Source organism: Procambarus clarkii, chromosome 65, assembly GCF_040958095.1.
Source record: "Procambarus clarkii isolate CNS0578487 chromosome 65, FALCON_Pclarkii_2.0, whole genome shotgun sequence".
In the NCBI taxonomy this organism is placed as follows: domain Eukaryota; kingdom Metazoa; phylum Arthropoda; class Malacostraca; order Decapoda; family Cambaridae; genus Procambarus; species Procambarus clarkii.
In genome coordinates, this window is record NC_091214.1 from 1,202,771 (window position 1) to 1,274,859 (window position 72,089).

The following is a 72,089-nucleotide window of genomic DNA, read 5'->3' on the forward strand; positions in this document are numbered from 1 at the left end:
GCTCAAGAGAGGGATGCAGAGGATGAAGAGAGTGATGCAGAGGCTCATGAGAATGATGCAGAGGCTCAAGAGAGTGGTGCAGAGGATGAAGAGAGTGATGCAGAGGCTTAAGAGAGTGATGCAGAGACTCAAGAGAGGGATGCAGAGACTCAAGAGAGGGATGCAGAGGTTCAAGAGAGTGATGCAGAGGCTCAAGAGAGTGATGCAGAGGCTCAAGAGAGTGATGCAGAGGCTCAAGAGAGTGATGCAGAGGCTCAAAAGAGGGATTCAGAGGATTTTGATAAAACAAAATGCAAGAAACTTGCTTAAAAATGCAAAATTTTCGAAATTCTGAGATATGACGGCCAAATCACATATCGTGACAAAACATAAAGTAGTATCGAAATATTGGTAAAAATGAATATATTAACGTAAAATCACACTACATGAAAAACGTGATAAAAGTCACTATTTTACCATATTTGAGGATTTTAACTTCAAATCATAGAGCGAGGTTTCGTATTAAGAAGATCCTAGAAAAGACATATGACAATGGTGTTTCCAATACAAATGATAAAAATCAATGCGTTTTCATTAGAATTAACTAAAATGTTCCTGATTTTCCGTTTATATTACCAATGGAAGATGTACACGTAAAACTGCTCCAATCGTGCTGAAACGTCGATATATGCAATAAAAACAGAACTTCTCCCCCTTTTCCATTTCTTACTCTGTCTTTTAACGAGAAACAAATCGTTGATTGAAAATGAAGTATTTAAGGTTAATTTCCAATCAATTATGTGTTTGCATCATTTTTATCGTATATATAATGAATAAATACCAATAAACTGAAAATTCACAAAAACGTGGAAAAACGGCAAAATATTGCCTAATTCGATGATATTTTGTTTAAATCACATAGAGGAAAAGGGGATGATAAACGTCAAAATATTGCTAAATTCAATGATTTTTAGTACGAAACAAAATGCAAGAAAATTGCTTAAAATGCAATATTATGCGAAATTCTGAGAATTGAAGGCCAAATCACATTCGTGATACTACATGAAATATTATCGAAATATTGTTAAAAATGAATATATATACGTAATATCAAACTACATGAAAAACGTGAAAAAAGTCACTAATATACCAAATTTGAGGATTTTAACTTCGAATCATAAAGCCAGGTTTCGTATTGTTTAGATCCAAGAAAAGACATATGACAATGTTGTTTCCAATACAAATGATAAAAATCAATGCGTTTTCATTAGAATTAACTAAAATGTTCCTGATTTTCCGTTTATATTATCAATGGAAGATGTAAACGTAAAACTGCTCTAATCCTGCTGAAACGTCGATATATGCAATAAAAACAGAACTTCTCCCCTTTTCAATATCTTACTCTGTATTTTAACGAGAAACAAATAGTTGATTGAAAATGAAGTATTTAAGGTTAATTTCTAATGAATTATGTGTTTGCATCATTTTTATCGTATATATAATGAATAAATAACAATAAACCGGAAATTCACAAAAACGTGGAAAAACGGCAAAATATTGCCTAATTCGATGATATTTTGTTTAAATCACATAAAGGAAAAAGGGATGATAAACGTCAAAATATTGCTAAATTCGATGATTTTTAGTACGAAACAAAATGCCTGAAAACTTGCTTAAAATGCATTATTATGCGAAATTCTGAGAATAAAAGGCCAAATCACATATCGTGATACTAGATGAAATATTATCGAAATATTGTTAAAAATGAATATATATACGTAATATCAAACTACATGAAAAACGTGAAAAAAGTCACTAATATACCAAATTTGAGGATTTTAACTTCGAATCATAAAGCGAGGTTTCGTATTGTTTAGATCCAAGAAAAGACATATGACAATGTTGTTTCCAATACAAATGATAAAAACCAATGTGTTTTCATTAGAATTAACTAAAATGTTCCTGATTTTCCCTTGAGATTATCGATTGAAGATGTACACGTAAAACCGCTCTATTCCGGCTGAAACGTCGATATATGCAATAAAAAACAAACTTCTCCCCTTTTCAATATCTTACTCAGTATTTTAACGAGAAACAAATAGATGATTGAAAATGAAGTATTTAAGGATATAATCTAATCAATTATGTGTTTGCATCATTTTTATCATATATTTAATGAATTAATACCAATAAACTGAAAATTCACAAAACGTGGAAAAACGGCAAAATATTGCCTAATTCGATGATATTTTGTTTAAGTCACATAAAGGAAAAGGGGATGATAAACGTCAAAATATTGCTAAATTCGATGATTTTTAGTACAAAACAAAATGATAGAAAACTTCCTTAAAATGCAATATTATGCGAAATTCTGAGATTTGAAGGTCAAATCACATATCGTGATACTGCATGAAATAGTATCGAAGTATTGGTAAAAATGAACCTATTTACTTATTATGAACTACATGAAAAACGTGAAAAAAGTCACTATTATACCAAATTTGAGGAGTTTAACTACGAATCATAAAGCGAGGTATGGTATTGCTTAGATCCAAGAAAAGACATATGACAATGTTGTTTCCAATACAAATGATAAAAATGAATGTGTTTTCATTAGAATTACCTAAAATGTTCCTGATTTTTCGTTTATATTACCAATGGAAGATGTACACGTAAAACCGCTCTATTCCGGCTGAAAAGTCGATATATGCAATAAAAACCAAACTTCTCCCCTTTTCAATATCTTACTCAGTATTTTAACGAGAAACAAATAGATGATTGAAAATGAAGTATTTAAGGTTATTATCTAATCAATTATGTGTTTGCATAATTTTTATCATATATTTAATGAATTAATAACAATAAACTGAAAATTCACAAAACGTGGAAAAACGGCAAAATATTGCGTAATTCGATGATATTTTGTTTAAATCACATAAAGGAAAAGGGGATGATAAACGTCCAAATATTACTAAATTCGATGATTTGTAGTATAAAGCAAAATGCAAGAAACTTGCTTAAAAATGGAAAATTTGCCAAATTCTGAGATATGACGGCCCAATCACATATCGTGAGAAAACATAAAGTAGTATCGAAATATTGGTAAAAACGAATATATTTACGTAAAATCACACTACATGAAAAACGTGAAAAAAGTCACTATTTTACCACATTTGAGGATTTTAACTTCAAATCATGGAGCGAGGTTTCGTATTTTGAAGATCCAAGAAAAGACATATGACAATGTTGTTTCCAATACAAATGATAAAAATCAATGCGTTTTGATTAGAATTAACTAAAATGTTTCTGATATTCCGTTTATATTACAAAAGGAAGATGTACACGTAAAACCGCTCTAATCCGGCTGAAACGTCGATATATGCAATAAAAACAGAACTTCTCCCCTTTTAAATATCTTACTCTGTATTTTAACGAGAAACAAATAGTTGATTGAAAATGAAGCATTTAAGGTTAATTTCTAATCAATTATGTGTTTGCATCATTTTTGTCGTATATTTAATGAATTAATAACAATAAACTGAAAATTCACAAAAACGTGGAAAAACGGCAAAATATTGCCTAATTCGATGATATTTTGTTTAAATCACATAAAGGAAAAGGGGATGATAAACGTCAAAATATTGCTAAATTCGATGATTTGTAGTATAAAACAAAATGCAAGAATCTTGCTTAAAAATGCAAAATTTGCCAAATTCTGAGATATGACGGCCCAAACACATATCGTGAGAAAATATGAAGTAGTATCGAAATATTGGTAAAAACGAATATATTTACGTAAAATCACACTACATAAAAAACGTGAAAAAAGTCACTATTATACCATATTTGAGGATTTTAACTTCAAATCATACAGCGAGGTTCTGAATTAAGAAGATCCTAGGAAAGACATATGACAATGTTGTTTCCAATACAAATGATAAAAATCAACGCGTTTTCATTAGAATTAACTAAAATGTGCCTGATATTCCGTTTATATTACCAATGGAAGATGAACACGTAAAACCGCTCTAATCCGGCTGAAACGTCGATATATGCAATAAAAACAGAACTTCTCCCCTTTTTAATATCTTACTCTGTATTTCACCGAGAAACAAATAATTGATTGAAAATGAAGTATTTAAGGGTAATTTCTAATCAATTATGTATTTGCATCATTTTTATCGTATATATAATGAATAAATAACAAAAGACTGAAAATTCACAAAAACGTGGAAAAACGGCAAAATATTGCCTAATTCGATGATATTTTGTTTAAATCACATAAAGGAAATGGGGATGATAAACGTCAAAATATTGCTAAATTCGATGATTTTTAGAACGAAACAAAATGCAAGAAAAATTGCTTAAAATGCAATATTATGCGAAATTCTGAGAATTTAAGGCCAAATCAAATATCGTGATACTACTTGAAATAGTATCGAAATATTGGTAAAAATGAATATATATACGTAATATCAAACTACATGAAAAACGTGAAGAAAGTCACTATTATACCAAATTTGAGGATTTTAACTTCGAATCATAAAGCGAGGTTTCGTATTGTTTAGATCCAAGAAAAGACATATGACAATGTTGTTTCCAATACAAATGATAAAAACCAATGTGTTTTCATTAGAATTAACTAAAATGTTCCTGATTTTCCGTTTATATTACCGATGGAAGTTGTACACGTAAAACCGCTCTATTCTGGCTGAAACGTCGATATATGCAATAAAAACCAAACTTCTCCCCCTTTTCAATATCTTACTCAGTATTTTAACGAGAAACAAATAGATGATTGAAAATGAAGTATTTAAGGTTATAATCTAATCAATTATGTGTTTGCATAATTTTTATCATATATTTAATGAATTAATACCAATAAACTGAAAATTCACAAAACGTGGAAAAACGGCAAAATATTGCCTAATTCAATGATATTTTGTTTAAACCACATAAAGGAAAAGGGGGATGATAAACGTCAAAATATTGCTAAATTCGATGATTTTTAGAACAAAACAAAATGCAAGAAAGTTCCTTAAAAATGCAAAATTTGCGAAATTCTGAGACATGACAGCCAAATTACATATCGTGAGAAAACATGAAGTAGTATCGAAATATTGGTAAAACGAATATATTTACGTAAAATCACACTACATTAAAAACATGAAAAAAGTCACTATTTTACCACATTTGAGGATTTTAACTTCAAATCATAGAGCGAGGTTTCGTATTAAGAAGATCCAAGAAAAGACATATGACAATGTTGTTTCCAATACAAATGATAAAAATCAATGCGTTTTCATTAGAATTAACTAAAATGTTCCTGAATTTCCGTTTATATTACCGATGGAAGATGTACACGTAAAACCGCTCTAATCCGGCTGAAACGTCGATATATGCAAAAAAAACAGAATTTCTCCCCTTTTTAATATCTTACTCTGTATTTTAACGATAAAACAAATAGTTGATTGAAAATGAAGCATTTAAGGTTAATTTCTAAAGAATTACGTGTTTGCATCAATTTTATCGTATATTTAATGAATTAATAACAATAAACTGAAAATTCACAAATACGTGGAAAAACGGCAAAATATTGCCTAATTCGATGATATTTTCTTTAAATCACATAAAGGAAAAGGGTCAAAATATTGCTAAATTCGATGATTTTTAGATGGAAAAAAATGCTAGAAAACTTGCTTTAAATGCAATATTATGCGAAATTCTGAGAATTGAAGGCCAAATCAGATATCGTGATACTACATGAAATAGTATCGAAATATTGGTAAAAATGAATATATATACGTAATATCAAACTACATGAAAAACGTGAAAGAAGTCACTATTATACGAAATTTGAGGATTTTAACTTCGAATCATAAAGCGAGGTTTCGTATTATTTAGATCCAAGAAAAGACATATGACAATGTTGTTTCCAATACAAATGATAAAAACCAGTGTTTTCATTAGAATTAACTAAAATGTTCCTGATTTTCCGTTTATATTACCGATGGAAGATATATATACACGTAAAACCGCTCTATTCCGGCTAAAACGTCGATATATGCAACAAAAACAGAACTCCTCCGCCTTTTCAATATCTTACTCTGTATTGTAACGAGAAACAAATAGTTTTTGAAATTGAAGTATTTAAAGTTAATTTCTAATCAATTATGTTTTTGCATCATTTTTATCGTATGTTCAATGAACTAATAACAATAAACTGAAAATTCACAAAAACGTGGAAAAACGGCAAAATATTGCCTAATTCAATGATAATATGTTTAAATCACATAAACGAAAAGGGGATGATTAACGCCAAAATTTTGCCAAATTCGAGGATTTTTAGTAAGAAACAAAATGCAAGAAAACTTGCTTAAAATGCAATATTATGCGAAATTCTGAGAATTGAAGGCCAAATCACATATCGTGATAGTACATGAAATAGTATCGAAATATTGGTAAAAATGAATATATATACGTAATATCAAACAACATGAAAAACGTGAAAAAAGTCACTGTCATACCAAATTTGAGGATTTTAACTTCGAATCATAGAGCGAGGTTTCGTATTATTTAGATCCAAGAAAAGACATATGACAATGTTGTTCCCGATACATATGATGAAAATCAATGTGTTTTCATTAGAATTAACTAAAATGTTCCTGATTTTACGTTTATAATACCGATGGAAGATGTACACGTAAAACCGCTCTATACCGGCTGAAACGCCGATATATGCAATAAAAACAGAACTTCACTTTTCAATGTATTACTCTGTATTTTAACGAGAAACAAATAGATGATTGAAAATGAAGAATTTAAGGTTAATATCTAATCAATTATGTGTTTGCATCATTTTTATCGTATATTTAATGAATTAATACCAATAAACTGAAAATTCACAAAAACGTGGAAAAACGGCAAAATATTGCCTAATTCAATGATAATATGTTTAAATCACATAAACGAAAAGGGGATGATTAACGCCAAAATATTGCCAAATTCGATGATTTTTAGTACGAAACAAAATGCAAGAAAACTTGCTTTAAATGCAATATTATGCGAAATTCTGAGAATTGAAGGCCAAATCAGATATCGTGATACTACATGAAATAGTATCGAAATATTGGTAAAAATGAATATATATATATGTAATAACAAACTACATGAAAAACGTGAAAGAAGTCACTATTATACGAAATTTGAGGATTTTAACTTCGAATCATAAAGCGAGGTTTCGTATTATTTAGATCCAAGAAAAGACATATGACAATGTTGTTTCCAATACAAATGATAAAAACCAATGTTTTCATTAGAATTAACTAAAATGTTCCTGGTTTTCCGTTTATATTACCGATGGAAGATGTACACGTAAAACCGCTCTATTCCGGCTGAAACGTCGATATATGCAATAAAAACAGAACTTCTTCCCTTTTCAATGTATTACTCTGTATTTTAAAGAGAAACAAATAGTTGATTGAAAATGAAGCATTTAAGGTTAATTTCTAATGAATTACGTGTCTGCATCATTTTTATCGTATATATAATGAATTAATACCAATAAACTGAAAATTCACAAAAACGTGGAAAAACGGCAAAATATTACCTAATTCGATGATATTTTGTTTAAATCACATAAAGGAAAAGTGGATGATAAACGTCAAAATATTGCTAAATTCGATGATTTTTAGTACGAAACAAAATGCAAGAAAACTTGCTTAAAATGCAATATTATGCGAAATTCTGAGATTTAAGGCAAAATCTCTTATCGTGATACGGCATGAAATAGTATCGAATTATTGGTAAAAATGAACATATTTACGTATTATCAAACTACGTGAAAAACGTGAAAAAATTCACTATTATACTAAATTTGAGGATTTTAACTACGAATCATAAAGCGAGGTTTCGTATTGTTTAGATCCAAGAAAAGACATGACAATGTTGTTCCCGATACAAATGATGAAAATCAATGTGTTTTCATTAGAATTAACTAAAATGTTCCTGAATTTCCGTTTATATTACCAATGGAAGATGTACACGTAAAACCGCTCTATTCCAGCTGAAACGCGCAAATATGCAATAAAATCCGAACTTCTCCCCTTTACAATATCTTACTCAGTATTTTAACGAGAAACAAATAGATGATTGAAAATGAAGTATTTAAGGTTATTATCTAATAAATTATGTGTTTGCATCATTTTTTCGTATATATAATGAATTAATAACAAAAAACTGAAAATTCACAAAAACGTGGAAAAACGGCAAAATATTGCCTAATTCGATGATAATTTGTTTGAATCACATAAGGAAAAGGGGATGATAAACGTCAAAATATTCCTAAATTCGATGATATTTAGTACAAAACAAAATGCAAGAAACTTGCTTAAAAATGCAATATTATGCGAAGCTCCGAGAATTCAAGGCGAAATAACATATCGTGATACTACATGAAATAGTATCGAAATATTGGTAAAAATGAATATATATATATATACGTAATACTACATGAAAAACGTGAGAGAAGTCACTCTTTTACCAAATTTGAGGATTTTAACTTCGAATCATAAAGCGAGGTTTCGTATTATTTAGATCCAAGAAAAGACATATGACAATGTTGTTTCCAATACAAATGATAAAAACCAATGTGTTTTCATTAGAATTAACTAAAATGTTCCTGATTTTCCGTTTATATTACCGATGGAAGATATACACGTAAAACCGCTCTATTCCGGCTGAAACGTCGATATATGCAATAAAAACAGAACTCCTCCCCTTTTCAATATCTTACTCTGTATTTTACCGAGAAACAAATAATTTATTGAAAATGAAGTATTTAAGGTTAATTTCTAATCAATTATGTGTTTGCATAATTTTTATCGTATGTTTAATGAATTAATAACGTTAGACTGAAAATTCACAAAAACGTGGAAAAACGGCAAAATATTGCCTAATTCAATGATATTTTGTTTGAATCACATAAAGGAAAAGGGGATGATTAACGCCAAAATATTGCCAAATTCGATGATTTTTAGTAAGAAACAAAATGCAAGAAAACTTGCTTAAAATGCAATATTATGCGAAATTCTGAGAATTCAAGGTCAAATCACATATCGTGATAGTACATGAAATAGTATCGAAATATTGGTAAAAATGAATATATATACGTAATATCAAACAACATGAAAAACGTGAAAAAGTCACTGTCATACCAAATTTGAGGATTTTAACTTCGAATCATAGAGCGAGGTTTCGTATTATTTAGATCCAAGAAAAGACATATGACAATGTTGTTCCCGATACATATGATGAAAATCAATGTGTTTTCATTAGAATTAACTAAAATGTTCCTGATTTTACGTTTATAATACCGATGGAAGATGTACACGTAAAACCGCTCTATACCGGCTGAAACGTTGATATATGCAATAAAAACAGAACTTCACTTCTCAATGTATTACTCTGTATTTTAACGAGAAACAAATAGATGATTGAAAATGAAGTATTTAAGGTTAATATCTAATCAATTATGTGTTTGCATCATTTTTATCGTATATTTAATGAATTAATACCAATAAACTGAAATTTCAGAAAAACGTGGAAAAACGGCAAAATATTGCCTAATTCGATGATATTTTGTTTAAATCACATAAAGGAAAAGGGTCAAAATATTGCTAAATTCGATAAATTTTTAGTACGAAACAAAATGCAAGAAAACTTGCTTTAAATGCAATATTATGCGAAATTCTGAGAATTGAAGGCCAAATCAGATATCGTGATACTACATGAATTAGTATCGAAATATTGGTAAAAATGAATATATATATGTAATAACAAACTACATGAAAAACGTGAAAGAAGTCACTATTATACGAAATTTGAGGATTTGAACTTCGAATCATAAAGCGAGGTTTCGTATTATTTAGATCCAAGAAAAGACATATGACAATGTTGTTTCCAATACAAATGATAAAAACCAATGTTTTCATTAGAATTAACTAAAATGTTCCTGATTTTCCGTTTATATTACCGATGGAAGATGTACACGTAAAACCGCTCTATTCCGGCTGAAACGTCGATATATGCAATAAAAACAGAACTTCTTCCCTTTTCAATGTATTACTCTGTATTTTAAAGAGAAACAAATAGTTGATTGGAAATGAAGAATTTAAGGTTAATTTCTAATGAATTACGTGTCTGCATCATTTTTATCGTATATATAATGAATTAATACCAATAAACTGAAAATTCACAAAAACGTGGAAAAACGGCAAAATATTACCTAATTCGATGATATTTTGTTTAAATCACATAAAGGAAAAGTGGATGATAAACGTCAAAATATTGCTAAATTCGATGATTTTTAGTACGAAACAAAATGCAAGAAAACTTGCTTAAAATGCAATATTATGCGAAATTCTGAGATTTGAAGGCAAAATCACTTATCGTGATACGGCATGAAATAGTATCGAATTATTGGTAAAAATGAACATATTTACGTATTATCAAACTACATGAAAAACGTGAAAAAATTCACTATTATACTAAATTTGAGGATTTTAACTACGAATCATAAAGCGAGGTTTCGTATTGTTTAGATCCAAGAAAAGACATGACAATGTTGTTCCCGATACAAATGATGAAAATCAATGTGTTTTCATTAGAATTAACTAAAATGTTCCTGAATTTCCGTTTATATTACCAATGGAAGATGTACACGTAAAACCGCTCTATTCCAGCTGAAACGCGCAAATATGCAATAAAATCCGAACTTCTCCCCTTTACAATATCTTACTCAGTATTCTAACGAGAAACAAATAGATGATTGAAAATGAAGTATTTAAGGTTATTATCTAATAAATTATGTGTTTGCATCATTTTTTCGTATATATAATGAATTAATAACAAAAAACTGAAAATTCACAAAAACGTGGAAAAACGGCAAAATATTGCCTAATTCGATGATAATTTGTTTGAATCACATAAGGAAAAGGGGATGATCAACGTCAAAATATTCCTAAATTCGATGATATTTAGTACAAAACAAAATGCAAGAAACTTGCTTAAAAATGCAATATTATGCGAAGTTCTGAGAATTGAAGGCCAAATAACATATCGTGATACTACATGAAATAGTATCGAAATATTGGTAAAAATGAATATATATATACGTAATACTACATGAAAAACGTGAGAGAAGTCACTCTTTTACCAAATTTGAGGATTTTAACTTCAAATCATAAAGCGAGGTTTCGTATTATTTAGATCCAAGAAAAGACATATGACAATGTTGTTTCCAATACAAATGATAAAAACCAATGTGTTTTCATTAGAATTAACTAAAATGTTCCTGATTTTCCGTTTATATTACCGATGGAAGATATACACGTAAAACCGCTCTATTCCGGCTGAAACGTCGATATATGCAATAAAAACAGAACTCCTCCCCTTTTCAATATCTTACTCTGTATTTTACCGAGAAACAAATAATTTATTGAAAATGAAGTATTTAAGGTTAATTTCTAATCAATTATATGTTTGCATAATTTTTATCGTATGTTTAATGAATTAATAACGTTAGACTGAAAATTCACAAAAACGTGGAAAAACGGCAAAATATTGCCTAATTCAATGATATTTTGTTTGAATCACATAAAGGAAAAGGGGATGACTAACGTCAAAATATTGCTAAATTCGATGATTTTTAGTTCGAAACAAAATTGAAGAAAACTAGCTTAAAATGCAATATTATGGGAAATTCTGAGAATTGAAGGCCAAATCACATATCGTGATACTACATGAAATAGTATCGAAATATTGGTAAAAATTAATATATATACGTAAGATCAAACAACATGAGAAACGTGAAAAAGTCACTATTAACCCAAATTTGAGGATTTTAACTCCGATTCATAAAGCGAGGTTTTGTATTATTTAGATCCAAGAAAAGACATATGACAATATTGTTCCCGATACATATGATGAAAATCAATGTGTTTTCATTAGAATTAACTAAAATGTTCCTGATTTTCCGTTTATATTACCGATGGAAGATGTACACTTAAAACTGCTCTATTCCGGCTGAAACGTCGATATATGCAATAAAAACCGAACTTTTCCCCATTACAATATCTTACTCAGTATTTTAACGAGAAACAAATAGTTTTATCACTCTCTTATGCCTCTGCATCACTCTCGTAAGCCTCTGAATCACTCTCATGAGCCTCTGCATCACTCTCGTAAGCCTCTGAATCACTCTCATGAGCCTCTGCATCCCTCTCTTGAACTCCTCCATCCCTCTCATGAGCCTCTGCATCCCTCTCTTGAGCCTCTGCATCCCTCTCTTAAGCCTCTGCATCACTCTCTTAAGCCTCTGCATCACTCTCTTAAGCCTCTGAATCACTCACTTGAGCCTTTGCATCACTCTCTTGAGCCCCTGCATCCCTCTCTCAAGCCTCTGCATCACTCTCTTGAGCCTCTGCATCACCCTCTTAAGACTCTGCATTACTCTCTTGAGCCTCTGCATCACTCTCTTGAGCCTTTGCATCACTCTCTTAAGCCTCTGCATCCATCTTTTGAGCCTCTGCATCACTCTCATGAGCCTCTGCATCCCTCTCCTTAGCCTCTGCATCCCTCACTTGAGCCTCTGCATCCCACTCTTGAGCCTCTGCATCTCATTCTTGGGCATCTGCATCCCTCCCTTGAGCCTCTGCATCCCTCTTTTAAGCCTTTGCATCGCTCTCTTAAGCCTCTGCATCACTCTCGTAAGCCTCTGCATCACTCTCTTAAGCCTCTGAATCTCTCTCTTGAGCCTCTGCATCACCCTCTTGATCCCCTGCATCCCTCTCTCAAGCCTCTGCATCACTCTCTTGAGCCTCTGCATCTATTAAAAAAAAAAAAAAAAAAAAAAAAAAAAAAAAAAATATGCAATATTTTGCCGTTTTTCCACATTTTGTGAATTTTCAGTTTATTGGTATTAATTCATTAAATATACGATAAAAATGATGCAAACACATAATTGACTAGATAATAACCTTAAATACTTCATTTTCAATCATCTATTTGTTTCTCGTTAAAATACAGAGTAAGATATTTAAAAGGGGAGAAGTCCTGTTTTTATTGCATATATCGACGTTTCAGCCGTATTTGACCGGTTTTACGTTTTATTCCACTCCTAAGCCTCTGCCTCACTCTATTAAACCATCTATTAAATCCATCTATTAAATACAGAGTAAGATATTTAAAAGGGGAGAAGTCCTGTTTTTATTGCATATATCGACGTTTCAGCCGTATTTGAGCGGTTTTACGTTTTATTCCACTCCTAAGCCTCTGCCTTTAATAGATCTATTAAATCCATCTATTAAACCATCTATTTTTTTTAATAGAGTGAGGCAGAGGCTTAGGAGTGGAATAAAACGTAAAACCGCTCTAATACGGCTGAAACGTCGATATATGCAATAAAAACAGGACTTCTCCCCTTTTAAATATCTTACTCTGTATTTTAACGAGAAACAAATAGATGATTGAAAATGAAGTATTTAAGGTTAATATCTAGTCAATTATGTGTTTGCATCATTTTTATCGTATATTTAATGAATTAATACCAATAAACTGAAAATTCACAAAATGTGGAAAAACGGCAAAATATTGCCTATTTTTTTTTTTTTTTTTTTTTTTTTTTTTGAGATATATACAAGAGTTGTTACATTCTTGTACAGCCACTAGTACGCGTAGCGTTTCGGGCAGGTCCCTGGAATACGATCCCCTGCCGCGAAGAATCGTTTTTTCATCCAAGTACTCATTTTACTGTTGCGTTAAACAGAGGCTACAGTTAAGGGATTGCGCCCAGTAAATCCTCCCCGGCCAATTCGATGATATTTTGTTTAAATCACATAAAGAAAAGGGGGGTGATAAACGTCAAAATATTGCTAAATTCGATGACTTTTAGTACAAAACAAAATGCAAGAAACTTGCTTGAAAATGCAAAATTTGCGAAATTCTGAGATATGACAGCCAAATCACATATCGTGAGAAAACATGAAGTAGTACCGAAATATTGGTAAAAATGAATATTTTTACGTAAAATCACACTACATGAAAAACGTGAAAAAAGTCACTATTTTACCATATTTGAGGATTTAAACTTCAAATCATAGAGCAAAGTTTCGTATTGAGAAGATCCAAGAAAAGACATATGACAATGTTGTTTCCAATACAAATGATAAAAATCAATGCGTTTTCATTAGAATTAACTAAAATGTTCCTGATTTTCTGTATATATTACCGATGGAAGATGTACACGTAAAACCGTTCTAATCCGGCTGAAACGTCGATATATGCAATAAAAACAGAACTTCTCCCCTTTTCAATATCTTACTCTGTATTTGAACGAGAAGCAAATAGTTGATTGAAAATGAAGTATTTAAGGTTAATTTCTAATCAATTATGTGCTTGCATCATTTTTATCGTATATATAATGAATTAATAACAATAAACTGAAATTTCACAAAAACGTGGAAAAACGGCAAAATATTGCCTAATTCGATGATATTTTGTTTAAATCACATAAAGGAAAAGGGGATGATGAACGACAAAATATTGCTATATTCGATGATTTTTAGTACGAAACAAAATGCAAGAAAACTTGCTTAAAATGAAATATTATGCGAAATTCTGAGAATTGAAGGCCAAATCACATGTCGTGATACTACATGAAATAGTATCGAAATATTGTTAAAATGAATATATATACGTAATATCAAACAACAAGAAAAACGTGAAAAAAGTCACTATTATACCAAATTTGAGGATTTTAACTTCGATTAATAAAGCGAGGTTTCGTATTGTTTAGATCCAAGAAAAACATATGACAATGTTGTTTCCAATACAAATGATAAAAACCAATGTGTTTTCATTAGAATTAACTAAAATGTTCCTGATTTTCCGTTTATATTACCAATAGAAGATGTGCACGTAAAACCGCTCTATTCTGGCTGAAACGTCGATATATGCAATAAAAACAGAACTTCTTCCCTTTTCAATATCTTACTCAGTATTTTAACGAGAAACAAATAGATGATTGAAAATTAAGTATTTAAGGTTATTATCTAATCAATTATGTGTTTGCATCATTTTTATCATATATTTAATGAATTAATACCAATGAACTGAAAATTCACAAAACGTGGAAAAACGGCAAAATATTGCCTAATTAGATGATATTTTGTTTAAATCACATAAAGGAAAAGGGGATGATAAACGTCAAAATATTGCTAAATTCGAAATATTGGTAATAGTATCGAAGTATTGGTAAAAATGAACATATTTACTTAAAATGAACTACATGAAAAACGTGAAAAAATTCACAATTATACCAAATTTGAGGATTTTAACTACGAATCATAAAGCGAGGTATCGTATTGTTTAGATCCAAGAAAAGACATATGACAATGTTGTTTCCAATACAAATGATAAAAATCAATGTTTTTTCATTAGAATTACCTAAAATGTTCCTGATTTTTCGTTTATATTACCTATGGAAGATGTACACATATCGTGAGAAAACATGAAGTAGTATCGAAATACTACTTGTATAAAACGTATATATATAAAACGAATATATTTACGTAAAATCACTCTACATGAAAAACGAGAAAAAAGTCACTATTTTAACACATTTGAGGATTTTAACTTCAAATCATAGAGCGAGGTTTATTATTAAGAAGATCCAAGAAAAGAAATATGACAATGTTTTTTCCAATACAAATGATAAAAATCAATGCGTTTTCATTAGAATTAACTAAAATGTTCCTGATTTTCTGTTTATATTACCGATGGAAGATGTACACGTAAAACCGCTCTTATCCGACTGAAACGTCGATATATGCAATAGAAACAGAACTTCTCCCCTTTTCAATATCTTACTCTGTATTTTAACGAGAAACAAATAGTTGATTGAAAATGAAGCATTTAAGGTTAATTTCTAATGAATTAGGTGTTTGCATAATTTTTATCGTATATTTAATGAATTAATAACAATAAACTGAAAATTCACAAAAACATGGAAAAACGGCAAAATATTGCCTATTTCGATGATATTTTGTTTAAATCACATAAAGGAAAAGGGGATGATAAACGTAAAAATATTGCTAAATTCGATGATTTTTAGTACAAAACAAAATGCAAGAAAACTTGCTTAAAATGCAATATTATGCGAAATTCTGAGACATGACGGCCAAATCACATTTCGTGAGAAAACATGAAGTAGTATCGAAATATTGGTAAAAAACTAATATATTTACGTAAAATCACACTACATGAAAAACGTGAAAAAGTCACTATTTTACCATATTTGAGGATTTTAACTTCAAATCATAGAGCGAGTTTCCGAATTAAGAAGATCCTAGGAAAGACATATGACAATGTTGTTTCCAATACAAATGATAAAAATCAATGCGTTTTCATTAGAATTACTAAAATGTTCCTGATATTCCGTTTATATTACCAATGGAAGATGTACACGTAAAACCGCTCTAATCCGGCTGAAACGTCGATATATGCAATAAAAACAGAACTTCTCCCCTTTTCAGTATCTTACTCTGTATATTAACGAGAAACAAATAGTTGATTGAAAATGAAGTATTTAAGGGTAATTTCTAATCAATTATGTGTTTGCATCATTTTTATCGTATATATAATGAATAAATAACAATAAAATGAAAATTCAGAAAAACGTTGAAAAACGGCAAAATATTGCCTAATTCGATTATATTTTGTTTAAATCACATAAAGGAAATGGGGATGATAAACGTCAAAATATTGCTAAATTCGATGATTTTTAGAACGAAACAAAATGCAAGAAAAATTGCTTTAAATTCAATATTATGCGAAATTCTGAGAATTGAAGGCCAAATCACATATCGTGATACTACATGAAATAGTATCGAAATATTGGTAAAAATGAGTATATATACGTAATATCAAACTACATGAAAAACGTGAAAAAAGTCACTTATTATACCAAATTTGAGGATTTTAACTTCGAATCATAAAGGGAGGTTTCGTATTGTTTAGATCCAAGAAAAGACATATGACAATGTTGTTTCCAATACAAATGATAAAAACCAATGTGTTTTCATTAGAATTAACTAAAATGTTCCTGATTTTCCGTTTATATTACCGATGGAAGATGTACACGTAAAACCGCTCTATTCCGGCTGAAACGTCGATATATGCAATAAAAACCAAACTTCTCCCCTTTTCAATATCTTACTCAGTATTTTAACGAGAAACAAATAGATGATTGAAAATGAAGTATTTAAGGTTATAATCTAATCAATTATGTGTTTGCATAATTTTTATCATATATTTAATGAATTAATACCAATAAACTGAAAATTCACAAAACGTGGAAAAACGGCAAAATATTGCCTAATTCGATGATATTTTGTTTAAATCACCGAAAGGAAAATGGGATGATAAACGTCAAAATATTGCTAAATTCGATGATTTTTAGTACAAAACAAAATGATAGAAAACTTCCTTAAAATGCAATATTATGCGAAATTCTGAGATTTGAAGTCCAAATCACAGATCGTGATACTGCATGAAATAGTATCGAAGTATTGGTAAAAATGAATATATTTACGTAATATAAATATAAACTACATACAAACTGTAGTCAAACTGAGCAGTCTCCGTGGTGTAGTGGTAAGACACTCGCCTGGCGTTCCGCGAGCGCTATGTCATGGGTTCGTATCCTGGCCGGGGAGGATTTACTGGGCGCAATTCCTTAACTGTAGCCTCTGTTTAACGCAACAGTAAAATGTGTACTTGGATGAAAAAACGATTCTTCGCGGCAGGGGATCGTATTCCAGGGACCATAGGATTAAGGACTTGCCCGAAACGCTACGCGTACTAGTGGCTGTACAAGAATGTAACAACTCTTGTATATATCTCAAAAAAAAAAAAAAAAAATAAATAAAAAAAATAAAAAACGTGAAAAAAGTCACGATTATACCAAATTTGAGGATTTTAACTTCGAATCATAAAGCGAGGTTTCGTATTGTTTAGATCAAGAAAAGACATATGACAATGTTGTTTCCCATACAAATGATAAAAACCAATGTGTTTTCATTAGAATTAACTAAAATCTTCCTTATTTTCCGTTTATATTACCGATAGAAGATGTACACGTAAAACCGCTCTATTCCGGCTGAAACGTCGATATATGCAATAAAAACTAATCTTCTCCCCTTTTCAATAGCTTACTCAGTATTTTAACGAGAAACAAATAGATGATTGAAAATGAAGTATTTAAGGTTATTATCAAATTAATTATGTGTTTCATCATTTTTATCATATATTTAATGAATTAATACCAATGAACTGAAAATTCACAAAATGTGGAAAACGGCAAAATATTGCCTAATTCAATGATATTTTGTTTAAACCACATAAAGGAAAAGGGGGATGATAAACGTCAAAATATTGCTAAATTCGATGATTTTTAGTACAAAACAAAATGATAGAAAACTTCCTTAAAATGCAATATTATGCGAAATTCTGAGATTTGAAGTCCAAATCACATATCGTGATACTGCATGAAATAGTATCGAAGTATTGGTAAAAATGAATATATTTACGTAATAACAAACTACATGAAAAACGTGAAAAAAGTCACGATTATACCAAATTTGAGGATTTTAACTTCGTATTATAAAGCGAGGTTTCGTATTGTTTAGATACAACAAAAGACATATGACAATGTTGTTTCCAATACAAATGATAAAAACCAATGTGTTTTCATTAGAATTAACTAAAATGTGCCTGATTTTCCGTTTATATTACCGATGGAAGATGTACACGTAAAACCGCTCTATTTCGGCAGAAACGTCGATATATGCAATAAAAACCAAACTTCTCCCCTTTTCAATATCTTACTCAGTATTTTAACGAGAAACAAATAGATGATTAAAAATGAAGTATTTATGGCTATTATCTAATCAATTATGTGTTTGCATCATTTTTATCATATATTTAATGAATTAATACCAATGAACTGAAAATTCACAAAACGTGGAAAAATGGCAAAATATTGCCTAATTCAATGATATTTTGTTTAAATCACATAAAGGAAAAGGGGATGATAAACGTCAAAATATTGCTAAATTCGATGATTTTTAGTACAAAACAAAATGCAAGAAACTTGCTTAAAAATGCAAAATTTGCGAAATTCTGAGACATGACGGCCAAATCACATATCGTGAGAAAACATGAAGTAGTATCGAAATATTGGTAAAAACGAATATATTTACGTAAAATCACACTACATGAAAAACGTGAAAAAAGTCACTATTTTACCATATTTGAGGATTTTAACTTCAAATCATAGAGCGAGGTTTCGTATTTAGAAGATCCAAGAAAAGACATATGACAATGTTGTTTCCAATACAAATGATAAAAATCAATGCGTTTTCATTAGAATTAACTAAAATGTTCCTGAATTTCCGTTTATATTACCGATGGAAGTAAAACCTCTCTAATCCGGCAGAAACGTCGATATATGCAATAAAAACAGAAAAGACATATGACAATGTTGTTCCCGATACATATGATGAAAATCAATGTGTTTTCATTAGAATTAACTAAAATGTTACTGATTTTACGTTTATATTACCGATGGAAGATGTACACGTAAAACCGCTCTATACCGGCTGAAACGTCGATATATGCAATAAAAACAGAACTTCACTTTTCAATGTATTACTCTGTATTTTAACGAGAAACAAATAGATGATTGAAAATGAAGTATTTAAGGTTAATATCTAATCAATTATGTGTTTGCATCATTTTTATCGTATATATAATAAATTAATACCAATAAACTGAAATTTCAAAAAAAAACGTGGAAAAACGGCAAAATATTGCCTAATTCGATGATATTTTCTTTAAATCACATAAAGGAAAAGGGTCAAAATATTGCTAAATTCGATGATTTTTAGAAGGAAAAAAATGCTAGAAAACTTGCTTTAAATGCAATATTATGCGAAATTCTGAGAATTGAAGGCCAAATCAGATATCGTGATACTACATGAAATAGTATCGAAATATTGGTAAAAATGAATATATATACGTAATATCAAACTACATGAAAAACGTGAAAGAAGTCACTATTATACGAAATTTGAGGATTTTAACTTCGAATCATAAAGCGAGGTTTCGTATTATTTAGATCCAAGAAAAGACATATGACAATGTTGTTTCCAATACAAATGATAAAAACCAGTGTTTTCATTAGAATTACCTAAAATGTTCCTGATTTTCCGTTTATATTACCGGTGGAAGATATACACGTAAAACCGCTCTATTCCGGCTAAAACGTCGATATATGCAACAAAAACAGAACTCCTCCGCCTTTTCAATATCTTACTCTGTATTTTAACGAGAAACAAATAGTTTTTGAAATTGAAGTATTTAAAGTTAATTTCTAATCAATTATGTTTTTGCATCATTGTTATCGTATGTTCAATGAATTAATAACAATAAACTGAAAATTCACAAAAACGTGGAAAAACGGCAAAATATTGCCTAATTCAATGATAATATGTTTAAATCACATAAACGAAAAGGGGATGATTAACGCCAAAATATTGCCAAATTCGAGGATTTTTAGTAAGAAACAAAATGCAAGAAAACTTGCTTAAAATGCAATATTATGCGAAATTCTGAGAATTGAAGGCCAAATCACATATCGTGATAGTACATGAAATAGTATCGAAATATTGGTAAAAATGAATATATATACGTAATATCAAACAACATGAAAAACGTGAAAAAAGTCACTGTCATACCAAATTTGAGGATTTTAACTTCGAATCATAGAGCGAGGTTTCGTATTATTTAGATCCAAGAAAAGACATATGACAATGTTGTTCCCGATACATATGATGAAAATCAATGTGTTTTCATTAGAATTAACTAAAATGTTCCTGATTTTACGTTTATAATACCGATGGAAGATGTACACGTAAAACCGCTCTATACCGGCTGAAACGCCGATATATGCAATAAAAACAGAACTTCACTTTTCAATGTATTACTCTGTATTTTAACGAGAAACAAATAGATGATTGAAAATGAAGTATTTAAGGTTAATATCTAATCAATTATGTGTTTGCATCATTTTTATCGTATATTTAATGAATTAATACCAATAAACTGAAATTTCAGAAAAAAGTGGAAAAACGGCAAAATATTGCCTAATTCGATGATATTTTGTTTAAATCACATAAAGGAAAAGGGTCAAAATATTGCTAAATTCGATGATTTTTAGTACGAAACAAAATGCAAGAAAACTTGCTTTAAATGCAATATTATGCGAAATTCTGAGAATTGAAGGCCAAATCAGATATCGTGATACTACATGAAATAGTATCGAAATATTGGTAAAAATGAATATATATATGTAATAACAAACTACATGAAAAACGTGAAAGAAGTCACTATTATACGAAATTTGAGGATTTTAACTTCGAATCATAAAGCGAGGTTTCGTATTATTTAGATCCAAGAAAAGACATATGACAATGTTGTTTCCAATACAAATGATAAAAACCAATGTTTTCATTAGAATTAACTAAAATGTTCCTGATTTTCCGTTTATATTACCGATGGAAGATGTACACGTAAAACCGCTCTATTCCAGCTGAAACGTCGATATATGCAATAAAAACAGAACTTCTTCCCTTTTCAATGTATTACTCTGTATTTTAAAGAGAAACAAATAGTTTATTGAAAATGAAGCATTTAAGGTTAATTTCTAATGAATTACGTGTCTGCATCATTTTTATCGTATATATAATGAATTAATACCAATAAACTGAAAATTCACAAAAACGTGGAAAAACGGAAAAATATTACCTAATTCGATGATATTTTGTTTAAATCACATAAAGGAAAAGTGGATGATAAACGTCAAAATATTGCTAAATTCGATGATTTTTAGTACGAAACAAAATGCAAGAAAACTTGCTTAAAATGCAATATTATGCGAAATTCTGAGATTTGAAGGCAAAATCACTTATCGTGATACGGCATGAAATAGTATCGAATTATTGGTAAAAAATGAACATATTTACGTATTATCAAACTACATGAAAAACGTGAAAAAATTCACTATTATACTAAATTTGAGGATTTTAACTACGAATCATAAAGCGAGGTTTCGTATTGTTTAGATCCAAGAAAAGACATGACAATGTTGTTCCCGATACAAATGATGAAAATCAATGTGTTTTCATTAGAATTAACTAAAATGTTCCTGAATTTCCGTTTATATTACCAATGGAAGATGTACACGTAAAACCGCTCTATTCCAGCTGAAACGCGCAAATATGCAATAAAATCCGAACTTCTTTCCTTTACAATATCTTACTCAGTATTTTAACGAGAAACAAATAGATGATTGAAAATGAAGTATTTAAGGTTATTATCTAATAAATTATGTGTTTGCATCATTTTTTCGTATATATAATGAATTAATAACAAAAAACTGAAAATTCACAAAAAACGTGGAAAAACGGCAAAATATTGCCTAATTCGATGATAATTTGTTTGAATCACATAAGGAAAAGGGGATGATAAACGTCAAAATATTCCTAAATTCGATGATATTTAGTACAAAACAAAATGCAAGAAACTTGCTTAAAAATGCAATATTATGCGAAGTTCTGAGAATTCAAGGCCAAATAACATATCGTGATACTACATGAAATAGTATCGAAATATTGGTAAAAATGAATATATATATACGTAATACTACATGAAAAACGTGAGAGAAGTCACTCTTTTACCAAATTTGAGGATTTTAACTTCGAATCATAAAGCGAGGTTTCGTATTATTTAGATCCAAGAAAAGACATATGACAATGTTGTTTCCAATACAAATGATAAAAACCAATGTGTTTTCATTAGAATTAACTAAAATGTTCCTGATTTTCCGTTTATATTACCGATGGAAGATATACACGTAAAACCGCTCTATTCCGGCTGAAACGTCGATATATGCAATAAAAACAGAACTCCTCCCCTTTTCAATATCTTACTCTGTATTTTACCGAGAAACAAATAATTTATTGAAAATGAAGTATTTAAGGTTAATTTCTAATCAATTATGTGTTTGCATAATTTTTATCGTATGTTTAATGAATTAATAACGTTAGACTGAAAATTCACAAAAACGTGGAAGTTTAATGAATTAATAACGTTAGACTGAAAATTCACAAAAACGTGGAAAAACGGCAAAATATTGCCTAATTCAATGATATTTTGTTTGAATCACATAAAGGAAAAGGGGATGATTAACGCCAAAATATTGCCAAATTCGATGATTTTTAGTAAGAAACAAAATGCAAGAAAACTTGCTTAAAATGCAATATTATGCGAAATTCTGAGAATTGAAGGCCAAATCACATATCGTGATAGTACATGAAATAGTATCGAAATATTGGTAAAAATGAATATATATACGTAATATCAAACAACATGAAAAACGTGAAAAAAGTCACTGTCATACCAAATTTGAGGATTTTAACTTCGAATCATAGAGCGAGGTTTCGTATTATTTAGATCCAAGAAAAGACATATGACAATGTTGTTCCCGATACATATGATGAAAATCAATGTGTTTTCATTAGAATTAACTAAAATGTTCCTGATTTTACGTTTATAATACCGATGGAAGATGTACACGTAAAACCGCTCTATACCGGCTGAAACGCCGATATATGCAATAAAAACAGAACTTCACTTTTCAATGTATTACTCTGTATTTTAACGAGAAACAAATAGATGATCGAAAATGAAGTATTTAAGGTTAATATCTAATCAATTATGTGTTTGCATCATTTTTATCGTATATTTAATGAATTAATACCAATAAACTGAAATTTCAGAAAAACGTGGAAAAACGGCAAAATATTGCCTAATTCGATGATATTTTGTTTAAATCACATAAAGGAAAAGGGTCAAAATATTGCTAAATTCGATGATTCTTAGTACGAAACAAAATGCAAGAAAACTTGCTTTAAATGCAATATTATGCGAAATTCTGAGAATTGAAGGCCAAATCAGATATCGTGATACTACATGAAATAGTATCGAAATATTGGTAAAAATGAATATATATATGTAATAACAAACTACATGAAAAACGTGAAAGAAGTCACTATTATACGAAATTTGAGGATTTTAACTTCGAATCATAAAGCGAGGTTTCGTATTATTTAGATCCAAGAAAAGACATATGACAATGTTGTTTCCAATACAAATGATAAAAACCAATGTTTTCATTAGAATTAACTAAAATGTTCCTGATTTTCCGTTTATATTACCGATGGAAGATGTACACGTAAAACCGCTCTATTCCGGCTGAAACGTCGATATATGCAATAAAAACAGAACTTCTTCCCTTTTCAATGTATTACTCTGTATTTTAAAGAGAAACAAATAGTTGATTGGAAATGAAGAATTTAAGGTTAATTTCTAATGAATTACGTGTCTGCATCATTTTTATCGTATATATAATGAATTAATACCAATAAACTGAAAATTCACAAAAACGTGGAAAAACGGCAAAATATTACCTAATTCGATGATATTTTGTTTAAATCACATAAAGGAAAAGTGGATGATAAACGTCAAAATATTGCTAAATTCGATGATTTTTAGTACGAAACAAAATGCAAGAAAACTTGCTTAAAATGCAATATTATGCGAAATTCTGAGATTTGAAGGCAAAATCACTTATCGTGATACGGAATAAAATAGTATCGAATTATTGGTAAAAATGAACATATTTACGTATTATCAAACTACATGAAAAACGTGAAAAAATTCACTATTATACTAAATTTGAGGATTTTAGCTACGAATCATAAAGCGAGGTTTCGTATTGTTTAGATCCAAGAAAAGACATTACAATGTTGTTCCCGATACAAATGATGAAAAGCAATGTGTTTTCATTAGAATTAACTAAAATGTTCCTGAATTTCCGTTTATATTACCAATGGAAGATGTACACGTAAAACCGCTTATTCCAGCTGAAACGCGCATATATGCAATAAAATCCGAATTTCTCCCCTTTACAATATCTTACTCAGTATTCTAACGAGAAACAAATAGATGATTGAAAATGAAGTATTTAAGGTTATTATCTAATAAATTATGTGTTTGCATAATTTTTATCGTATGTTTAATGAATTAATAACGTTAGACTGAAAATTCACAAAAACGTGGAAAAACGGCAAAATATTGCCTAATTCAATGATATTTTGTTTGAATCACATAAAGGAAAAGGGGATGACTAACGTCAAAATATTGCTAAATTCGATGATTTTTAGTTCGAAACAAAATTGAAGAAAACTAGCTTAAAATGCAATATTATGGGAAATTCTGAGAATTGAAGGCCAAATCACATATCGCGATACTACATGAAATAGTATCGAAATATTGGTAAAAATTTATATATATATACGTAATATCAAACAACATGAAAAACGTGAAAAAAGTCACTATTATACCAAATTTGAGGATTTTAACTTCGAATCATGAAGCGAAGTTTCGTATTATTTAGATCCAAGAAAAGACATATGACAATGTTGTTCCCGATACATATGATGAAAATCAATGTGTTTTCATTAGAATTAACTAAAATGTTCCTGAATTTCCGTTTATATTACCAATGGAAGATGTACACGTAAAACCGCTTATTCCAGCTGAAACGCGCATATATGCAATAAAATCCGAATTTCTCCCCTTTACAATATCTTACTCAGTATTCTAACGAGAAACAAATAGATGATTGAAAATGAAGTATTTAAGGTTATTATCTAATAAATTATGTGTTTGCATAATTTTTATCGTATGTTTAATGAATTAATAACGTTAGACTGAAAATTCACAAAAACGTGGAAAAACGGCAAAATATTGCCTAATTCAATGATATTTTGTTTGAATCACATAAAGGAAAAGGGGATGACTAACGTCAAAATATTGCTAAATTCGATGATTTTTAGTTCGAAACAAAATTGAAGAAAACTAGCTTAAAATGCAATATTATGGGAAATTCTGAGAATTGAAGGCCAAATCACATATCGTGATACTACATGAAATAGTATCGAAATATTGGTAAAAATTAATATATATACGTAATATCAAACAACATGAAAAACGTGAAAAAAGTCACTATTATACCAAATTTGAGAATTTTATCTTCGAATCATAAAGCAAGGTTTCGTATTATTTAGATCCAAGAAAAGACATATGACAATTTTGTTCCCGATACATATGATGAAAATCAATGTGTTTTTATTAGAATTAACTAAAATGTTCCTGATTTTCCGTTTATATTACCGATGGAAGATGTACACGTAAAACCGCTCTATTCCGGCTGAAACGTCGATATATGCAATAAAAACCGAACTTTTCCCCTTTACAATATCTTACTCAGTATTTTAATGAAAAACAAATAGTTTATTGAAAATGAAGTATTTAAGGTTAATTTCTAATCAATTATGTGTTTGCATCATTTTTATCGTATATTTAATGAATTAATACCAATAAACTGAAAATTCACAAAAACGTGGAAAAACGGCAAAATAATGCCTAATTCGATGATATTTTGTTTAAACCACATAAAGGAAAAGTGGATGATTAACGTCAAAATATTGCTAAATTCGATGATTTTTAGTACGAAACAAAATGCAAGAAAACTTGCTTAAAATGCAATATTATGCGAAATTCTGAGATTTGAAGGCAAAATCACTTATCGTGATACTGCATGAAATAGTATCGAATTATTGGTAAAAATGAACATATTTACGTAATATCAAACTACATGAAAAACTTGAAAAAATTCTCTATTTTACCAAATTTGGGGATTTTAACTTCGAATCATAAAGCGAGGTTTCGTATTATTTAGATCCAAGAAAAGACATATGACAATGTTGTTTCCAATACAAATGATAAAAAAACAATTGGTTTTCATTAGAATTAACTAAAATGTTCCTGATTTTCCGTTTATATTACCGATGGAAGATAGACACGTAAAACCGCTCTATTCCGGCTGAAACGTCGATATATGCAATAAAAACAGAACTCCTCCCCTTTTCAATATCTTACTCTGTATTTTACCGAGAATCAAATAATTTATTGAAAATGAAGTATTTAAGGTTAATTTCTAATCAATTATGTGTTTGCATAATTTTTATCGCATGTTTAATGAATTAATAACGTTAAACTGAAAATTCACAAACACGTGGAAAAACGGCAAAATATTGACTAATTCAATGATATTTTGTTTGAATCACATAAAGGAAAAGGGGATGATTAACGTCAAAATATTGCTAAATACGATGATTTTTAGTTCGAAACAAAACTGAAGAAAACTAGCTTAAAATGCAATATTATGGGAAATTCTGAGAATTGAAGGCCAAATCACATATCGTGATACTACATGAAATAGTATCGAAATATTGGTAAAAATAAATATATATACGTAAGATCAAACAACATGAGAAACGTGAAAAAGTCACTATTATCCCAAATTTGAGGATTTTAACTCCGATTCATAAAGCGAGGTTTTGTATTATTTAGATCCAAGAAAAGACATATGACAATATTGTTCCCGATACCTATGATGAAAATCAATGTGTTTTCATTAGAATTAACTAAAATGTTCCTGATTTTCCGTTTATATTACCGATGGAAGATGTACACTTAAAACCGCTCTATTCCGGCTGAAACGTCGATATATGCAATAAAAACCGAACTTTTCCCCATTACAATATCTTACTCAGTATTTTAACGAGAAACAAATAGTTTTATCACTCTCTTATGCCTCTGCATCACTCTCGTAAGCCTCTGAATCACTCTCATGAGCCTCTGCATCCCTCTCTTAAGCCTCTGCATCACTCTCTTAAGCCTCTGCATCACTCTCTTAAGCCTCTGAATCACTCACTTGAGCCTTTGCATCACTCTCTCGAGCCCCTGCATCCCTCTCTCAAGCCTCTGCATCACTCTCTTGAGCCTCTGCATCACCCTCTTAAGACTCTGCATTACTCTCTTGAGCCTCTGCATCACTCTCTTGAGCCTTTGCATCACTCTCTTAAGCCTCTGCATCCCTCTTTTGAGCCTCTGCATCACTCTCATGAGCCTCTGCATCCCTCTCCTTAGCCTCTGCATCCCTCACTTGAGCCTCTGCATCCCTCTCTTGAGCCTCTGCATCTCATTCTTGGGCATCTGCATCCCTCCCTTGAGCCTCTGCATCCCTCTTTTAAGCCTTTGCATCGCTCTCTTAAGCCTCTGCATCACTCTCGTAAGCCTCTGCATCACTCTCTTGATCCCCTGCATCCCTCTCTCAAGCCTCTGCATCACTCTCTTGAGCCTCTGCATCTATTAAAAAAAAAAAAAAAAAAAAAAAAAAATAGGCAATATTTTTGCCGTTTTTCCACATTTTGTGAATTTTCAGTTTATTGGTATTAATTCATTAAATATACGATAAAAATGATGCAAACACATAATTGACTAGATAATAACCTTAAATACTTCATTTTCAATCATCTATTTGTTTCTCGTTAAAATACAGAGTAAGATATTTAAAAGTGGAGAAGTCCTGTTTTTATTGCATATATCGACGTTTCAGCCGTATTAGAGCGGTTTTACGTTTTATTCCACTCCTAAGCCTCTGCCTCACTCTATTAAACCATCTATTAAATCCATCTATTAAATACAGAGTAAGATATTTAAAAGAGGAGAAGTCCTGTTTTTATTGCATATATCGACGTTTCAGCCGTATTAGAGCGGTTTTACGTTTTATTCCACTCCTAAGCCTCTGCCTTTAATTGATCTATTAAATCCATCTATTAAACCATCTATTTTTTTTTAATAGAGTGAGGCAGAGGCTTAGGAGTGGAATAAAACGTAAAACCGCTCTAATACGGCTGAAACGTCGATATATGCAATAAAAACAGGACTTCTCCCCTTTTAAATATCTTACTCTGTATTTTAACGAGAAACAAATAGATGATTGAAAATGAAGTATTTAAGGTTATTATCTAGTCAATTATGTGTTTGCATCATTTTTATCGTATATTTAATGAATTAATACCAATAAACTGAAAATTCACAAAATGTGGAAAAACGGCAAAATATTGCCTATTTTTTTTTTTTTTTTTTTTTTTTTTTTTTTTGAGATATATACAAGAGTTGTTACATTCTTGTACAGCCACTAGTACGCGTAGCGTTTCGGGCAGGTCCCTGGAATACGATCCCCTGCCGCGAAGAATCGTTTTTTCATCCAAGTACTCATTTTACTGTTGCGTTAAACAGAGGCTACAGTTAAGGGATTGCGCCCAGTAAATCCTCCCCGGCCATCTATTAAATACAGAGTAAGATATTTAAAAGGGGAGAAGTCCTGTTTTTATTGCATATATCGACGTTTCAGCCGTATTAGAGCGGTTTTACGTTTTATTCCACTCCTAAGCCTCTGCCTTTAATAGATCTATTAAATCCATCTATTAAACCATCTATTTTTTTTAATAGAGTGAGGCAGAGGCTTAGGAGTGGAATAAAACGTAAAACCGCTCTAATACGGCTGAAACGTCGATATATGCAATAAAAACAGGACTTCTCCCCTTTTAAATATCTTACTCTGTATTTTAACGAGAAACAAATAGATGATTGAAAATGAAGTATTTAAGGTTATTATCTAGTCAATTATGTGTTTGCATCATTTTTATCGTATATTTAATGAATTAATACCAATAAACTGAAAATTCACAAAATGTGGAAAAACGGCAAAATATTGCATATTTTTTTTTTTTTTTTTTTTTTTTTTTTTTTTTTTGAGATATATACAAGAGTTGTTACATTCTTGTACAGCCACTAGTACGCGTAGCGTTTCGGGCAGGTCCCTGGAATACGATCCCCTGCCGCGAAGAATCGTTTTTTCATCCAAGTACTCATTTTACTGTTGCGTTAAACAGAGGCTACAGTTAAGGGATTGCGCCCAGTAAATCCTCCCCGGCCAATTCGATGATATTTTGTTTAAATCACATAAAGAAAAGGGGGGTGATAAACGTCAAAATATTGCTAAATTCGATGACTTTTAGTACAAAACAAAATGCAAGAAACTTGCTTGAAAATGGAAAATTTGCGAAATTCTGAGATATGACAGCCAAATCACATATCGTGAGAAAACATGAAGTAGTATCGAAATATTGGTAAAAATGAATATTTTTACGTAAAATCACACTACATGAAAAACGTGAAAAAAGTCACTATTTTACCATATTTGAGGATTTAAACTTCAAATCATAGAGCAAAGTTTCGTATTGAGAAGATCCAAGAAAAGACATATGACAATGTTGTTTCCAATACAAATGATAAAAATCAATGCGTTTTCATTAGAATTAACTAAAATGTTCCTGATTTTCTGTATATATTACCGATGGAAGATGTACACGTAAAACCGCTCTAATCCGGCTGAAACGTCGATATATGCAATAAAAACAGAACTTCTCCCCTTTTCAATATCTTACTCTGTATTTTAACGAGAAGCAAATAGTTGATTGAAAATGAAGTATTTAAGGTTAATTTCTAATCAATTATGTGCTTGCATCATTTTTATCGTATATATAATGAATTAATAACAATAAACTGAAATTTCACAAAAACGTGGAAAAACGGCAAAATATTGCCTAATTCGATAATATTTTGTTTAAATCACATAAAGGAAAAGGGGATGATGAACGACAAAATATTGCTATATTCGATGATTTTTAGTACGAAACAAAATGCAAGAAAACTTGCTTAAAATGAAATATTATGCGAAATTCTGAGAATTGAAGGCCAAATCACATGTCGTGATACTACATGAAATAGTATCGAAATATTGTTAAAATGAATATATATACGTAATATCAAACAACAAGAAAAACGTGAAAAAAGTCACTATTATACCAAATTTGAGGATTTTAACTTCGATTAATAAAGCGAGGTTTCGTATTGTTTAGATCCAAGAAAAACATATGAAAATGTTGTTTCCAATACAAATGATAAAAACCAATGTGTTTTCATTAGAATTAACTAAAATGTTCCTGATTTTCCGTTTATATTACCAATAGAAGATGTGCACGTAAAACCGCTCTATTCTGGCTGAAACGTCGATATATGCAATAAAAACAGAACTTCTTCCCTTTTCAATATCTTACTCAGTATTTTAACGAGAAACAAATAGATGATTGAAAATTAAGTATTTAAGGTTATTATCTAATCAATTATGTGTTTGCATCATTTTTATCATATATTTAATGAATTAATACCAATGAACTGAAAATTCACAAAACGTGGAAAAACGGCAAAATATTGCCTAATTAGATGATATTTTGTTTAAATCACATAAAGGAAAAGGGGATGATAAACGTCAAAATATTGCTAAATTCGAAATATTGGTAATAGTATCGAAGTATTGGTAAAAATGAACATATTTACTTAAAATGAACTACATGAAAAACGTGAAAAAATTCACTATTATACCAAATTTGAGGATTTTAACTACGAATCATAAAGCGAGGTATCGTATTGTTTAGATCCAAGAAAAGACATATGACAATGTTGTTTCCAATACAAATGATAAAAATCAATGTTTTTTCATTAGAATTACCTAAAATGTTCCTGATTTTTCGTTTATATTACCTATGGAAGATGTACACATATCGTGAGAAAACATGAAGTAGTATCGAAATACTACTTGTATAAAACGTATATATATAAAACGAATATATATTTACGTAAAATCACTCTACATGAAAAACGAGAAAAAAGTCACTATTTTAACACATTTGAGGATTTTAACTTCAAATCATAGAGCGAGGTTTATTATTAAGAAGATCCAAGAAAAGAAATATGACAATGTTTTTTCCAATACAAATGATAAAAATCAATGCGTTTTCATTAGAATTAACTAAAATGTTCCTGATTTTCTGTTTATATTACCGATGGAAGATGTACACGTAAAACCGCTCTTATCCGACTGAAACGTCGATATATGCAATAAAAACTGAACTTCTCCCCTTTTCAATATCTTACTCTGTATTTTAACGAGAAACAAATAGTTGATTGAAAATGAAGCACTTAAGGTTAATTTCTAATGAATTACGTGTTTGCATAATTTTTATCGTATATTTAATGAATTAATAACAATAAACTGAAAATTCACAAAAACGTGGAAAAACGGTAAAATATTGCCTATTTCGATGATATTTTGTTTAAATCACATAAAGGAAAAGGGGATGATAAACGTCAAAATATTGCTAAATTCGATGATTTTTAGTACAAAACAAAATGCAAGAAAACTTGCTTAAAATGCAATATTATGCGAAATTCTGAGACATGACGGCCAAATCACATTTCGTGAGAAAACATGAAGTAGTATCGAAATATTGGTAAAAAACTAATATATTTACGTAAAATCACACTACATGAAAAACGTGAAAAAGTCACTATTTTACCATATTTGAGGATTTTAACTTCAAATCATAGAGCGAGTTTCCGAATTAAGAAGATCCTAGGAAAGACATATGACAATGTTGTTTCCAATACAAATGATAAAAATCAATGCGTTTTCATTAGAATTACTAAAATGTTCCTGATATTCCGTTTATATTACCAATGGAAGATGTACACGTAAAACCGCTCTAATCCGGCTGAAACGTCGATATATGCAATAAAAACAGAACTTCTCCCCTTTTCAATATCTTACTCTGTATATTAACGAGAAACAAATAGTTGATTGAAAATGAAGTATTTAAGGGTAATTTCTAATCAATTATGTGTTTGCATCATTTTTATCGTATATATAATGAATAAATAACAATAAAATGAAAATTCAGAAAAACGTGGAAAAACGGCAAAATATTGCCTAATTCGATGATATTTTGTTTAAATCACATAAAGGAAATGGGGATGATAAACGTCAAAATATTGCTAAATTCGATGATTTTTAGAACGAAACAAAATGCAAGAAAAATTGCTTTAAATTCAATATTATGCGAAATTCTGAGAATTGAAGGCCAAATCACATATCGTGATACTACATGAAATAGTATCGAAATATTGGTAAAAATGAGTATATATACGTAATATCAAACTACATGAAAAACGTGAAAAAAGTCACTTATTATACCAAATTTGAGGATTTTAACTTCGAATCATAAAGCGAGGTTTCGTATTGTTTAGATCCAAGAAAAGACATATGACAATGTTGTTTCGAATACAAATGATAAAAACCAATGTGTTTTCATTAGAATTAACTAAAATGTTCCTGATTTTCCGTTTATATTACCGATGGAAGATGTACACGTAACACCGCTCTATTCCGGCTGAAACGTCGATATATGCAATAAAAACCAAACTTCTCCCCTTTTCAATATCTTACTCAGTATTTTAACGAGAAACAAATAGATGATTGAAAATGAAGTATTTAAGGTTATAATCTAATCAATTATGTGTTTGCATAATTTTTATCATATATTTAATGAATTAATACCAATAAACTGAAAATTCACAAAACGTGGAAAAACGGCAAAATATTGCCTAATTCGATGATATTTTGTTTAAATCACCTAAAGGAAAATGGGATGATAAACGTCAAAATATTGCTAAATTCGATGATTTTTAGTACAAAACAAAATGCAAGAAAACTTGCTTAAATTGCAATATTATGCGAAATTCTGAGATTTGAAGTCCAAATCACAGATCGTGATACTGCATGAAATAGTATCGAAGCATTGGTAAAAATGAATATATTTACGTAATATAAATATAAACTACATACAAACTGTAGTCAAACTGAGCAGTCTCCGTGGTGTAGTGGTAAGACACTCGCCTGGCGTTCCGCGAGCGCTATGTCATGGGTTCGTATCCTGGCCGGGGAGGATTTACTGGGCGCAATTCCTTAACTGTAGCCTCTGTTTAACGCAACAGTAAAATGTGTACTTGGATGAAAAAACGATTCTTCGCGGCAAGGGATCGTATTCCAGGGACCATAGGATTAAGGACTTGCCCGAAACGCTACGCGTACTAGTGGCTGTACAAGAATGTAACAACTCTTGTATATATCTCAAAAAAAAAAAAAAAAATAAAAAAATAAAAAAAATAAAAAACGTGAAAAAAGTCACGATTATACCAAATTTGAGGATTTTAACTTCGAATCATAAAGCGAGGTTTCGTATTGTTTAGATCCAAGAAAAGACATATGACAATGTTGTTTCCCATACAAATGATAAAAACCAATGTGTTTTCATTAGAATTAACTAAAATCTTCCTGATTTTCCGTTTATATTACCGATAGAAGATGTACACGTAAAACCGCTCTATTCCGGCTGAAACGTCGATATATGCAATAAAAACTAATCTTCTCCCCTTTTCAATATCTTACTCAGTATTTTAACGAGAAACAAATAGATGATTGAAAATGAAGTATTTAAGGTTATTATCAAATTAATTATGTGTTTGCATCATTTTTATCATATATTTAATGAATTAATACCAATGAACTGAAAATTCACAAAATGTGGAAAAACGGCAAAATATTGCCTAATTCAATGATATTTTGTTTAAACCACATAAAGGAAAAGGGGGATGATAAACGTCAAAATATTGCTAAATTCGATGATTTTTAGTACAAAACAAAATGATAGAAAACTTCCTTAAAATGCAATATTATGCGAAATTCTGAGATTTGAAGTCCAAATCACATATCGTGATACTGCATGAAATAGTATCGAAGTATTGGTAAAAATGAATATATTTACGTAATAACAAACTACATGAAAAACGTGAAAAAAGTCACGATTATACCAAATTTGAGGATTTTAACTTCGTATTATAAAGCGAGGTTTCGTATTGTTTAGATACAACAAAAGACATATGACAATGTTGTTTCCAATACAAATGATAAAAACCAATGTGTTTTCATTAGAATTAACTAAAATGTGCCTGATTTTCCGTTTATATTACCGATGGAAGATGTACACGTAAAACCGCTCTATTTCGGCAGAAACGTCGATATATGCAATAAAAACCAAACTTCTCCCCTTTTCAATATCTTACTCAGTATTTTAACGAGAAACAAATAGATGATTAAAAATGAAGTATTTAAGGCTATTATCTAATCAATTATGTGTTTGCATCATTTTTATCATATATTTAATGAATTAATACCAATGAACTGAAAATTCACAAAACGTGGAAAAATGGCAAAATATTGCCTAATTCAATGATATTTTGTTTAAATCACATAAAGGAAAAGGGGATGATAAACGTCAAAATATTGCTAAATTCGATGATTTTTAGTACAAAACAAAATGCAAGAAACTTGCTTAAAAATGCAAAATTTGCGAAATTCTGAGACATGACGGCCAAATCACATATCGTGAGAAAACATGAAGTAGTATCGAAATATTGGTAAAAACGAATATATTTACGTAAAATCACACTACATGAAAAACGTGAAAAAGTCACTATTTTACCATATTTGAGGATTTTAACTTCAAATCATAGAGCGAGGTTTCGTATTTAGAAGATCCAAGAAAAGACATATGACAATGTTGTTTCCAATACAAATGATAAAAATCAATGCGTTTTCATTAGAATTAACTAAAATGTTCCTGAATTTCCGTTTATATTACCGATGGAAGTAAAACCTCTCTAATCCGGCAGAAACGTCGATATATGCAATAAAAACAGAACTTCTCCCCTTTTAAACATCTTACTCTGTATTTTAACGAGAAACAAATAGTTGAATGAAAATGAAGCATTTAAGGTTAATTTCTAAGGAATTACGTGTTTGCATCATTTTTATCGTATATTTAATGAATTAGTAACAATAAACTGAAAATTCACAAAAACGTGGAAAAACGGCAAAATATTGCCTAATTCGATGATATTTTGTTTAAATCACATAAAGGAAAAGTGGATGATAAATGTCAAACTATTGCTAAATTCGATGATTTTTAGTACGAAACAAAATGCAAGAAAACTTGCTTAAAATGCAATATTATGCGAAATTCTGAGATTTGAAGGCGTCAAAATGCTAAGGAGGCTCAAGGAGTGATGCAGTATCACATATCGTGATACTGCATGAAATAGTATCGAAGTATTGGTAAAAATTAACATATTTACTTAATATGAACTACATGAAAAACGTGAAAAAAGTCACTATTATACCAAATTTGATTATTTTAACTGCGAATCATAAAGCGAGGTATCGTATGGTTTAGATCCATGAAAAGACATATGACAATGTTTAGAATTAACTAAAATGTTCCTGATTTGATTCCTGTTTCATGTAGTGTGATTTTACGTAAATATATTCGTTTTACCAATATTTCGATACTACTTCATGTTTTCTCACGATATGTGATTTGGCCGTCATGTCTCAGAATTTCGCAAATTTTGCATTTTTAAGCAACTTTCTTCCATTTTGTTTTGTACTAAATATCATCGAACTTAGGAATATTTTGACGTTTATCATCTCCTTTTCCTCTATGTGATTTAAACAAAATATCATCGAATTTGGCAATATTTTGCCGTTTTTCCACGTTTTTGTGAATTTTCAGTTTATTGTTATTAATTCATTAAATATACGATAAAAATGATGCAAACACATAATTGATTAGAAATTAACCTTAAATACTTCATTTTCAATCATCTATTTGTTTCTCGTTAAAATACTGAGTAAGATATTGTAAAGGGGAGAAGTTCGATTTTTATTGCATATATCGACGTTTCAGCCGGAATAGAGCGGTTTTACGTGTACATCTTCCATCGGTAATATAAACGGAAAATCAGGAACATTTTAGTTAATTCTAATGAAAACACATTGGTTTTTATCATTTGTATTGGAAACAACATTGTCATATGTCTTTTCTTGGATCTAAATAATACGAAACCTCGCTTTATGATTCGAAGTTAAAATCCTCAAATTTGGTACAATAGTGACTTCTTTCACGTTTTTCATGTAGTTTGAATATACGTGTATATATTCATTTTTACCAATATTGCGATACTATTTCATGTAGTATCACGATATGTGATTTGGCCTTCAATTCTCAGAATTTCGCATAATATTGCATTTTAAGCAAGTTTTCTTGCATTTTGTTTCGTACTAAAAATCATCGAATTTAGCAATATTTTGACGTTTATCATCCACTTTTCCTTTATGTGGTTTAAACAAAATATCATCGAATTAGGCAATATTTTGCCGTTTTTCCACGTTTTCGTGATTTTTCAGTTTATTGGTATTAATTCATTAAATATACGATAAAAGTGATGCAAACACATAATTGATTAGAAATTAACCTTAAATACTTCATTTTCAATAAACTATTTGTGCAGAAACATTATCGAGGGATGCAGAGCCTCTGCATCCCTCTCTTAAGCCTCTGCAACACTCTCTTGAGCCTCTGCATCACTCTCTTAGGCCTCTGCATCCCTCTCTTGAGCCTCTGCATCACTCTCTTGAGCCTCTGCAACACTCTCTTGAGCCTCTGCATCACTCTCTTAGGCCTCTGCATCCCTCTCTTGAGCCTCTGCATCTCTCTCCTAAGCCACTGCATCACTCTCTTGAGCCTCTGCATCATACTCTTGAGCCTCTACATCCTTCTTTTAAGCCTCTACATCATTCTCATGAACCTCTGCATCACTCTCTTCAGCCTTTGCATCACTCTCTTGAGCCTCTGCATCCCTCTCTTAAGCCTCTGCAACACTCTCTTCAGCCTCTGCATCACTCTCTTAAGCCTCTGCATCCCTCTCTTGAGCCTCTGCATCCCTCTCTTAAGCCTCTGCATCCCTCACTTGAGCCTCTGCATTACTCTCATCAGCCTCTTCATCCCTCTCTTGAGCCTCTGCAACACTCTCTTAAGCCTCTGAATCCCTCTCTCGAGGCCTCTGCATAACTCTCTCTAGCCTCTGCAACACTCTCTTCAGCCTCTGCATCACTCTCTTGAGCCTCTGCATCACTCTCTTGAGCCTCTGCATCACTCTCTTGAGCCTTTGCATCACTCCCTTGAACCTATGTATCCCTCTCTTAAGCCTCTGCAACACTCTCTTCAGCCTCTGCATCACTCTCTTAAGCCTTTGTATCCCTCTCATGAGCCACTGCATCCCTCTCTTAAGCCTCTGCATTACTCTCTTGAGCCTTTGCATCACTCTCTCGAGCCTCTGTATCCCTCTCTTAAGCCTTTGCAACACTCTCTTCAGCCTCTTCATCACTCTCTTCAGCCTTTGCATCACTCTCTTGAGCCTCTGCATCACTCTCTTAAGCCTCTGCAACACTCTCTTCAGCCTCTGCATCACTCTCTTAAGCCTCTGCATCCCTTTTTTGAGCCTCTGCATTACATTCTTAAGCCTTTGCATCCCTTTCTTGAGCCTCTGCATCACTCTCTTGAACTCCTGCATCCCTCTCATGAGCCTCTGCATCCCTCTCCTGAGACTTTGCATCACTCTCAAGAGCCTCTGAATCCCTCTCTTGTGCCTCTGCATCCCTCTCTTGAGCCTCTGCATCCCTCTCTTGAGCAACTGCATCCCTCTCCTAAGCCTCTGCATCACTCTCTTAAGCCTCTGCATCACTCTCTTAAGCCTCTGCATCACTCTCATAAGCCTCGTAATCACTCTCCTGAGCCTCTGCAACCCTCTCTTGAACTCCTGCATCCCTCTCATAAGCCCCTGCATCCCTCTCTTTAGCCTTTGCATCACTCTCAAGAGCCTCTGCATCCTTCTCTTGTGCCTCTGCATCCCTCACTTGAGCCTCGGCATCCCTCTCTTGACCCTCTGTATCCCTCTCTTGGTCTTCTACATCCCTCTCTTGAGCCTCTGCATCCCTCTCGTAAGCCTCTGCATCACTCTCTTAAGCCTCTGCATCACTATCTTAAGCCTCTGAATCACTCTCGTGAGCCTCTGCATCACTCTCGTAAACCTCTGCATCTCTCTCTTCAGCCTCTGCATCATTCTCTTGAGCCTCTGCATCCCTCTCTTAAGCCTCTACATCATTCTCTTGAGCCTCTGCATCACTCTCTTGAGCCTCTGCATCCCTCTCTTTAGCCTCTGCATCACTCTCATGAGCCTCTGCATCACTCTCTTGAGCCTCTACATCCCTCTCTTGAGCCTCTGCATCCCTCTCTTAAGCCTCTGCATCACTCTCTTGAGCCTCTGCATCACTCTCTTGAGCCTCTGCATCACTCTCCTGAGGCTCTGCATTCCTCTCCTAAGCCTCAGCAACACTCTCTCCAGCCTCTGTATCACTCTCTTGAGCCTCTGCATCTCTCTCTAGAGCCTCTGCATCACTCTCTTCAGCCTCTGCGTCACTCTCCTAAGCCTCTGCGTCCCTCTCTTGATCCTCTGCATCACTCTCAAGAGCCTCTGCATCCCTCCCTTCTGCCTCTGCATCCCTCACTTGAGCCTCTGCCTCCCTCTCTTGAGCCTCTGCATCCCTCTCTTGAGCCTCTGCATCACTCTCTTGAACCCCTGACTCCCTCTCTCACCTCTGCATCACTCTCTTGAGCCTCTGCATCACCCTCTTAAGCCTCTGCATTACTCTCTTGAGCCTCAGCTTCCCTCTCCTAAGCCTCTGCCTCACTTTCTTAAGCCTCTGCATCACTCTCTTGAGCCTCTGCATCCCTCTCTTGAGCCTCTGCATCACTATCTTCAGCCTCTTGATCCCTCTCTTGAGGCCTCTGCAAAACTCTCTCGAGCCTCTGCATCACTCTTTTGAATCTCTGCATCACTCTCGTAAGCCTCTGAATCACTCTCTTGAGCCTGTGCATCCCTCCCTTAAGCTTCTGCATCCCTCTCTTAAGCCTCTGCTTCCCTCTCTTGATATTGTGCATCACTCTCTTGAGCCTCTGCATCACTCTCTTGATCGAGGCTCATGAGAGGGATGCAGGAGTTCAAGAGACTGATGAGAGTGATCCAGAGGCTCAAGAGAGTGATGCAGAGGATGAAGAGAGTGATGCAGAGGCTCGAGAGAGTGATTCCGGGGCTTACAAGAGTGATGTAGAGGCTGAAGAGAGTGTTGCAGAAGCTCAAGAGGGGGATGAAGAGGATGAAGAGAGTAATGCAGAGGCTCTAGAGAGGGATGCAGAGGCTCAAGAGAGTGATGCAGAGGTTTAATAGAGTGAGGCAGAGGCTTAGGAGTGTGATAAAACGTAAAACCGCTAATCCGGCTGAAACGTCAATATATGCAATAAAAACAGGACTTCTCCCCTTTTAAATATCTTACTCTGTATTTTAACGAGAAAAAAATAGATGATTGAAAATGAAGTATTTAAGGTTATTATCTAATCAATTATGTGTTTGCATAATTTTTATCGTATATTTAATGAATTAATACCAATAAACTGAAAATTCACAAAAAGTGGAAAAACGGCAAAATATTGCCTATTTCGATGATATTTTGTTTAAATCACATAAAGGAAAAAGGGATGATAAACGTCAAAATATTGCTAAATTCGATGATTTTTAGTACAAAAAAAATGCAAGAAACTTGCTTAAAAATTCAAAACTTGCGAAATTCTGAGACATGACGGCCAAATCACATATCGTGAGAAAACATGAAGTAGTATCGAAATATTGGTAAAAGGAATATATTTACGTAAAATCACACTACATGAAAACGTGAAAAAAGTCACTATTTTACCATATTTGAGGATTTTAACTTCAAATCATAGAGCGAGGTTTCGTATTAAGAAGATACAAGAAAAGACATATGACAATGTTGTTTCCAATACAAATGATTCCAATACCAATTCATTTTTGCCAATATTTCGATACTACTTCATGTTTTCTCACGATATGTGATTTGGTCATCATATCTCAGAATTTCGCAAATGTTGAATTTTTAAGCAAGTTTCTTGCATTTTGTTTTGTACTACAAATCATCGAATGTAGCAATATTTTGACGTTTATCATCCCCTTTTCCTTTATGTGATTTAAACAAAATATCATCGAATTAGGCAATATTTTGCCGTTTTTCCACGTTTTTGTGAATTATCAGTTTATTGTTATTAATTCATTAAATATACGATAAAAATGATGCAAACACATAATTGATTAGATAATAACCTTAAATACTTCATTTTCAATCATCTATTTGTTTCTCGGTAAAATACTGAGTATGATATTGAAAAGGGGAGAAGTTCGGTTTTTATTGCATATATCGACGTTTCAACCGGAATAGAGCGGTTTTACGTGTACATCTTCCATCGGTAATATAAACGAAAAATCAGGAACATTTTAGGTAATTCTAATGAAAAACATTGATTTTTATCATTTGTATTTGAAACAACATTGTCATATGTCTTTTCTTGGATCTAAACAATACGATACCTCGCTTTATGATTCGCAGTTAAAATCCTCAAATTTGGTATAATAGTGACTTTTTTCACGTTTTTCATGTAGTTCATATTAAGTAAATATGTTCATTTTTACCAATACTTCGATACTATTTCATGCAGTATCACGATATGTGATTTGGCCTTCAAATCTCAGAATTTCGTATAATATTGCATTTTAAGCAAGTTTTCTTGCATTTCGTTTCGTACGAAAAATCATCGAATTTAACAATATTTTGACTTTTATCATCCACTTTTCCTTTATGTGATTTAAACAAAATATCATCGAATTAGGCAATATTTTGCCTTTTTTCCACGTTTTTGTGAATTTTCAGTTTATTGTTATGAATTCATTAAATATACGCTAAAAATGATGCAAACACGTAATTCATTAGAAATGAATTACGTTAAAATACAGAGTAAGATATTAAAAAGGGGAGAAGTTCTGATTTTATTGCATATATCGACGTTTCAGCCGGATTAGAGCGGTTTTACGTGTACATCTTCCATCGGTAATATAAACGGAAATTCAGGAACATTTTAGTTAATTCTAATGAAAACGCATTGATTTTTATCATTTGTTTTGGAAACAACATTGTCATATGTCTTTTCTTGGATCTTCTTAATACGAAACCTCGCTCTATGATTTGAAGTTAAAATCCTCAAATGTGGTAAAATAGTGACTTTTTTCACGTTTTTCATGTAGTGTGATTTTACGTAAATATATTCGTTTATACTAATATTTCGATACTACTTCATGTTTTCTCACGATATGTGATTTGGCCGTCATGTCTCAGAATTTCGCAAATTTTGCATTTTTAAGCAAATTTCTTGCATTTTGTTTTGTACTAAAAATCATCGAATTTAGCAATATTTTGACGTTTATCATCCCCTTTTCCTTTATGTGATTTAAACAAAATATCATCGAATTAGGCAATATTTTGCCGTTTTTCCACGTTTTTGTGAATTTTCAGTTTATTGTTATTAATTCATTAAATAAACGATTAAAATGATGCAAACACGTAATTGATTAGATAATAACCTTAAATACTTCATTTTCAATCATCTATTTGTTTCTCGTTAAAATACTGAGTAAGATATTTAAAAGGGGAGAAGTTCGGTTTTTATTACATACATCGACGTTTCAACCGGAATAGAGCGGTTTTACGTGTACATCTTCCATCTGTAATATAAACGGAAAATCAGGAACATTTTAGTTAATTCTAATGAAAACACGTTGGTTTTTATCATTTGTATTAAAAACAACATTTTCATATGTCTTTTCTTGGATCTAAACAATACGGAACCTCGCTTTATGATTCGAAGATAAAATCCTCAAATTTGGTATAATAGTGACTTTTTAATCGTTTTTCATGTAATTTGATATTACGTATATATATTCATTTTTACCAATATTTCGATACTATTTCATGTAGTATCACGATATGTGATTTGGCCTTCAATTCTCAGAATTTCTCATAATATTGCATTTTAAGCAAGTTTTCTTGCATTTTGTTTTATACTAAAAATCATCGAATTTAGCAATATTTTGACGTTTATCATCCCCTTTTCCTTTATGTGATTTAAACAAAATATCATCGAATTAGGCAATATTTAGCCGTTTTTCCACGTTTTTGTGAATTTTCAGTTTATTGTTATTAATTCATTAAATAAACGATAAAAATGATGCAAACACATAATTGATTAAATAATAACCTTAAATACTTCATTTACTATCATCTATTTGTTTCTCGTTAAAATACTGAGTAAGATATTGAAAAGGGGAGAAGTTCGGTTTTTATTGCATATATCGACGTTTCAACCGGAATAGAGCGGTTTTACGTGTACATCTTCCATCGGTAATATAAACGAAAAATCAGGAACATTTTAGGTAATTCTAATGAAAACACATTGATTTCTATCATTTGTATTGGAAACAGCATTGTCATATGTCTTTTCTTGGATCTAAACAATACGATACCTCGCTTTATGATTCGTACTTAAAATCCTCAAATTTGGTATAATAGTGACTTTTTTCACGTTTTTCATGTAGTTCATATGAAGTAAATATGTTCATTTTTACCAATACTGTTTGAAACTATTTCATGCAGTATCACGATATGTGATTTGGCCTTCAAATCTCAGAATTTCGCATAATATTGCATTTTAAGCAAGTTTTCTTGCATTTTGTTTCGTACTAAAAATCATCGAATTTAGCAATATTTTGACGTTTATCATCCACTTTTTCTTTATGTGATTTAAACAAAATATCATCGAATTAGGCAATATATTGCCGTTTTTCCACGTTTTTGTGAATTTTCAGTTTATTGTTATTAATTCATTAAATATACGATAAAAATGATGCAAACACGTAATTCATTAGAAATTAACCTTAAATGCTTCATTTTCAATCAACTACTTGTTTCTCGTTAAAATACAGAGTAGGATATTGAAAAGGGGAGAAGTTCTGTTATATTGAATATATCGACGTTTCAGCCGGATTAGAGCGGTTTTACGTGTACATCTTCCATCGGTAATATAAACAGAAAATCAGGAACATTTTAGTTAATTCTAATGAAAACGCATTGATTTTTATCATTTGTATTGGAAACAACATTGTCATATGTCTTTTCATGGATCTTCTTAATACGAAACCTCGCTCTATGATTTGAAGTAAAAATCCTCAAATGTGGTAAAATAGTGACTTTTTCACGTTTTTCATGTAGTGTGATTTTACGTAAATATATTCGTTTTTACCAATATTTCGATACTACTTCATGTTTTCTCACGATATGTGTACATCTTCCATCGGTAATGTAAACGAAAAATCAGGAACATTTTAGGTAATTCTAATGAAAACACATTGATTTTAATCATTTGTATTGGAAACAACATTGTTATATGTCTTTTCTTGGATCTAAACAATACGATACCTCGCTTTATGATTCGTAGTTAAAATCTTCAAATTTGGTATAATAGTGACATTTTTCATGTAGTTCATATTAAGTAAATATGTTCATTTTTACCAATACTTCGATACTATTACCAATATTTCGAATTTAGCAATATTTTGACGTTTATCATTTCCTTTTCCTTTATGTGATATAAACAAAATATCATCGAATTAGGCAATATTTTGCCGTTTTTCCACGTTTTTGTGAATTTTCAGTTTATTGTTATTTATTCATTATATATACGATAAAAATGATGCAAACACATAATTCATTAGAAATTAACCTTAAATACTTAATTTTCAATCAACTATTTGTTTCGTTAAAATACAGAGTAAGATATTGAAAAGGGGAGAAGTTCTGTTTTTATTGCATATATCGACGTTTCAGCCGGATTAGAGCGGTTTTACGTGTACATCTTCCATTGGTAATATCAACGGAAAATCAGGAACATTTTAGTTAATTCTAATGAAAACGCATTGATTTCATCATTTGTATTGGAAACAACATTGTCATATATCTTTTCTTGGATCTTCTTAATATGAAACCTCGCTCTATGATTTGTAGTTAAAATCCTCAAATATGGTAAAATAGTGACTTTTTTCACGTTTTTCAAGTAGTGTGATTTTACGTAAATATATTCGTTTTTACCAATATTTCGACACTACTTCATGTTTTCTCACGAAATGTGATTTGGCCGTCATATCTTTTGGCATAATTTGGCAAATTTTGCATTTTTAAGCAAGTTTCCTGCATTTTGTTTTATACTAAAAATCATCGAATTTAGCAATATTTTGACGTTTATCATCCCCTTTTCCTTTATGTGATTTAAACAAAATATCATCGAATTAAGCAATATTTTGCCGTTTTTCCAAGTTTTGTGAATTTTCAGTTTATTGGCATTAATTCATTAAATACCTGGTTACCTGGTTGATGGGGTTCTGGGAGTTCTTCTACTCCCCAAGCCCGGCCCGAGGCCAGGCTCGACTTGTGAGAGTTTGGTCCACCAGGCTGTTGCTTGGAGCGGCCCGCAGGCCCACATACCCACCACAGCCCGGTTGGTCCGGCACTCCTTGGAGGAATAAATCTAGTTTCCTCTTGAAAATGTCCACGGTTGTTCCGGCAATATTTCTTATGCTTGCTGGGAGGACGTTGAACAACCGCGGACCTCTGATGTTTATACAGTGTTCTCTGATTGTGCCTATGGCACCTCTGCTCTTCATTGGTTCTATTCTACATTTTCTTCCATGTCGTTCACTCCAGTACGTTGTTATTTTACTGTGTAGATTTCGTACTTGGCCCTCCAGTATCTTCCAGGTGTATATTATTTGATATCTCTCTCGTCTTCTTTCTAGTGAATACATTTGGAGGGCTTTGAGACGATCCCAATAATTTAGGTGCTTTATTGCATCTATGCGTGCCGTATATGTTCTCTGTATTCCCTCTATTTCAGCAATCTCTCCTGCTCTGAAGGAGGGAAGTGAGTACTGAGCAGTACTCAAGACGGGACAACACAAGTGACTTGAAGAGTACAACCATTGTGATGGGATATACGATAAAAATGATGCAAACACATAATTGACTAGATAATAACCTTAAATACTTCATTTTCAATCGTCTATTTGTTTCTCGTTAAAATACAGAGTAAGATTTTGAAAAGGGGAGAAGTCCTGTTTTTATTGCATATATCGACGTTTCAGCCGGATTAGAGCGGTTTTACGTTTTATTCCACTCCTAAGCCTCTGCCTCACTCTATTAAACCTCTGCATCACACTCTAGAGCCTCTGCATCCCTCTCTTGAGCCTCTGCATCACTCTCTTCATCCTCTTCATCACTCTCTTGAGCCTCTGCAACACACTCTTCTGCCTCTGCATCACTCTCGTAAGCCTCTGAATAACTCTCTCGAGCCTCTGCATCACTCTCTTCAACCTCTGCATCACTCTCTTGAGCCTCTGCATCACTCTCTTGAGCCTCTGCATCACTCTCTTGAGCCTCTGGATCACTCCCATCACTCTCTTGAACTCCTGCATCCCTCTCATGAGCCTCTGCATCCCTCACTTGAGCCTTTGCATCACTCTCTTAAACTTCTGCATCCCTCTCTTGAGCCTCTGCGTCACTCTCAAGAGCCTCTGCATCCCTCTCTTGTTCCTCCGCTTCCCTCACTCTAGCCTCTGCATCCCTCTCTTGAGCCACTGCATCCCTCTCTTGAGTCTCGGCATCTCTCTCTTGAGCCTCTGCATCCCTCTCCTAAGTTTCTGCATCCCTCTCTTGAGCCTCTGCATCCCTCTCCTAAGCCTCTGCATCACTCTCATAAGCCTCAGCATCACTCTCTTGATCCTCTGCATCCCTCTCTTAAGCCTCTGCATCATTCTCTTGAGCCCCTGCATCATTCTCTTGAGCCTCTGCCTCCCTCTCTTAAGCCTCTACATCATTCTCTTGTGCCTCTGCATCACTCTCTTGAATCTCTGCATCACTCTCTTAGGCCTCTGGAACACTCTCTTCAGCCTTTGCATCACTCTCTTGAGCCTTTGCATCACTCTCTTGAGCCTCCGCATCCCTCTCTTAAGCCTCTGCAACACTCTCTTCAGCCTCTGCATCACTCTCTTAAGCCTCTGAATCACTCACTTGAGCCTTTGCATCACTCTCTTGAGCCCCTTCATCCCTCTCTCAAGCCTATGCATCCCTTTTTTGAGCCTCTGCATCACTTTCGTAAGCCTCTGCATCCCTTTCTTGAGCCTCTGCATCTCTCTTTTGAACTCCTGCATCCCTCTCATGAGCCTCTGCATCCCTCTCCTGAACTTTTGCATCACTCTCTTAAGCCTCTGCATCCTTCTCTTGAGCCTCTGCGTCATTCGCAAGAGCCTCTTCATCCCTCTCTTGTTCCTCTGCATCCCTCACCTGAGTCTCTGCATCCCTCTCTTGAGCCCCTACATCCCTCTCTTGAGCTCTGCATCCCTCGTTTGAGCCTCTGTATCCCTCTCTTAAGCCTCTGCATCACTCTCTTATGCCTCTGCATCACTCTCGTAAGCCTCTGAATCACTCTCATGAGCCTCTGCATCACTCTCGTAAGCCTCTGAATCACTCTCATGAGCCTCTGCATCCCTCTCTTGAACTCCTCCATCCCTCTCATGAGCCTCTGCATCCCTCTCTTGAGCCTCTGCATCCCTCTCTTAAGCCTCTGCATTACTCTCTTGAGCCTCTGCATCCCCCTCCTAAGCTTCTGCCTCACTCTCTTAAGCCTCTGCATCACTCTCTTAAGCCTCTGCATCACTCTCGTAAGCCTCTGAATCACTCTCCTGAGCCTCTGCATCCCTCTCTTGAACTTCTGCATCCCTCTCATGAGGCTCTGCATCCCTCTCTTGAGCCTTTGCATCACTCTCCTAAGCCTCTGTATCCCTCTCTTGAGCCTCTGCATCCCTCTCTTAAGCCTCTGCATCACTCTCTTAAGCCTCTGCATCACTCTCTTAAGCCTCTGAATCACTCACTTGAGCCTTTGCATCACTCTCTTGAGCAACTGCATCCCTCTCTCAAGCCTCTGCATCACTCTCTTGAGCCTCTGCATCACCCTCTTAAGACTCTGCATTGCTCTCTTGAGCCTCTGCATCACTCTCTTGAGCCTTTGCATCACTCTCTTAAGCCTCTGCATCCCTCTTTTGAGCCTCTGCATCACTCTCATGAGCCTCTGCATCCCTCTCCTTAGCCTCTGCATCCCTCACTTGAGCCTGTGCATCCCTCTCTTGAGCCTCTGCATCTCATTCTTGGGCCTCTGCATCCCTCCCTTGAGCCTCTGCATCCCTCTTTTAAGCCTTTGCATCACTCTCTTACGCCTCTGCATCACTCTCGTAAGCCTCTGCATCACTCTCTTGAGCCTTTGCATCCCTCTCTTGAGCCTCTGCATCACTCTCTTCAGCCTCTTCATCCCTCTCTTGAGCCTCTGCAACACTCTTCAGCCTCTGCATCACTCTCTTGAGCCTCTTCATCCCTCTCTTAAGCCTCTGCCTCACTCTTTTAAGCCTCTGCATCACTCTCTTCAGCTTCTTCATCCCTCTCTTGAGCCTCTGCACCACACTCTTCAGCCTCTGCTTCACTCTCTTGACCATCTGCATCACTCTCTTCATCATCTTCATCCTTCACTTGAGCCTCTTCATCACTCTCTTGAGCCTCTGCATCCCTCTCACGAGCCTCTGCATCCCTCACTTGAGCCTTTGCATCACTCTCTTAAGCTTCTGCATCCCTCTCTTGAGCCTCTGCGTCACTCTCTTGTGCCTCCGCTTCCCTCACTGTAGCCTCTGCATCCCTCTCATGAGCCCCTGCATCCCTCTCTTGAGCCCCTACATCTCTCTCTTGAGCCTCTGCATCCCTCTCCTAAGCCTCTGCATCCCTCTCTTGAGCCTCTGCATCCCTCTCCTAAGCCTCTGCATCACTCTCTTAAGCCTCTGCATCACTCTCTTGATCCTCTGCATCCCTCTCTTAAGCCTCTGCATCTTTCTCTTGAGCCCTTGCATCATTCTCTTTAGCCTCTGCATCCTTCTCATGAACCCCTGCATCCCTCTCTTGAGCCCCTGCATCTCTCTCTTCAGCCTCTGCATCACTCTCTTGAGCCTCTACATCACTCTCTTGAGCCTCTACATCCCTTTCTTGAGCCTCTGCATCCCTCTCTTAACCCTCTGCATCACATTCTTGAGCCGTTGCATCACTCTCTTGAGCCTCTGCATCCCTCTCTTAAGCCTCTGCAACACTCTCTTCAGCCTCTGCATCACTCTCTTAAGCCTCTGCAACACTCTCTTCAGCCTTTGCATCACTCTCTTGAGCCTTTGCATCACTCTCTTGAGCCTCTGCATCCCTCTCTTAAGCCTCTGCAACACTCTCTTCAGCCTCTGCATCACTCTCTTAAGCCTCTGCATCCCTTTTTTGAGCCTCTGCATCACTTTCTTAAGCCTCTGCATCCCTTTCTTGAGCCTCTGCATCACTATTTTGAACTCCTGCATCCCTCTCATGAGCCTTTGCATCCCTCTCCTGAGCCTTTGCATCGCTCTCTTAGGCCTCTGCATCCCTCTCTTGAGCCTCTGCGTCACTCTCAGGAGCCTCTGCATCCCTCTCTTGTGCCTCTGCATCCCTCACTTGAGCCTCTGCATCCCTCTCTTGAGCGCCTGCATCCCTCTCTTGAGGCTCTGCATCCCTCGCTTGAGCCTCTGTATCCCTCTCTTAAGCCTTTGCATCACTCTCCTAAGCCTCTGTATCCCTCTCTTGAGCCTCTGCATCCCTCTCTTAAGCCTCTGCATCACTCTCTTAAGCCTCTGCATCACTCTCTTAAGCCTCTGAATCACTCACTTGAACCTTTGCATCACTCTCTTGAGCCCCTGCATCCCTCTCTCAAGCCTCTGCATCACTCTCTTGAGCCTCTGCATCACCCTCTTAAGACTCTGCATTGCTCTCTTGAGCCTCTGCATCACTCTCTTGAGCCTTTGCATCACTCTCTTAAGCCTCTGCATCCCTCTTTTGAGCCTCTGCATCACTCTCATGAGCCTCTGCATCCCTCTCCTTAGCCTTTGCATCCCTCACTTGAGCCTCTGCATCCCTCTCTTGAGCCTCTGCATCTCATTGTTGGGCCTCTGCATCCCTCCCTTGAGCCTCTGCATCCCTCTTTTAAGCCTTTGCATCACTCTCTTAAGCCTCTGCTTCACTCTCGTAAGCCTCTGCATCACTCTCTAAAGCCTCTGAATCTCTCTTTTGAGCCTCTGCATCACTCTCTTGATCCCCTGCATCCCTCTCTCAAGCCTCTGCATCACTCTTGAGGCTCTGCATCACCCTCTTAAGCCTCTGCATTACTCTCTTGAGCCTCTGCATCCCCCTCCTAAGCTTCTGCCTCACTCTCTTAAGCCTCTGCATCACTCTCTTGAGCCTCTGCATCCCTCTCTTGAGCCTCTGCATCACTCTCTTCAGCCTCTTCATCTCTCTCTTCAGCCTCTGCAACACTCTTCAGCCTCTGCATCACTCTCTTCAGCCTCTGCATCCCCCTCCTAAGCCTCTGCCTCACTTTCTTAAGCCTCTGAATCACTCACCTGAGCCTCTGCATCCCTCTCTTGAACTTCTGCATCCCTCTCATGAGGCTCTGCATCCCTCTCTTGAGCCTTTGCATGACTCTCTTAAGCCTCTGTATCCCTCTCTTGAGCCTCTGCATCCCTCTCTTAAGCCTCTGCATCACTCTCCTAATCCTCTGCATCACTCTCTTAAGCCTCTGAATCACTCACTTGAGCCTTTGCATCACTCTCTTGAGCCCCTGCATCCCTCTCTCAAGCCTCTGCATCACTCTCTTGAGCCTCTGCATCACCCTCTTAAGACTCTGCATTGCTCTCTTGAGCCTTTTCATCACTCTCTTGAGCCTTTGCATCACTCTCTTAAGCCTCTGCATCCCTCTTTTGAGCCTCTGCGTCACTCTCATGAGCCTCTGCATCCCTCTCCTTAGCCTCTGCATCCCTCACTTGAGCCTCTGCATCCCTCTCTTGAGCCTCTGCATCTCATTCCTGGGCCTCTGCATCCCTCCCTTGAGCCTCTGCATCCCTCTTTTAAACCTTTGCATCACTCTCTTAAGCCTCTGCATCACTCTCGTAAGCCTCTGCATCACTCTCTAAAGCCTCTGAATCTCTCTCTTGAGCCTCTGCATCACTCTCTTGATCCCCTGCATCCCTCTCTCAAGCCTCTGCATCACTCTTGAGGCTCTGCATCACCCTCTTAAGCCTCTGCATTACTCTCTTGAGACTCTGCATCCCCCTCCTAAGCTTCTGCCTCACTCTCTTAAGCCTCTACATCACTCTCTTGAGCCTCTGCATCCCTCTCTTGAGCCTCTGCATCACACTCTTCAGCCTCTTCATCTCTCTCTTGAGCCTCTGCAACACTCTTCAGCCTCTGCATCACTCTCTTCAGCCTCTGCATCCCCCTCCTAAGCCTCTGCCTCACTCTCTTAAGCCTCTGCATCACTCTCCTGAGCCTCTGCATCCCTCTCTTGAGCCTCTGCATCACTCTCTTGAGCCTCTGCATCCCTCTCTAGATTCTCTGCATCACTCTCTTGAGCCTCTGCATCATACTCTTCAGCCGCTGCATCCCTCTCTTAAGCCTCTACATCATTCTCTTGTGCCTCTGCATTACTCTCTTGAGCCTCTGCATCACTCTCTTAAGCCTCTGCCTTTCTCTCTTGAGCCTCTGCATCACTCTCTTGAGCCTCTGCACCCCTCTCTGGAGCCTCAGCATCCCTCTCTTGGTGTGGTGCTCACTACCCTTGGCGTGGTGTTCACTACCCTTGGCGTAATGTTCACTACTCTTGGCGTTGTGTTCACTACCCTTGGCTTGGTATTCACTACCCATGACGTGGTGTTCACTACACTTAACGTGGTGTTCACTACCCTGGGCGTGGTGTTCACTACTCTTGGCGTGGTGTTCACTACACTTGGCGTGGTATTCACTGAACGTGGCGTGGTGTTCACTACGCTTGGCGTGGTGTTCACTACCCTTGGCGAGGTGTTCACTACCCTTGGCATATTGTTCACCACCCTTGGCGTGGTGTTCACTACACTTCGCGTGGTGTTCACTACCCTTGGCGTGGTGTTCACTACCAATGGCATGGTGTTCACTACCCTTCGCCTGGTGTTCATTACCCTTGGCGTGGTGTTCACTACCCGTAGCATGGTGTTCACTTCCCTTTACATGGTGTTCACTACCCTTGGCGTGGTGTTCACTACCCTTGGCGTGGTGTTCACTACCCTTGGCATGGTGCATGGTGTTCACTACCCTTCGACTGGTGTTCACTACCCTTAGCTTGGTGTTCACTACCCTTGATTTGGTGTTCACTACCCTTGGCGTGGTGTTCACTACCCCTGGCGTGGTGTTCAACACCCTTGGCATGGTGTTCACTTCCCTTGGCATAGTGTTCACTACCCTTAGCTTCGTTTTCACTAACCTTGATGTGGTGTTCACTACCCTTGGCGTGGTGTTCACTATACATTGCGTGGTGTTCACTACCCTTGGCGTGGTGTTCCCTACTCTTGACATGGTGTTCACTACTCTTTGCATGGTGTTCACTACCCTTGGCGTGGTATTCACTACCCTTGGCGTGGTGTTCACTGCCCTTGACATGATGTTCACTACCCATGAAGTGGTGTTCACTTCCCTTTGTGTGGTGTTCACTCCCCTTGGCGTGGTGTTCACTTCCATTAGCGTGGTGTTCACTACCCTTGGCGTGGGGTTCACTACACTTGGGCGTGGTGTTCACTACCCTTAACGTGGTGTTCACTACCCTTGACTTGGTGTTCACTACCCTGATCGTGGTGTTCACTACCCTTGGTGTGGTGTTCACTACCCTTGACATGGTTTTCACTACCCTTGGTGTAGTGCTCACTACCTTTTGGGGTGGTGTTCACTACCTTTGGCGTAATGTTCACTACTCCTGGCGTGGTGTTCACTTCCCTTGGCGTAGTGTTCACTACCCATGACGTGGTGTTCACTACTCCTAGCGTTATGTTCACTACCCTTCGTGTGGTATTCACTCCCCTTGGTGTGGTGTTCACTACCCTTAACATGGTGTTCACTTCCCTTGGCGTGGTGTTCACTACTCTTGGCGTGGTATTCACTACCCTTCATTTGGTGTTCACTACCCTTGGCGTGGTGTTCACTACCCCTGGCGAGGTGTTCACTACCCTTGGCATAGTCTTCACTACCCTTGGCATAGTGTTCACTACCCTTTACGTGGTGTTCACTACCTTTGGCGTGGGGTTCATTATCCTTCGCGTGGTGTTCACTACCCTTGGAATGGTGTTCACTTTCCTTTGCATGGTGTTCACTATTCTTGGCTTGATATTTACTAACCTTTGCGTGGTGTTCACTACCCTTCATTAGGTGTTCACTACCCTTGGCGTGGTGTTCACAACCCTTGGCGAGGTGTTCACTACCCTTAGCATTGTGTTCACTACCCTTGGCATAGTGTTCACTTCCCTTGGCATGGTGTTCACTACCCTTTGCATGGTTTTCACTAACCTTGACGTGGTGTTCACTACACTTGGCGTGGTGTTCACTACCCATGGCATAGTGTTCACTACCCATGGCGTCGTGTTCACTACACTTTGCGTGGTGTTCACTACCCTTGGCGTTATGTTCACTTCCCTTGGCGTGGTGTTCACTACCTTTGGCTTGATGTTCACAACCAATGGCTTGATGTTCACTACCCTTGGCGTGATGTTCACTACCCTTGGCGTGGTCTACACTACCCTTTGCGTGGTGTTCACTACCCCTGGCGTGGTGTTCACCACCCTTGGCGTGGTGTTCACTACCTTTGGCTTGGTGTTCACTACCATTCGCATGGTGTTCACTACCCTTGGCATGGTGTTCACTACCCTTGGGGTGGTGTTCACGACCCCTGGCGTGGTGTTCACTACCCTTCACATGGTGTTCACTACCCTAGGCGTTGTGTTCACTACCCTTGGCGTGGTGTTCACTACCCTTCGCCTGGTGTCCCTCTCCAAGAGAGGGATGCAGACATTGTAGAGAGTGATGAAGAGGCTCAAGAGAGTGTTGCAGAGGCTTAAAAGAGTGATGCAGAGGCTGAAGAGAGTGTTGCAGAGGCTTAGGAGAGGGATGCAGAGGCTCAAGAGAGTGATGCAGAGGCTCAAGAGAGTGATGCAGAGGCTCAAGAGAGTGATGCAGAGGCTTAACAGAGGGATGCAGAGGCTCAAGAGAGGGACGTAGAGGCTCAAGAGAGCCTTTATGTGATTTAAACAAAATATCATCGAATTAGGCAATATTTTGCCTTTTTTCCACGTTTATGTGAATTTTCAGTTTATTGTTATTAATTCATTAAATATACGCTAAAAATGATGCAAACACGTAATTCATTAGAAATTAACCTTAAATGCTTCATTTTCAATCAACAATTTGTTTCTCGTTAAAATACAGAGTACGATATTAAAAAGGAGAGAAGTTCTGTTTTTATTGCATATATCGACGTTTCAGCCGGATTAGAGCGGTTTTACGTATACATCTTCCATCGGTAATATAAACGGAAATTCAGGAACATTTTAGTTAATTCTAATGAAAACGCATTGATTTTTATCATTTGTATTGGAAACAACATTGTCATATGTCTTTTCTTGGATCTTCTTAATACGAAACCTCGCTCTATGATTTGAAGTTAAAATCCTCAAATTTGGAAAAATAGTGACTTTTTTCACGTTTTTCATGTAGTGTGATTTTACGTAAATATATTCATTTTTACCAATATTTCGATACTACTTTATGTTTTCTCACGATATTTGATTTGGCTGTCATATCTCAGAATTTCGCAAATTTTGCATTTTTAAGCAAGTTTCTTGCGTTTTGTTTTGTACTAAAAATCATCGAATTTAGCAATATTTTGACGTTTATCATCCCCTTTTCCTTTATGTAATTTAAACAAAATATCATCGAATTTGGCAATATTTTACCGTTTTTCCACGTTTTTGTGAATTTTCAGTTTATTGTTATTAATTCATTAAATATACGATAAAAATGATGCAAATACATAATTGATTAGATAATAACCTTTAATACTTCTTTTTCAATCATCTATTTGTTTCTCGTTAAAATACTGAGTAAGATATTGAAAAGGGGAGAAGTTCTGTTTTTATTGCATATATCGCCGTTTCAACCGGAATAGAGCGGTTTTACGTGTACATCTTCCATCGGTAATATAAACGAAAAATCAGGAAAATTTTTAGGTAATTCTAATGAAAACACATTGATTTTTATCATTTGTATTGGGAACAACATTGTCATATGTCTTTTCTTGGATCTAAATAATACGAAACCTCGCTCTATGATTCGAACTTAAAATCCTCAAATTTGGTATGACAGTGACTTCTTTCACGTTTTTCATGTTGTTTGATATTACGTATATATATTCATTTTTGCCAATATTTCGATACTATTTCATGTACTATCACGATATGTGATTTGACCTTCAATTCTCAGAATTTCGCATAATATTGCATTTTAAGCAAGTTTTCTTGCATTTTGTTTCGTACTAAAAATCATCGAATTTAGCAATATTTTGACGTTAATCATCCCCTTTTCCTTTATGTGATTTAAACAAATTAACATTGAATTAGGCAATATTTTGCCGTTTTTCCACGTTTTTGTGAATTTTCAGTTTATTGTTATTAATTCATTGAACATACGATAAAAATGATCCAAACACATAATTGATTATAAATTAACTTTAAATACTTCAATTTCAAAAACTATTTGTTTCTCGTTAAAATACAGAGTAAGATATTGAAAAGGCGGAGGGGTTCTGTTTTTGTTGCATATATATTTACGTTTCAGCCGGATTAGAGCGGTTTTACGTGTATATCTTCCATCGGTAATAATATAAACGGAAAATCAGGAACATTTTAGTTAATTCTAATGAAAACATTGGTTTTTATCATTTGTATTGGAAACAACATTATCATATGTCTTTTCTTGGATCTAAATAATACTAAACCTCGCTTTATGATTCGTAGTTAAAATCCTCAAATTTGGTATAATAGTGACTTCTTTCACGTTTTTCATGTAGTTTGATATTACGTAAATATGTTCATTTTTACCAATAATTCGATACTATTTCATGCAGTATCACGATAAGTGATTTTGCCTTCAAATCTCAGAATTTCGCATAATATTGCATTTTAAGCAAGTTTTCTTGCATTTTGTTTCGTACTAAAAATCATCGAATTTAGCAATATTTTAACGTTTATCATCCACTTTTCCTTTATGTGATTTAAACAAAATATCATCGAATTAGGTAATATTTTGCCGTTTTTCCACTTTTTTGTGAATTTTCAGTATATTGGTATTAATTCATTATATATACGATAAAAATGATGCAGACACGTAATTCATTAGAAATTAACCTTAAATGCTTCATTTTCAATCAACTATTTGTTTCTCGTTAAAATACAGAGAAATACATTGAAAAGGGAAGAAGTTCTGTTTTTATTTCATATATCGACGTTTCAGCCGGAATAGAGCGGTTTTACGTGTACATCTTCCATCGGTAATATAAACGGAAAATCAGGAACATTTTAGTTAATTCTAATGAAAACATTGGTTTTTATCATTTGTATTGGAAACAACATTATCATATGTCTTTTCTTGGATCTAAATAATACGAAACCTCGCTTTATGATTCGAAGTTAAAATCCTCAAATTTCGTATAATAGTGACTTCTTTCACGTTTTTCATGTAGTTTGATATTACGTATATATATTCATTTTTACCAATATTTCGATACTATTTCATGTAGTATCACGATATCTGATTTGGCCTTCAATTCTCAGAATTTCGCATAATATTGCATTTAAAGCCAGTTTTCTTGCAATTTGTTTCGTACTAAAAATCATCGAAATTAGCAATATTTTGACCCTTTTCCTTTATGTGATTTAAACAAAATATCATCGAATTAGGCAATATTTTGCCGTTTTTCGACGTTTTTCTGAAATTTCAGTTTATTGGTATTAATTCATTAAATATACGATAAAAATGATGCAAACACATAATTGAATAGATATTAACCTTAAATACTTCATTTTCAATTATCTATTTGTTTCTCGTTAAAATACTGAGTAAGATATTGTAAAGGGGAGAAGTTCGGGTTTTATTGCATATATCGACGTTTCAGCCGGTATAGAGCGGTTTTGCGTGTACATCTTCCATCGGTAATATAAACGTAAAATCAGGAACATTTTAGTTAATTCTAATGAAAACACATTGATTTTCATCATATGTATCGGGAACAACATTGTCATATGTCTTTTCGTGGATCTAAATAATACGAAACCTCGCTTTATGATTCGAAGTTAAAATCCTCAAATTTCGTATAATAGTGACTTCTTTCACGTTTTTCATGTAGTTTGATATTACGTATATATATTCATTTTTACCAATATTTCGATACTATTTCATGTAGTATCACGATATCTGATTTGGCCTTCAATTCTCAGAATTTCGCATAATATTGCATTTAAAGCCAGTTTTCTTGCAATTTGTTTCGTACTAAAAATCATCGAAATTAGCAATATTTTGACCCTTTTCCTTTATGTGATTTAAACAAAATATCATCGAATTAGGCAATATTTTGCCGTTTTTCGACGTTTTTCTGAAATTTCAGTTTATTGGTATTAATTCATTAAATATACGATAAAAATGATGCAAACACATAATTGAATAGATATTAACCTTAAATACTTCATTTTCAATTATCTATTTGTTTCTCGTTAAAATACTGAGTAAGATATTGTAAAGGGGAGAAGTTCGGGTTTTATTGCATATATCGACGTTTCAGCCGGTATAGAGCGGTTTTACGTGTACATCTTCCATCGGTAATATAAACGTAAAATCAGGAACATTTTAGTTAATTCTAATGAAAACACATTGATTTTCATCATATGTATCGGGAACAACATTGTCATATGTCTTTTCTTGGATCTAAATAATACGAAACCTCGCTTTATGATTCGAAGTTAAAATCCTCAAATTTCGTATAATAGTGACTTCTTTCACGTTTTTCATGTTGTTTGATATTACGTATATATATTCATTTTTACCAATATTTCGATACTATTTCATGTACTATCACGATATGTGATTTGGCCTTCAATTCTCAAAATTTCGCATAATATTGCATTTTAAGCAAGCTTTTTTGCAATTTGTTTCGTAATAAAAATCATCGAATTCGGCAATATTTTGGCGTTAATCATCCCCTTTTCGTTTATGTGATTTAAACAAATTATCATTGAATTAGGCAATATTTTGCCGTTTTTCCACGTTTTTGTGAATTTTCAGTTTATTGTTATTAATTCATTGAACATACGATAAAAATGATCCAAACACATAATTGATTATAAATTAACTTTTAATACTTCAATTTCAAAAACTATTTGTTTCTCGTTAAAATACAGAGTAAGATATTGAAAAGGCGGAGGGGTTCTGTTTTTGTTGCATATATCGACGTTTCAGCCGGATTAGAGTGGTTTTACGTGTATATCTTCCATCGGTAATAATATAAACGGAAAATCAGGAACATTTTAGTTAATTCTAATGAAAACATTGGTTTTTATCATTTGTATTGGAAACAACATTGTCATATGTCTTTTCTTGGATCTAAACAATACGAAACCTCGCTTTATGATTCGAATTTAAAATCCTCAAATTTCGTATAATAGTGACTTCTTTCACGTTTTTCATGTAGTTTGATATTACGTATATATATTCATTTTTACCAATATTTCGATACTATTTCATGTAGTATCACGATATCTGATTTGGCCTTCAATTCTCAGAATTTCGCATAATATTGCATTTAAAGCAAGTTCTCTTGCATTTTGTTTCGTACTAAAAATCATCGAAATTAGCAATATTTTGACCCTTTTCCTTTATGTGATTTAAACAAAATATCATCGAATTAGGCAATATTTTGCCGATTTTCCACGTTTTTCTGAAATTTCAGTTTATTGGTATTAATTCATTAAATATACGATAAAAATGATGCAAACACATAATTGATTAGATATTAACCTTAAATACTTCATTTTCAATTATCTATTTGTTTCTCGTTAAAATACTGAGTAAGATATTGTAAAGGGGAGAAGTTCGGTTTTTATTGCATATATCGACGTTTCAGCCGGTATAGAGCGGTTTTACGTGTACAACTTCCATCGGTAATATAAACGTAAAATCAGGAACATTTTAGTTAATTCTAATGAAAACACATTGATTTTCATCATATGTATCGGGAACAACATTGTCATATGTCTTTTCTTGGATCTAAATAATACGAAACCTCGCTCTATGATTCGAACTTAAAATCCTCAAATTTGGTATGACAGTGACTGTTTTCACGTTTTTCATGTTGTTTGATATTACGTATATATATTAATTTTTGCCAATATTTCGATACTATTTCATGTACTATCACGATATGTGATTTGACCTTCAATTCTCAGAATTTCGCATAATATTGCATTTTAAGCAAGTTTTCTTGCATTTTGTTTCGTACTAAAAATCATCGAATTTAGCAATATTTTGACGTTAATCATCCCCTTTTCCTTTATGTGATTTAAACAAATTAACATTGAATTAGGCAATATTTTGCCGTTTTTGCATGTTTTGGTGAATTTTCAGTTTATTGTTATTAATTCATTGAACATACGATAAAAATGATCCAAACACATAATTGATTATAAATTAACTTTAAATACTTCAATTTCAAAAACTATTTGTTTCTCGTTAAAATACAGAGTAAGATATTGAAAAGGCGGAGGGGTTCTGTTTTTGTTGCATATATATTTACGTTTCAGCCGGAATAGAGCGGTTTTACGTGTATATCTTCCATCGGTAATAATATAAACGGAAAATCAGGAACATTTTAGTTAATTCTAATGAAAACATTGGTTTTTATCATTTGTATTGGAAACAACATTGTCATATGTCTTTTCTTGGATCTAAACAATACGAAACCTCGCTTTATGATTCGTAGTTAAAATCCTCAAATTTGGTATAATAGTGAATTTTTTCACGTTTTTCATGTAGTTTGATATTACGTAAATATGTTCATTTTTACCAATAATTCGATACTATTTCATGCAGTATCACGATAAGTGATTTTGCCTTCAAATCTCAGAATTTCGCATAATATTGCATTTTAAGCAAGTTTTCTTGCATTTTGTTTCGTACTAAAAATCATCGAATTTAGCAATATTTTAACGTTTATCATCCACTTTTCCTTTATGTGATTTAAACAAAATATCATCGAATTAGGTAATATTTTGCCGTTTTTCCACTTTTTTGTGAATTTTCAGTTTATTGGTATTAATTCATTATATATACGATAAAAATGATGCAGACACGTAATTCATTAGAAATTGACCTTAAATGCTTCATTTTCAATCAACTATTTGTTTCTCGTTAAAATACAGAGAAATACATTGAAAAGGGAAGAAGTTCTGTTTTTATTTCATATATCGACGTTTCAGCCGGAATAGAGCGGTTTTACGTGTACATCTTCCATCGGTAATATAAACGGAAAATCAGGAACATTTTAGTTAATTCTAATGAAAACATTGGTTTTGATCATTTGTATTTTAAACAACATTATCATATGTCTTTTCTTGGATCTAAATAATACGAAACCTCGCTTTATGATTCGAAGTTAAAATCCTCAAATTTCGTATAATAGTGACTTCTTTCACGTTTTTCATGTAGTTTGATATTACGTATATTTATTCATTTTTACCAATATTTCGATACTATTTCATGTAGTATCACGATATCTGATTTGGCCTTCAATTCTCAGAATTTCGCATAATATTGCATTTAAAGCCAGTTTTCTTGCAATTTGTTTCGTACTAAAAATCATCGAAATTAGCAATATTTTGACCCTTTTCCTTTATGTGATTTAAACAAAATATCATCGAATTAGGCAATATTTTGCCGTTTTTCGACGTTTTTCTGAAATTTCAGTTTATTGGTATTAATTCATTAAATATACGATAAAAATGATGCAAACACATAATTGATTAGATATTAACCTTAAATACTTCATTTTCAATTATCTATTTGTTTCTCGTTAAAATACTGAGTAAGATATTGTAAAGGGGAGAAGTTCGGTTTTTATTGCATATATCGACGTTTCAGCCGGTATAGAGCGGTTTTACGTGTACAACTTCCATTGGTAATATAAACGTAAAATCAGGAACATTTTAGTTAATTCTAATGAAAACACATTGATTTTCATCATATGTATCGGGAACAACATTGTCATATGTCTTTTCTTGGATCTAAATAATACGAAACCTCGCTCTATGATTCGAAGTTAAAATCCTCAAATTTGGTATGACAGTGACTGTTTTCACGTTTTTCATGTTGTTTGATATTACGTATATATATTCATTTTTGCCAATATTTCGATACTATTTCATGTACTATCACGATATGTGATTTGACCCTCAATTCTCAGAATTTCGCATAATATTGCATTTTAAGCAAGTTTTCTTGCATTTTGTTTCGTACTAAAAATCATCGAATTTAGCAATATTTTGACGTTAATCATCCCCTTTTCCTTTATGTGATTTAAACAAATTAACATTGAATTAGGCAATATTTTGCCGTTTTTGCATGTTTTGGTGAATTTTCAGTTTATTGTTATTAATTCATTGAACATACGATAAAAATGATCCAAACACATAATTGATTATAAATTAACTTTAAATACTTCAATTTCAAAAACTATTTGTTTCTCGTTAAAATACAGAGTAAGATATTGAAAAGGCGGAGGGGTTCTGTTTTTGTTGCATATATCGACGTTTCAGCCGGAATAGAGCGGTTTTACGTGTATATCTTCCATCGGTAATAATATAAACGGAAAATCAGGAACATTTTAGTTAATTCTAATGAAAACATTGGTTTTTATCATTTGTATTGGAAACAACATTGTCATATGTCTTTTCTTGGATCTAAATAATACAATACCTCGCTTTATGATTCGAAGTTAAAATCCTCAAATTTGGTAAAAGAGTGACTTCTCTCACGTTTTTCATGTAGTTTGATATTACGTATATATATATTCATTTTTACCAATATTTCGATACTATTTCATGTAGTATCACGATATGTGATTTGGCCTTCAATTCTCAGAATTTCGCATAATATTGCATTTTTAAGCAAGTTTCTTGCATTTTGTTTTGTACTAAATATCATCGAATTTAGGAATATTTTGACGTTTATCATCCCCTTTTCCTTATGTGATTCAAACAAATTATCATCGAATTAGGTAATATTTTGCCGTTTTTCCACGTTTTTGTGAATTTTCAGTTTTTTGTTATTAATTCATTATATATACGAAAAAATGATGCAAACACATAATTTATTAGATAATAACCTTAAATACTTCATTTTCAATCATCTATTTGTTTCTCGTTAAAATACTGAGTAAGATATTGTAAAGGGGAGAAGTTCTGATTTTATTGCATATTTGCGCGTTTCAGCTGGAATAGAGCGGTTTTACGTGTACATCGTCCATCGGTAATATAAACGGAAAATCAGGAACATTTTAGTTAATTCTAATGAAAACACATTGATTTTTACCATTTGTATCAGGAACAACATTGTCATATGTCTTTTCTTGGATCTAAACAATACGAAACCTCGCTTTATGATTCGTAGTTAAAATCCTCAAATTTGGTACAATAGTGAATTTTTTCACGTTTTTCATGTAGTTTGATATTACGTAAATATATTCATTTTTACCAATAACTCGATACTATTTCATGCAGTATCACGATAAGTGATTTTGCCTTCAAATCTCAGAATTTCGCATAATATTGCATTTTAAGCAAGTTTTCTTGCATTTTGTTTCGTACTAAAAATCATCGAATTTAGAAATATTTTGACGTTTATCATCCACTTTTCTTTTATGTGATTTAAACAAAATATCATCGAATTAGGTAATATTTTGCCGTTTTTCCACGTTTTTGTGAATTTTCAGTTTATTGGTATTAATTCATTATATATACGATAAAAATGATGCAGACACGTAATTCATTAGAAATTAACCTTAAATGCTTCATTTTCAATCAACTATTTGTTTCTCGTTAAAATACAGAGTAATACATTGAAAAGGGAAGAAGTTCTGTTTTTATTGCATATATCGACGTTTCAGCCGGAATAGAGCGGTTTTACGTGTACATCTTCCATCGGTAATATAAACGGAAAATCAGGAACATTTTAGTTAATTCTAATGAAAACACATTGATTTTTACCATTTGTATCAGGAACAACATTGTCATATGTCTTTTCTTGGATCTAAACAATACGAAACCTCGCTTTATGATTCGTAGTTAAAATCCTCAAATTTGGTATAATAGTGAATTTTTTCACGTTTTTCATGTAGTTTGATATTACGTAAATATATTCATTTTTACCAATAACTCGATACTATTTCATGCAGTATCACGATAAGTGATTTTGCCTTCAAATCTCAGAATTTCGCATAATATTGCATTTTAAGCAAGTTTTCTTGCATTTTGTTTCGTACTAAAAATCATCGAATTTAGAAATATTTTGACGTTTATCATCCACTTTTCCTTCATGTCATTTAAACAAAATATCATCGAATTAGGTAATATTTTGCCGTTTTTCCACGTTTTTTTGAATTTTCAATTTATTGGTATTAATTCATTATATATACGATAAAAATGATGCAGACACGTAATTCATTAGAAATTAACCTTAAATGCTTCATTTTCAATCAACTATTTGTTTCTCGTTAAAATACAGAGTAATACATTGAAAAGGGAAGACGTTCTGTTTTTATTGCATATATCGACGTTTCAGCCGGAATAGAGCGGTTTTACGTGTACATCTTCCACCGATAATATAAACGGAAAATCAGGAACATTTTAGTTAATTTAAATGGAACATTTAAAAGGCTCAAGAGTATGATGCAGAGGCTCAAGAGAGTGATGCAGAGGATAAAGAGAGGGATGCAGAAGCTTAAGAAAGTGATGCAGAGACTCAAGAGAGGGATGCAGAGGCTCAAGAGAGAGATGCAGAGGCGCAAGAGGGTGATGCAGAGGCTCAAGAGAGTGATGCAGAGGCTCAAGAGAGTGATGCAGAGGATCAAGAGAGTGATGCAGAGGCTCAAGAGAGTGATGCAGAGGAAGAAAAGAGGGATTTAGAGGCTCAAGAGAGGGATTCAGAGGTTTAAGAGAGTGATGCAAAGGCTGAAAAGAGTGTTGCAGAGGCTCATGAGAGGGATGCAGAGGCTTAAGAGGGTGATGCAGAGCCTCAAGAGAGTGATGCAGAGGGTCAGGAGAGGAATGCAGGGGCCCAAGAGAGTGATGCAGATGCCCAAGAGAGGGATGCAGAGGATGAAGAGAGTGATGCAGAGGCTCAAGAGAATGAAGCAGAGGCTTAAGAGAGTGATGCAGAGACTCAAGAGAGGGATGCAGAGACTCAAGAGAGGGATGCAGAGGTTCAAGAGAGGGATGAAGAGACTCAAGAGAGGGATGCAGAGGTTCAGGAGAGTGATGCAGAGGCTCAAGAGAGTGATGAAGAGGCTCAAGAGAGTGATGCAGAGGCTTACGAGAATGATGCAGAGGCTCAAGAGAGGGTGCAGAGGCTGAAGAGAGTGATGCGGAGGCTTAAGTGAGTGATGCAGAGGCTCAAGAGAGTGATGCAGAGGCTCAAGAAAATTATGTAGAGGCTTAGGAGAGGGATGCAGAGGCTCAAGAGAACGATGCAGAGACTCAAGAGAGTGATGCAGAGGTTCAAGAGGTTGCAGGAATGCAGAGGTTCAAGAGAGTGATGCAGAGGCTCAAGAGAGTGATGCAGAGGCTCAAGGGAGTGATGCAGAGGCTCAAAAGAGGGATTCAGATGCTCAAGAGAGGGATGCAGATGCTTAAGAGAGTGATGCAGAGGCTCAAGAGAGGGATGCAGAGGCTCAAGAGAGTGATGCAGAGGATCAAGAGTGTGATGCAGAGGCTTAGGAGAATGATGCAGAGGCTCAATAGAGGGATGCAGAGGCTGAAGAGAGTGATGCAGAGGCTTAAGTGAGTGATGCAGAGGATCAAGTGAGGGAAGCAGAGGCTTAAGAGAGTGATGTAGAGGCTGAAGAGAGTGATGCAGAGGCTCTAGAGAGTGATGCAGAGGCTCAAGAGAGTGATGCAGAGGCTCGAGAGAGTGACGCAGAGGCCTCAAGAGAGGGATTCAGAGGCTTAAGAGAGTGATGCAAAGGCTGAAGAGAGTGTTGCAGAGGCTTAAAAGAGTGATGCAGAGGATGAAGAGAGTGTTGCAAAGACTTAGGAGAGGGATGCAGAGGCTCAAGAGTGTGATGCAGAGGCTCAAGAGAGTGATGCAGAGGCTCAAGAGAGTGATGCAGAGGATGAAGAGAGAGATGCAGAGGCTTAAGAGAGTGATGCAGAGGCTCAAGAGAGTGATGCAGAGGCTCAAGGGAATGATGTAGAGGCTTAAGAGAGGGATGGAGAGGCTCAAGAGAATGATGCAGAGGCTCAAGAGAGTGATGCAGAGGATAAAGAGAGGGATGCAGAGGCTTAAGAGAATGATGCAGAGACTCTAGAGAGGGATACAGAGGCTCAAGAGAGAGATGCAGAGGCGCAAGAGGGTGATGCAGAGGCTCAAGAGAGTGATGCAGAGGCTCAAGAGAGTGATGCAGAGGATCAAGAGAGTGATGCAGAGGCTTAAGAGAGTGATGCAGAGGATGAAGAGAGGGATTTAGAGGCTCAAGAGAGGGATTCGGAGGTTTAAGAGAGTGATGCAGAGGCTGAAACGAGTGTTGCAGAGGCTCAAGAGAGGGATGCAGAAGCTTAAGAGGGTGATGCAGAGCCTCAAGAGAGTGATGCAGAGGGTCAGGAGAGGGATGCAGGGGCCCAAGAGAGTGATGCAGATGCTCAAGAGAGGGATGCAGAGGATGAAGAGAGTGATGCAGAGGCTCATGAGAATGATGCAGAGGCTCAAGAGAGTGGTGCAGAGGATGAAGAGAGTGATGCAGAGGCTTAAGAGAGTGATGCAGAGACTCAAGAGAGGGATGCAGAGACTCAAGAGAGGGATGCAGAGGTTCAAGAGAGTGATGCAGAGGCTCAAGAGAGTGATGCAGAGGCTCAAGAGAGTGATGCAGAGGCTCAAGAGAGTGATGCAGAGGCTCAAGAGAGTGATGCAGAGGCTCAAGAGAGTGATGCAGAGGCTCAAGAGAGTGATGCAGAGGCACAAGATAATGATGTAGAGGCTTAAGAGAGGGATGCAAAGGCTTAGGAGAGGGATGCAGAGGCTTAAGAAGGTGATGCAGAGTCTCAAGTGAGTGATGCAGAGGGTCAGGAGAGGGATGCAGGGGCCCAAGAGAGTGATGCAGATGCTCAAGAGAGGGATGCAGAGGATGAAGAGAGGGATGCAGAGGCTTAAGAGAGTGATGCAGAGGCTTAAGTGAGTGATGCAGAGGCTCATGAGAGTGATGCAGAGGATCAAGAGAGTGATGCAGAAGCTCGAGAGAGTGATGCAGAGGCTCAAGAGAGGGATTCAGAGGCTTAAGAGAGTGATGCAGAGGCCTCAAGAGAGTGATGCAGAGGCTGAAGAGAGTGATGCAGAGGCACAAGAGAATGATGTAGAGGCTTAAGAGAGGGATGCAAAGGCTTAGGAGAGGGATGCAGAGGCTCAAGAGAGTTATGCAGAGGCTCAAGAGAGTTATGCAGAGTCTGAAGAGCACAGATGCAGAGGCTTAAGAGAGTGATGCAGAGGCTCAAGCGAGTGATGCAGAGGCTCAAGAGAATGATGTAGAAGCTTAAGAGAGGGATGCAGAGGCTCAAGAAAGGGATGCAGAAGCTTAAGAGAGTGATGCAAAGGCTCAAGAAAGAGATGTAGAGACTCATTAGAGGGATGCAAGAAGTCAAGAGAGTAATGCAGAGGCTCAAGAGAGTGATGCAGAGGATCAAGAGAGTGATGCAGAGGCTCAAGAGAGTGATGCAGAGGATCAAGAAAGGGAAGCTGAGGATTAGGAGAGTGACGCAGATGCTGAAGAGAGTGATGCAGAGGCTCTAGAGAGAGATGCAGAGGCTCATGAGAGTGATGCAGAGGCTCAAGAGAATGATGTAGAGGTTTAAGAGAGGGATGCAGCGGCTCAAGAGTATGATGCAGAGGCTCAAGAAAGTGTTGCAGAGAATCTAGAGAGGGATGCAGAGGCTTAAGAGAGTGATGCAGAGGCTGAGGAGAGTGATGCAGTGGCTCAAGAGAGTGATGCAGAGAATCAAGAGAGGGATGCAGAGGCTTAAGAGAGTGATGCAGAGGCTAAAAAGAGTGTTGCAGAGGCTCAAGAGAGGGATGCAGAGGCTTAAGAAGGTGATGCAGAGCCTCAAGTGAGTGATGCAGAGGGTCAGGAGAGGGATGCAGGGGCCCAAGAGAGTGATGCAGATGCTCAAGAGAGGGATGCAGAGGATGAAGAGAGTGATGCAGACGCTCAAGAGAATAATGCAGAGCCTCAAGAGAGTGATGCACAGGATGAAGAGAGGGATGCAGAGGCTAAAGAGAGTGATGCAGAGGCTTAAGTGAGTGATGCAAAGGCTCATGAGAGTGATGCAGAGGATCAAGAGAGTGATGCAGAAGCTCGTGAGAGTGATGCAGAGGCTCAAGAGAGGGATTCAGAGGCTTAAGAGAGTGATGCAGAGGCCTCAAGAGAGTGATGCAGAGGCTGAAGAAAGTGATGCAGAGGCACAAGAGAATGATGTAGAGGCTTAAGAGAGGGATGCAAAGGCTTAGGAGAGGGATGCAGAGGCTCAAGAGAGTTATGCAGAGGCTCAAGAGAGTTATGCAGAGTCTGAAGACAACAGATGCAGAGGCTTAAGAGAGTGATGCAGAGGCTCAAGCAAGTGATGCAGAGGCTCAAGAGAATGATGTAGAGGCTTAAGAGAGGGATGCAGAGGCTCAAGAAAGGGATGCAGAAGCTTAAGAGCGTGATGCAAAGGCTCAAGAAAGAGATGTAGAGACTCATTAGCGAGATGCAAGAAATCAAGAGAGTAATGCAGAGGCTCAAGAGAGTGATGCAGAGGATCAAGAGAGTGATGCAGAGGCTCAAGAGAGTGATGCAGAGGATCAAGAGAGGGAAGCTGAGGATTAGGAGAGTGACGCAGAGGCTGAAGAGAGTGATGCAGAGGCTCTAGAGAGAGATGCAGAGGCTCAAGAGAGTGATGCAGAGGCTGAAGAGAGTGTTGCAGAGGCTTAAAAGAGTGATGCAGAGACTGAAGAGAGTGTTGCAGAGGCTTAGGAGAGGGATGCAGAGGCTCAAGAGATTGATGCAAAGTCTCAAAAGAGTGATGCAGAGGCTCAAGAGAGTGATGCAGAGGCTTAAAAGAGGGATGCAGAGGCTCAAGAGAGGGATGTAGAGGCTCAAGAGTGTGATGCAGAGGCTCAAGAGAGTGATGCAGAGGCTCAAGAGAGGGATGCAGAGGCTAAAGATAGTTATTCAGAGGCTTACGAGTGTGATGCAGAGGCTCAAGAGAGTGATGCAGAGTCTGAAGAGACAGATGCAGAGGCTTAAGAGGGTGATGCAGAGGCTCAAAAGAGTGATGCAGAGGCTCAAGAGAATGATGTAGAGGCTTAAGAGAGGGATGCAGAGGCTCAAGAGAATGATGCAGAGCCTTAAGAGAGTGATGCAGAGGCTGGAGAGAGTGTTGCAGAGGCTTAAGAGAGGGATGCAGAGGCTCACGAGAGTTATGCAAAGGCTCAAGAGAGTGATGCTGAGGCTCAAGACAGGGGGATGCAGAGGTTTAAGAGAGGGATGCAGAGACTCAAAAGACTGATGCAAAGGCTCAAGCAAGGGATGCAGAGGCTTAAGAGAGTGATGCAGAGGCTCATGAGAGGGATGCAGAGGGTCAAGTGAGGGATGGAGAGGCTTAGGAGAATGATGCAGAGGCTCATTGGAGAGATGCAGAGGCTCAAGAGAGTGATGCCGGAATAGAGCGGTTTTACGTATACATCTTCCATCGGTAATATAAACGGAAAATCAGGAACATTTTAGTTAATTCTAATGAAAACACATTGATTTTTATCATTTGTATCGGGAACAACATTGTCATATGTCTTTTCTTGAATCTAAATAATACGAAACCTCGCTTTATGATTCGAAGTTAAAATCCTCAAATTTGGTATAATAGTGACTTTTTTCACGTTTTTCATTTTGTTTCATATTGCGTATATATATTAATTTTTACCAATATTTCGATACTATTTCATGTAGTATCACGATATGTGATTTGGCCTTCAATTCTCAGAATTTCCCATAATATTGCATTTTAAGCTTGTTTTCTTCCATTTTGTTTCGAACTAAAAATCATCGAATTTAGCAATATTTTGACGTTAATCATCCCCTTTTCTTTTATGTCATTTAAACAAAATATCATCGAATTAGGCAATATTTTGCCGTTTTTCCACGTTTTTGTGAATTTTCAGTTTATTGTTATTAATTCATTAAATATACGATAAAAATGATGCAAACACATAATTGATTAGATAATAACCTTAAATACTTCATTTTCAATCATCAATTTGTTTCTCGTTAAAATACTGAGTAAGATATTGTAAAGGGGAGAAGTTCGGTTTTTATTGCATATATCGAAGTTTCAGCCGGAATTGAGCGGTTTTACATGTACATCTTCCGTCGGTAATATAAACGGAAAATCAGGAACATTTTAGCTAATTCTAATGAAAACACATTGATTTTTATCATTTGTATTGGAAACAACATTGTCAAATGTCTTTTCTTGGATATAAATAATACGAAACTTCGCTTTATGATCCTCAAATTTGGTATAATAGTGAATTTTTTCACGTTTTTCATGTAGTTTGATATTACGTAAACATGTTCATTTTTACCAATAATTAGATACTTTTTCATGCAGTATCACGATAAGTGATTTTGCCTTCAAATCTCAGAATTTCGCATAATATTGCATTTTAAGCAAGTTTTCTTGCATTTTGTTTCGTACTAAAAATCATCGAATTTAGCAATATTTTGACGTTTATCATCCACTTTTCCTTTATGTGGTTTAAACAAAATATCATCGAATTAGGCAATATTTTGCCGTTTTTCCACGTTTTTGTGAATTTTCGGTTTATTGGTATTAATTCATTAAATATACGATAAAAATGATGCAAACACATAATTGATAAGAAATTAACCTTAAATACTTAATTTTCAATAAACTATTTGTGTCTCGTTAAAATACTGAGTAAGATATTGTAAAGGGGAAAAGTTCGGTTTTTGATGCATATATCGACGTTTCAGCCGGAATAGAGCGGTTTTACGTGTACATCTTCCATCGGTAATATAAACGGAAAATCAGGAACATTTTAGTTAATTCTAATGAAAACACATTGATTTGCATCATATGTATCGGGAACAACATTGTCATATCTCTTTTCTTGGATCTAAATAATACGAAGCCTCGCTTTATGAATCGAAGTTAAAATCCTCAAATTTGGTATAATAGTGACTTTTTTCACGTTTTTCATGTTGTTTGATATTACGTATATATATTAATTTTTACCAATATTTCGATACTATTTCAAGTAGTATCACGATATGTGATTTTGCCTTCAAATCTCAGAATTTCGCATAATATTGCATTTTTAGCAAATTTTCTTGCATTTTGTTTCGTACTTAAAATCATCGAACTTAGCAATATCTTGACGTTAATCATCCCCTTTCCCTTTATGTGAAAGGGGACAACAGATGCAGAGACTCAAGAGAGGGATGCAGAGGTTCAAGAGAGTGATGCAGAGGCTCACGAGACTGATGCAGAGGCTCAAGAGAGTGATGCAGAGGCTCAAGAGAGTGATGCAGAGGCTCAAAAGAGGGATTCAGAGGCTCAAAAGAGGGATTCAGAGGCTCAAGAGAGGGATGCAGAGGCTTAAGAGAGTGATGCAGAGGCCTAAGAGAGGGATCGATCCTCTGCATCACTCTCTTGAGCCTCTGCATTACTCTCTTGATTTCTTCTTGATCCCTCTAATGAGTCTCTACATCTCTTTCTTGAGCCTTTGCATCACGCTCTTAAGCTTCTGCATCCCTTTCTTGAGCCTCTGCATCCCTCTCTTAAGCCTCTACATCATTCTCTTGAGCCTCTGCATCACTCGCTTGAGCCTCTGCATCACTCTCTTAAGCCTCTGCATCTGTTGTCTTCAGACTCTGCATAACTCTCTTGAGCCTCTGCATAACTCTCTTGAGCCTCTGCATCCCTCTCCTAAGCCTTTGCATCCCTCTCTTAAGCCTCTACATCATTCTCTTGTGCCTCTGCATCACTCTCTTCAGCCTCTGCATCACTCTCTTGAGGACTCTGCATCACTCTCTTAAGCCTTTGAATCCCTCTCTTGAGCCTCTGCATCACTCTCTCGAGCTTCTGCATCACTCTCTTGATCCTCTGCATCACTCTCATGAGCCTTTGCATCACTCACTTAAGCCTCTGCATCACTCTCTTAAGCCTCTGCATCCCTCTCTTCATCCTGTGCATCACTCTCTTGAGGCTCTGCATTATTCTCTTGAGCCTCTGCATCACTCTCTTCATCCTCTGCATCCATCTCTTGAGCATCTGCATCACTCTCTTGGGCCCCTGCATCCCTCTCCTGACCCTCTGCATCACTCACTTGAGGCTCTGCATCCCTCTCTTGAGCCTCTGCAACACTCTTTTTAGCCTCTGCATCACTCTCTTAAGCCTCTGAATCCCTCTCTTGAGCCTCTAAATCCCTCTCTTCATCCTCCACATCACTCTCTTGAGCCTCTGCATCACTCTCTTGAGCCTTTGCATCAATCTCTTGAGCCTCTGCATCCCTCTCCTAAGCCTCTGCAACACTCTCTTCAGTCTCTGCATCACTCTTTTAAGCCTCTGCAACACTCTCTTCAGCCTCTGCATCACTCTCTTGAGCCTCTGCATCTCTCTCTAGAGCCTCTGCATCACTCTCTTCAGCCTCTGCGTCACTCTCCTAATCCTCAGCTTCCCTCTCTTGATCCTCTGCATCACTCTCTTGAGCCTCTGCATCACTCTCTTGATCCTCTGCATCACTCTCTTGAGCCTCTGCATTACTCTCTTGACTTCTTGCATCCCTCTAATGAGTCTCTACATCTCTTTCTTGAGCCTTTGCATCACTC